Source organism: Periplaneta americana, chromosome 6 (assembly GCF_040183065.1).
Source record: "Periplaneta americana isolate PAMFEO1 chromosome 6, P.americana_PAMFEO1_priV1, whole genome shotgun sequence".
NCBI lineage: Eukaryota > Metazoa > Arthropoda > Insecta > Blattodea > Blattidae > Periplaneta > Periplaneta americana.
Genome location: NC_091122.1, coordinates 169899198 through 169960145, shown reverse-complemented (window position 1 = coordinate 169960145; position 60948 = coordinate 169899198). Strand labels below are relative to the sequence as shown.

At 35.9% G+C, this 60948-nt stretch overlaps 3 protein-coding genes, 1 long non-coding RNA gene and 1 other non-coding gene across 5 annotated transcripts in view; 4 read left to right on the top strand and 1 right to left on the bottom strand.

Moving 5' to 3' along the window:
* Positions 1-1384: 1384 nt before the first annotated feature.
* On the top strand, positions 1385-21059 carry LOC138702027 (uncharacterized). Its single transcript, XR_011332775.1, has 4 exons — positions 1385-1791; positions 5241-5326; positions 20405-20459; positions 20779-21059. It is a non-coding gene; the product is annotated as an uncharacterized lncRNA (long non-coding RNA).
* On the bottom strand, positions 6083-23754 carry Mcm2 (DNA replication licensing factor Mcm2). Its single transcript, XM_069829511.1, has 13 exons — positions 23665-23754; positions 23275-23456; positions 21517-21686; positions 20764-20846; positions 17724-18118; positions 15937-16129; positions 15312-15747; positions 13337-13587; positions 11158-11322; positions 10761-11072; positions 9315-9497; positions 7500-7655; positions 6083-7131 (listed from the first exon to the last, which is right to left on the bottom strand). Exons 1-13 carry the CDS (start codon positions 23668-23670, stop codon positions 6997-6999), a joined length of 2667 nt encoding a protein of 888 aa, XP_069685612.1. The 5' UTR covers positions 23671-23754; the 3' UTR covers positions 6083-6996.
* TRNAS-GCU (transfer RNA serine (anticodon GCU)) lies at positions 16662-16735 on the top strand. The gene has a single exon. It is a non-coding gene; the product is annotated as a tRNA-Ser (tRNA).
* Positions 23755-24187: 433 nt separating the features above from the next.
* On the top strand, positions 24188-45817 carry atms (RNA polymerase II-associated factor 1-like protein antimeros). The gene is made up of 10 exons (XM_069829512.1): positions 24188-24390; positions 24508-24600; positions 25046-25234; positions 27700-27835; positions 30471-30614; positions 31393-31496; positions 34108-34350; positions 38869-39107; positions 41704-41949; positions 45385-45817. The coding sequence occupies exons 1-10, from the start codon at positions 24326-24328 to the stop codon at positions 45684-45686; spliced, it is 1761 nt and encodes a 586-aa protein (XP_069685613.1). The 5' UTR covers positions 24188-24325; the 3' UTR covers positions 45687-45817.
* An 8494-nt stretch (positions 45818-54311) lies between these two features.
* The window catches only part of mRpS10 (mitochondrial ribosomal protein S10), an 11074-nt gene continuing 4437 nt past the window's right edge, over positions 54312-60948 (top strand). Inside the window, exons 1-2 of the mRNA XM_069829510.1 lie at positions 54312-54504; positions 54607-54741. Coding sequence (XP_069685611.1) covers positions 54481-54504; positions 54607-54741 — 159 coding nt within the window. The 5' untranslated portion in view covers positions 54312-54480. The remainder of the gene's footprint in view (positions 54505-54606; positions 54742-60948) is intronic.

Below are 60948 nucleotides of genomic sequence, written 5' to 3'. Positions count from 1 at the left end.
CAGGAAGAAGTTACATGTGTTGTGGCAGTGATAAAATTGTGAACAATTCGTTTACAGTGGTGCGAACATATTGAACCTTCATTAAGTATTTTAATTAAAAATCAACTTTCCTCCTCTACTCTTCTAAATCCATGCCTCACTTCTCCCCTTTGCTTATCTCTCAGCTTTCCTTATTTCGCTAGGTATCTTCATTTATATTTATTCTAAGGTGAAACTTTGATATCTCCCCATACTAAACACGGTAGAGAAAACTTAATCATTTAAATCTTTTCACATTCCTCGGCCTCATGTCACTTAGTTATCCCCTCACTTAACCCATATAACCCATAACGAAGCGCAAATCAGATGCCAGTCCCGGGTGTTGTGTGGGGAGATATCGAAGATTGGTTCACAATTAATTGTACCAGTACCGGTACTTGCTTTTTATTAGATCACTGCACTGTATAAATGCACTAGATTTCGATATGAGTAACTTTAGGTTACCTACTAAAGGCTAGTTGATCTATATGTTGGCACTTAATTTTTGGAAATAGAAGGAAACTGAAGGGCTTATACAACAAGAACAGTTTGGCTGTAGTGCATGCACGGACCTCTTATGCAGTTCCAGCGTGATCCTTACCTGGATTTTCGCGTGCACATTCCAGATCAAATCAAGAAGTTCCCGTTGTGCTCTGGTTATACATCTTGCATATACGAAGGTTAGGTTTGGTAGTTTAGGTTTTTTTTTATTAACCAAGTCTGCACATGCGCAGTTATCATCTCACAGTCAAGACGATCCTTTTTTTAAGTTCATAAAGGACTGGTTTTGTTGCATGCGGATCGTAGTCTATATTATTTCTTCAGATAACCATACCATCATAGGCAGCATCTGTGGCACAAGTGCTAGGCACTGGGTTCGAGCTCCAGCCAGGTCGAGATGGGATTTGTGGTGGACAAAGCAGACATTGCAGAGGGTTTTTGCTGGGTACTCCCATTTTCCTCTTCCATTGCACTAACATTGTCCATACCCCCTTCATTTCATCAATCATCTATAATACCAGTAATAAAAATTATCTGGGTTAAAGTCTTGGTGAGTACCTACTTATTTACGTATTTCCAATGGTGATATGGAAAGGACTTGGGACTAATCAGGCTACTAGTGTGCGGATGGGATCTGGCTCTATCAGGGGCTGAGGCTGGATGAGCGATGGCCCACCTGTCAGCGTCGAATTCACAAATGCCACCCAGGTCACCTGTCGCACTTGGACAATCATTGCATATACATATGTACAAGGCACACTATATGCCAAAGAGTCCCGGGTCCAGTCCTTGAAAAGACATGCCAAACCATGCTTACATAGGGCTTATCTGATTTTATCGTTTACGTTACTGATAACTTGTTGAATTTCATCGAGTGATAGGAGGCGTTGTCCATAATGATAATACTATTCGGGAGAATATTAGGAAGCAGTTATTGTGAAAATTCTTGGAATACCATCCAATTTCTTGTGGTAGTATCTGGTGAATTTAGATTGGAAACATAGAAGGGTATTGGGTACGAATCCAGTTGAGAGTCATCAAGTATTCTAAAACTGCGTGATGTACTATGCATTTTAATATTGGACAATAGATGGCGCCTAATCATGTAATCGTAGCGCTATCTATTGTCAATTATTACTGAAATTTGAAAACACGTTTTAAAGTTAATGCAGTTCAGTCGCAGCCCTTCAAATGCAAAACAGCTGTTTGTTCAGTGGGTGCAGAAAAGGTTTGAGACTTCGTTGCTACAACGGATGGAATGTGCAAAGTATGGTAAGAAAAGAAAATCGTATTTCAATAAATGGTCATTATTTCTATCTCGTTAGCTGTAGAGATTTAACCTCCATTCAAAACCACGTCAACTGCGCAATAGCAACGTTACCAAAACTAAATACCCGCCATACCCAAGAGATATCTCCAGACATCGAATAATTTTACAGAAATTGTAATAAAGTAATGGGTGAATTACCAAATTCTAGCATAAGGTCATGAAATTCTCGTACTGTACAAGTAACATATGTAATAATATTATTTCTGGTATTGGTGTCCCATTGTAACATGATTTTCACACTGTGCAAAATGGCCAGAAGAAAGTGTGTTTCCTTAAAACAGAGAGAAAAAGAATTAGGCCTACAGTTTCTCGCTACGGTACTACCGGTACATTTCTTACAGGGTATAATATTTATATAATTATTTATAATTTTATTGATGTTTTATACATTACAAAAGCAGTTTGATTCGAGGTTCACGGGTTCAAATCCTGTCAAGAGTGAAGGATTTTAGAATGGACGATAAAATTCTTAGCTTGGCTTCCTTCTGAGAGGGAAGTAAAGCAGCGAGGCCTGTGTCGGTAGATTTACGACACGTAAATGAACCCTGAGTAAAACTTCGACATCACCCTACACTACACACGGGAGAGAATACATACGGTACCATACTTAAATCATTTATCATTGAAACCTTTTCACATTCCACGGCCTTCCGGCATATAGCTGTCCCCCGTTAGAGAGTTGCACTAACCTAGTCGCAAACCTCGGCCTCGTGTCACTTAGCTATCTCCTCATTTAACCCATAACGACGTGTGTTGTGTGGGGAGATATTGAAGATTGGCTGAATTCTGTTTCTAGAGGGTTCCAGGCAAAAGTTGTCAGCCACGTCTCGCTCACGTGGAATTTCGACGCGGGATAACCTCTCTGTCTCTGTTTAAAGTATTGTATCGTCATATAAAATAAATATTGCTGCTGCTACTACTCCGGCTTGTTGCCGCTGTACATTACCATAAACTTTCGCCTGATAATAATATTCTTGTATATTTCAACACCTGAATTGACTTCCACAAGTTTTACAGAACACAACTGACTTCCTTCATTACTGCTCGTTGTAGCCCGATCAGGGATTATAGCCCGTTATAAGTTTTCCCGCGTCAGCCGCGTCTTCTGACAGTGACGTATTTAATTTTTTGGGCCCACAAAAAAAACCTCTTGTAAAGTTTATTTAATTAAACATGTATTTCAATGTTTCCTTTTTATACCAGACCTGAGGCGCAAGGGACGTTTTGATCTTTTTTCTCAATTACACCAGTGACCTTTACCTCAGCCAAAGACATAGTTTAACCACCTCAACTAAGAAAGCGAATTAACATATTGCAGTACCGGTATGTTATTTTTACTCTATACTGAATTCCAGATGAGAAAAATATTGATGTAAACAAACATATCATAATATGATGCGAAATGTACCTATTACGCCGCTGTGATACGTAACACCATTTGTTATCTTATTGCAGCACGCGAACTCGCCACGTGCGTTCGGTACAGTCTGTTAATATGGAAATAAGGACATTAGTTTCAGATGCTATGAAGACAGATATTGAATTCTATAGAGTAATGTAGGGTATTTTTTTTTAAAGCCTTGTTGATGATTAGTCCGATTTTTCACACAAGAACGATGTGGAGGTAAATAAACATTTGATAATTGTATGAATTATTGTATTACTTATGCGGTTGTCTTAATGCTGCTGGTTGTGCGGAGTCCACCACGCTACAGCACAGACTCCGATCTGTACAGTATTAAGTGTTTCTGTTCAGTATAATAATAATAATAATAATAATAATAATAATAATAATGTTTATATGCTTAGGCACATACAGGAGAGAGAACTTTGTAGGGTTACAAAACAGCGAGATAAGTCTCGGCATTACATGCGAAATGGTATAGATTATGTTAGGTTGTGACGCGTCACAACCTAACATAATCTATACCATTTCGCATGAAATACGGCCTGAAGGAAGCCCGCCTTCTTTAGACAGTCGCGAAGCTCAACACGTAGTAAATATGCAAACATTAGATAGTTGCTCACCACTAGGATCGCTAATATCGCCTCATTACATGCAATGCAAAATAGAACCGTCACAGTCTATTGTTTCTAGCACCCTCAAAACTCAAGCTTCGTGATTGTATATAATAGACTGGTAATATTATGTGAGAATGGAGTTTCGATAACCCATTTATTCATTCTGAACGTATCACGAATCTCGGTTTATGATTTTAACTTTTCACTTTCGTCTAAATCATCAGTAACGATCACCATCTCGATATTGCGAACTAATTTCTAGCGTATAGGTACGTCAACACTAGCCAAATAGAACACGCATATTTGGTACGATGGTATAGGTGGTAAAACTCCACCCTTTTCTTTACCTCAGTATTTTTCTTATCTGGAATTCGGAACCAGCATCAGAGCCTTCTGAAGTGTACATGTCGCTAATTATATCGACGAGAAAGTACTCTATTTTTATTTTGTTGGTCCACTGTAAATTACTAATATTTACACAATTTCTATTGTAATCTTGGTCCAGGGGAAGTACTTGTATTTTAGGAATATAATCGTATTTTATTCGCAGATTTATAGTACGGTACATAACTACCTTTTTTTTTTAGGTCCAGGGAAAATACTCGTCTCTTGCATTCACGGGACGCAAATTTAACTTGGGAGCGTAGTATGCAGTTAATTTGTCTGGAAAGAATACCTCAAGATACACATTTAAAGCTTTCTTTTTAACACTTGCTACTTGAATTAAAAGTGATTAGGATTTATAATTGATGGATCCAGATCCTTACTGCAATCAATGGAAGTATGTCTATTAATGTAAAAAATTCAAGTAATGCACAAACCAATGTTTTTAGTTATTTGTTTTATTTAGTTATTTAACAACACTACCAACTACTGAGTTATATTTAGCGTCTATGGAATAGATAATAGCAAGATTGTATTTTGCGAGAGAGGCCGAGGATTCGCTATAGGTTACGGTTGAGGAAAACTTCGGAATAAACCCAACCAAATAATCAGTCCAAGCGGGAATAGAACTCACACCCTAGCGCAACCCCAGATCAGTAGGCAAACCTTAGCAAAGCCAGTGGCTTTTAGTTATTACTGTGTGTCGAAATTAATTAACGTATTTTTGTTATTCCATTACTGAGAACATAAAAATATCAAGTTGCTGTTAACATGCTTCACATTTTAATATTTAAATAAAGTCTCTGCAATACAGATCTGATAACACGTCCTACATTTTTGTATCTTCATTTCATGGTTGATTGAACTGCATTATCTGGATATGCAAGGCCCACAGGCAGAGCAATATATATATTTTTTTATACAAAGACAGGTGAAATGTGCTGAAGGTCAACCCACTGTATCTTAATATGTATTTTGTTTGCAGGAAGTATCAGTATCTATGCAGAACGACCTGTGGGAAACACGAAATCCCAAGCTCATGCTGAGAAGGTTTTGGATCTGCATGTAATGGTAAAAGAAATCAAGAACATATTAACTCTTTAGACAAGATTGCTTGTAGTCTGCTTTGCGTTCGCCATATTACGTTTTTCCCAAAATCATTTAAATATTTAAAAATCGATCCTAATTTGAAGAGTTTCAAACCAGACAGGACTAATCCACATGAAAGAGAGTAGACGATATTTAAGGTTCAAGTTCAACTGCGAATGGTTAAATCCGTAATATATGCTGTCAATCTTAATATCACAGTTTCCGCTATCAGCAGTTAAGGAAACAGGCATTCATGCTTACCACAGGGTAGAGTAAGAAGGTGTGATTAAGAAAAACTTCATTTTTGTGATAGTCACAGCTGGCTGGAAACCCTTAATGTGAACAATTCTCCTCGTGTATGTGTGTTTTTGTGTCACTGATTCCATTTTTAATTGAAAATTCTGAAAATATTTTTACACTATGGGAAACATTTAAATGTTTAATATTAAATTTAATTTAGTTTAATTTAATTTAATATTGTGGATATAAAATCAATCTTCTTAATGTATCCAGCTGTTTGCTGACAACATAAAGTCCACTGTAGTCTATTCGGTTTTTGTTTGTCATGAGAAATGAGGGGTATTTTGATCAGTGTTCATTATAGATGCCTGTTGCTAGTAGCCAGAGGTGGGTGTAGTCAATATATACTGCAGGGCTGTGTCTTCTGCAACTGGTAGTGATGATTTTAATTTACTTCTTTTGTGGTTTATGTGAAATTAATTGCAATATGAAAACTACTGACATTTTACACAATCATATATAATTTATATAAAACATAAATACAATTCAAGTATATAAAAATAATAGAGTTAATGGAAATTTAGTTACATCTATCTCCTAACCTCTCATAAGGTTATTTGAATACATTTATGATGACATGCCTATCTTTTATGTTCTAACAAATGACATTCCATTTCGTTACGTTATACCTAGAGCAGAACGAGTAGAATTAACCAGTGTGATCACTTGAATAGTTCATTGATACAACCATAAGATGTCAGTTTAAGCACTAATGATAAACAAGGTCTATCCCTGTAAACTATTTTCGTAAATGAGATTCCAAGGAGAGGGTGTAGGTCATTATGTAAGTAGTGTCTACATAACGAATGTACACCTGGGTGTGGATGTACATTTTCAATACTTTTTGTTCAATTTATTCTTTAAGTATAGCACTTAATTTTATTTAGCTGTATTAGTTTTAATCTGTTCAAATACAATATAAATGAGTGCGATGTAAAATATACACTAAAGCTTAATTTTTAAAATCAGTGCGGAGTGTCCCAATTTTTTTCTGGTGTTTCTGGGAACCGTAAGGTAGTGGAAAAGATCACACTAGGTATTTTACTGTATTCGTTCTGTCTAAAGTAATCAACCCTACAGCTATATAACAAATACAGTATATACAAAAAATATAATGAAGTACAACTCTAATTATGAGATTCTTTTAATAATAAAAATATTTGTTACATGCTATATTTTCTGAACTGTTTTTGGTCACTGTTATGTCTTTATACAATTTTGTAAACTCTTGAATGGTGAAATAATGCTTGACTGTAATGTCATCTTTGCTCTACACTGTGAGACTTCCCCAACATTACTTTTTCATGCAACTTCTACACAAACTTGAAAGGAACTATTTCAAGTGATGTTTTCTAATTCTCCGGTGTAGCTGCTTCAGGCACTGTCTGAATGATCATTTTTCTGCGTGCATCATAGATATAGTTATTTGTTTTGAAGATCTTGCTTTCATAAAACGGTTTCACGTCGTGAATATCAATGAGCCTTGCCTGAAAATAAATTACGATTGGATTAATAAACTACATATTGTTTGATAGATTCATATTAACAGAAAGTTTAGTAATATAGCTATTAAAACAAAGGTTATTTGGCAAAAGCAGGACCTTTATTTTTGCTAGACTTTGAGCCTAAAATATTTATGGAAGAGCTAAAATATCTATATTCAAGGTACTTAAAATTCTGCATTGCCCAAATCATATGTTAAAATAATTCAATATTTATTGTCTTGACAGTTACAAGGAAAGAACATTAAGATTCTCCCCTCCGTAGTTTTATACATCATTTTAATTTATAAAAAAGGATGCAATATAAAGAACATCACTCTGTTTCTCACACATCTCATAATACGAATACTCACTCTATCAATAAGATCTTTTTCACTGATTTCAATGACAGCAGCATCTGGCCCTTGTACACAACGGATGTATGTCAAATGATCCAAAGCCATTTGTCTCAAAATGTAGAATAGAAGTTCACTGTTGTCCTTCTTAAATGAGAGGTACTTCTGGAAGCTCTGCAACGAAATTAAGAAAACTTTAAACCTGCTATCAAAGCAGCAAAATGTATATCTGTAAAGTATCCAGTCATTCTGAATATCTCAAGAACTGGTCATGTGACCTTGATGTAATTTGACAGCCACTCAGGGGGTACCTTACTGTGCATGGGTGAACAGTTACTTTTCCCTGGAACTACTTAGTCAGCAATAAGACACCATTAAGTGACCTTGTGTCTTGTGTGAGCATTGCATTCACAATGATCTTCAATCAAGTTTTGCATCCAACTTGGACATTCGTCCACAGAAACTATTTCAATGATTAAAAGAACTATTGGGGATGATTCAGTGAGTGATGCTCAGATAAAGTTGTATTCAGAGATGTCTGCAAATCTGTTGGAAGTGATCCGTGTCCTGGAAGGCCTTCAACAAACAGGACACTCGAAAATGTTGACTGTGTGAAGCTGTATCAACGAAAATCGGCAAATGGCAGTATGAGAATTGGTATCATGATTCCAGAGATTTTTACAGAGGATCTTGGCATGAAACATATGGCGACAAAATTCGTTCTGGTTATGAGATATTCTACTGAATAATGGTTTAAGTATTGTGATGCTAGAACTGTTTTAAATTTTTACAGAAATGCACCTTTCCAGCAGCAGCTCTGATACAGAAAAAGATATTTTGGGTTTGCTGTCTGTCCAACAATGTACAGAGCTTTCTATAGACTATTGTACAGTTTTGTTCACATTCAATATCCACAACCCAGGAATGATGCACATAACATTACATACAGCAGGGTTGCCAGATTTTTTCATTAGGAATCCAGGACAGGTGATGATTTTTGTACCTCAACAAGACTAAACATTTTAATTAATTAAATTTGCAAAACAACTGATTTTATGTATTTCAACTAAACTTAAACTTTTAATTTTGTTACTTTTTGCTAGATTATGAAATATCGTTTGAATTATTGATAAAGTCTGGAAAAATGATATATTAGTCTAATCTACACAGAAAAAATGCACGATAATACAGTGTTTATATCCTATCAATAATACATTAACTTCCAAAGGGAGTAAAGAATAAAGATAGGTCTATTGCATAATATCTAATACATCCTATAGCTTTTTAGTGGGTTATTTTACGACCTGTATCAACATCTCATGTTATTTAGTGTCTGAATGAAACGAAGGTGATACTGCTGGTAAAATTAATCCAGGGTCCAACATTGATAGTTACCCAGCATTTGCTCATATTGGTTTGAGGGAAAACCCTGGAAAAAAAACCTCAACTAGGTAACTTGCCCTGACTGGGATTCAAACCCGAGTCACCTGGTTTTGCAGTCAGACACGCTGTTACTCCATGGTTGTGGACTACATACTATAGTACTTTAGTTTTTATTTCAATAGAGACTGATAGGAAGCACCAGGCAGCGATGACAATGAAAATAGATTGGACAGGATCTCGAAAAATTAATGAATTTTAAAAATAATTTTATAGAAATGAGCAGAAAAAATTGCATTTTTTCTAATTTTTTTTATATTCCAGGACACATCATTAAAATCGAAAACAATCATCGGAAATCCAGGACATCTGGCAACCCTGTTCACTGGTATAATATTGTAATGAAAAGCTAACATTACTAAGTGAAGTTTATAATATTAATGTCATACTTACATTCCTCATTGATTTCATGACACTGTACTTTTGTGTCTCAACAAAGCTCTCTAACATCATTCGAATAGCCATATTCACATCATCCTCTTGCACATAGTCTCGTAGATGCATGCGTGCATGAGCCTCAGCCATTCTGATCATACTTTCAATGTGTCGAACTGTGATTGGAAGACTGCCGGTAGCCTGTGGATAAACATAATTTTAGTTTCTGCTACCTGAGACACAGAAAATATTAAATGTAATTTTGTGACAAAGACTGAAGTTGGAGCATATGGATTAAATTTAAAAGGACAATCTCAGACATAATTGACCTCAATGTCAGAAGGTGAATTAATCTCGAAATACAGTAAAACCTCGATAAGATGCACCCGCTTATTATGCTATCCTGTGTAATACGCTTTTTTTTGTCTGGTCCCTGCACATTTCATATATAACACCTTTATAAAATACCCCGTTTGTTGCGCTCAAGTCCCGCATAATACACTGTTTTTGTGGAATATTTTCGATGTAATTTTCAGCAATGTACTATAACAGCAATGAAACATCTTGGTGACTGAACTCACTGGTGCCATTAACCTGAAAAGTATTGATATTCGATCCTTTACCTGCACATTTAAACCTTCATACTTCATACCTTAGTATACCCCACCCTCTTGTTACGCTCACTTATTCGACCCCTTTATCTGTGCACTTAAAGCCTACATACAGTTACAAAACCTCACCCTCTTGCTAACCTCTCTCTCAAACAGCATTCTTCACTCGGCCGTAATAAAATTCTGGAAATTTTTGCTGGGCAGTTTGTTGTCCTTTTGTGTATTGAAGTGTCTGTGAATGTGATTACAATGAGTGTTAAACGAAAAGCACTTTCTGTGTCGGAAAAATTGGAAATCTTACGAAAGTACTCTTACTCAGAAACAACTCCCTGATTCATTAGGAATCCCGTCATCGATATTAAGAACGATAATAAAAAATCGCGACTCAATCACTACAGTTGCGACGTTGTCGGGAGGATATAATCGCAGGAAACTGAAGTGTGGTAAACATGAGGACTTGGAGAACATGCACACGGCAAACAACTATAAATGACTTTTTTCCAAAAGAATTAAGTACAGTACATATTGTAATTGTCTTTGACATACAGTACAGTAATTACATAATGGAGAAATACTATATTACCTTTCATTAATCATGTATTTCAATAAAGAAAAATGTTAATAGATATTGTATATAAGTCAAAATTAGTATACCCGCCTAATACACGGTCCCAGTTAATACGCGGTTTACACCCGGTCTCTTGAACAGCATTTTATCGGGGTTTTACTGTAACTACATAGTAACAAATGCACTCTAGCCAATAAATACAGAACCAAGTAATACTTTATACATTTCTACACAAAATTATCACGATTTAAGGCAAAAATGATACCTTTGAAACAAAAAACTTACAAGTGACTCCTGGCGGAGCTGACTGTACATCTTGGCTACTTTGTCTTGATCCATACGCTGCAGTTTGGGATGCACATTTTCACGAGCATAGACAATGTACTTCTTAAGTAACTCCTGTGGGATAGGCTGTACGTCACCTAGCGCTGGATCAAGAGGCATTTCCCTGTCGTCCTGCTTTCCACCACTAGGGTGATGCTTCATGTGTGATGCCACTACGAACTCTGCAAGGTGCTTGTCTTGCATTGGATCCACTTCGTCTCGAACGACGCACAATACATCAAATCTTGAAAGAATTGGCTCTGACAAGTTGACCTGAAGACAAGTGCAATATTTACATAAGGAAAACACTGATTGCCTACGGTTTTATTATCACAAATATAAATAATATTGTTCTAACATTTTCTGAGAAGGTCATGCTGGCATCATAGCGACCACCGATGGGATTAGATGCGGCAATAACTGAACAGCGGGCCTGGAGTGAGGTAACAATCCCAGCCTTTGAGATTGATATAGACTGTTGTTCCATAGCTTCATGAATTGATGTTCGATCCTGGTCATTCATCTGTAACATAAAATCATGCACATTTGTAAAATATGTCACAAAAATATACATTAATTTTGCATTTAGTCTACACTTTTGTCATATAATTATTACTTTCTATTCTCATTTTCATATCATAGCACAATTGATAATCAATGGTGCTTAATTATTACACTTTATTTTTATAACACTATTCATATTTAATTAATTGTATTTGTTTGCTATTCATTTCCGGATCCTCGTGGTCATCCTTAATTAAGGCCGGATGAGTTTCTCTCTCTCTCTCTCTCTCTCTCTCTCTCATCGTCTTTGACGATTGTCATGTCTGTTAACCAACATTTGGTGTTTATTACTGTTAAAATCGATCGTACATGAAATTCTATTAATCGCTGTTTTCAGCAGATCATATACACTTGTCCTAGATCAATAACATTTGCACGATCTCGAGCATATGTGATAAAAGAAAGAAGGTTATAAGATAATGAAATCTCGATAGTTATTTCAGGAAGCAAAATGACATAACCACTTCATAAACCTAGTCCTTCCACTTCAAATACACAGATATAATTTACTTTACAGACTTTCATTTCTCGAAAGCACAAGAAACATACTTCGTATTTTAATTAACTTTCACATTCTGGGCTTACCATTTTAATACATATTCTTCCATTTTTATCCGTAAGTAGAAATGCTATAAATGATAGTTTTTGATGATGTTTATTGCATCCTTGTAATGTAGGCATCTAAGAATCTATTAGTTAAATGTCAAGGATAGTAAACAAATATGGTGTCCTATAGAAATACGGGATTCATTGTTTACAGAGTTTTACAGCATTTATTAAGCTTTTCTGTTAATGTGTTAGTGTTACGGAGTGACATTTCTAGTCCTACATAATCTTGTCGAATGTTAATGCCTATAATGAAGATGTTTATACATGGCTAGGTTTTATTTTTAGTAGGGATTATCACTATAACATGAATTTAAATGATTTCACTATCATTTTGATAACTGTCTCAGTTTTGTGGAATGAATTAATGACGATAATAATCAAAGCTCTGCTGTATTTAACAAAATATCCGTCATAAACTCTGGTTTAAAGTAAAGTAATAAACAACGACTTCTGCAAAAAGGACACATTTTACAAACTTAATGTTTTGAGATAATATTCAAGAAAAACATAAAATTGGAACTTGATATTCTCGTTACAATAAGTTAGCTACTCAAACCAAGAAATGGATTCGGAACACCCCAAAATCTGTGCTTCATTGGCTGGTCATGATAATATCTTTGAAAAATATTGGAGTGCAAGAGGTCAAATTACTTTATTGTCAAATGCCTGGCATTAGAAAACAACAACAACAATAAGTTAGCTACAAATGTGACTGATATAATATGTTACAATTTACTCATTATTATTCCATTGGCCATCCATTAAGTTAGTTTCCACGAAAAAACCGATTTTGACAAAAATGTAACATATGTCCTTTTTGCAAAAGTCGATTCAATTCACTTTTATTTTACTACTCGTGTAACAGTCTGTCAATAATTAACGATTTAAATTGCTTTCGGAAATAATTTCAAGTATTGTAACAAGACAAGTATTTGACAAAAATTAGAAGTTGAAAACATAAACAAAACAGTATTCTCATGTTTTATCTTATTATAAAGAATAATAAAATCTTGTTAATAATAATAATAATGTTCCTATTTTTCCTTTATAATTAAGGATATTTATTTTGAGCAGTGAACTCTTGCTGGTTTGTACTACGGTAATGTTTATCTCTTGAATAACACGTACTGTAGATACTATACATTTTCTATTATAGAGTACTAACCCTCAAGTCCTAGTGTATGATTATAAAGATGAGTGTTAGTTTGCATTACATAATTCATTGCATAATTATGATAATTACTTATGTAGAGTTACGTATGATCACATCTCGTACTTCTTTCACATACACGACATAGATAACACATTTAACTTTATCAACATAACTCTTCCGAAGGCATGATAAATTCATCCATCAGACATACCTTGTCAAACTCATCAATGAGGCAAACGCCCTGGTCAGCCAGCACCAATGCCCCAGCCTCCAAAGTCCATTCTCTCGTAGCTGGACTACGTTTCACATAGGCTGTTAAACCAACAGCTGATGCTCCTTGACCTGTAGTGAACACTGCACGGGGTGCGATCTTCTCCACATACTTCAGGAACTGTGATTTAGCAGTTCCAGGGTCACCACAGATGAGCACATTTATATCTCCTCGCACCTTGTGCTTCTGACCTACATTCAAATTATGATAATTAATACAGGAAAATTACAAACATAACATACAAAAAAATGTGATACATAACACTTTCTTCATAATTTATTAAAGCTATTAATAGGGAATGGAATATTTCACAACCACGAATTTCACAATTTTTTAGAATAATATTTCTCGACATCTAATTATAGTACATAAACATCCTTAAATTCTTTTATGCCTGATTTGAACTCTTAGAACATTGCAAAATCAGTATCATGTTGCATTTTTGTTTTGCTTTTTTGTACTAAGATCAGTAGTTACTGAAACAGCAGAAACGAGATTTATGATATAATTTTAAGAATTGACACCGAAATAGAGAGTTGAAAGTCATGACATCAGACAGAAATTAAATGTACGTACTACCATGGCTGAAAAAAATTGTAGAATACTAGAAGTAATTGGTATCGTCTTCCACAAAAAGGCAAAGGAGTGGTAACTTACAGTGAAGATCCAAAAAAACAACTCTTGGATTAGTAATAGAAGAGGGATATCATCCTCAGAGTGGACCAATGCCATAAAGATGTCCACAAACATTGCAGCAGTACGATCGGTTCCAGGTTGTCCCTTTCAAGATAAAAACTGTCGTTATCTAGGATGCAGCGAAGTAGAAACCCTTGGGCATGTTTTGGGTTATTACCCTAAAGGAGAACTACTGAAGAACAATCGCCATCATAAAGTGAGAAGCTCCATCGCAATCACTCTTCAGAAGGCAAAGTGGGAGGTTTATGAAGAAGTGCACTGCTTGGCTGAGAATGGGTCAACGAGAAGAACAGACATTATAGCTATCGATTGCCGGAATCAAAGAAGCCTCATTCTTGACCCCACTGCCCGTTTTGAGAAGGATGATCAACAAGCCAATAATGTTAACGATGAAAAGAAGTCTATTTACAACCCATGTATTCCTCACTTCAGTGAGAGATACAAAATGAATATTAATACATGGGAAGTGAAAGAACTTATTTTTGGCACTAGGGGAAATTCATTTAAGTTAACCAAAACCATTCTCCTTTCTCTTAAATTTTCCAATGAGTACATTAACAAAATTTGTCTAATGGTATTGAGAGATTCATTATCCATTTTACACAATCACTTGTATAATACTATGTAATTGTATTATTTTTTTACTTCATTTCATTACTCTTCAATGTATTTACATCTCATGTTTCTCCGAAATCAAACTGTACTTTATTTTTAAATGTATCATTGTTCCGTATTCTCTCCGCAATCATATTGTATTTTTCATTTAACCTCTGCTTTGTATTCTGGATCCTAGTGGTCAGCCGTAGATTTCGGCCAGATGTCCCAAAATGTGGAATTTGTTGTTGTTGTAATCATGTCCAGAGGATGTTACATGTTTGCCATGGTAAACACTGTTTTATCGACCTACAGGGAGATGGGATGTTGGACAGCCAAAGAAAAGATAGATACAATTTAAATGATCTTTGACTGTGGAACAGGATAACATCCTGTAGAAGAGCTGTAAAAGAATTAGTTAATTGAAGATATATTATAAGCAAAAGATTTTTTTCTTGCCATTACATGCCTGCATAAAAGCAAAACTGATTGCAAATATTTTCAAAATCTATTCATAGAACCTCAAAATGTGCATTTCCGTTAAAATATGGAAAAGTATTATTATTGCACATTTCTTCATATACATAATATTGTGAAGGAAGTGAAAAAATCAAGAGTCAATCACCTGGATTCTTAGACTCCCCACCAAAGAGGGCTAATGAAATGCCTCTCTTAATATATTCATGGCCATAAATAGAGGGCCCAATACTGGCGACAATTCTCTCTCCAATTCTATGATCTTTAGCAAGGCGAGTAATAGCTGCTACATCTTCATCTGTTAGTGACTGCACTATTTGCTTACAGTCCTTCACAAGCAAATGATTGGCCATTATTACTGTTGAGAACACTGGAAAACCATTTTCAGTATTGAGGGAACCATCATAGTTATTGGTGTAGATTCCTGTCACATCAATTTCATCACCAGGTTTGCAGCGATCACACAAATCTGCCAACATAATGCAATCCTTGGAACGGGGAATTCGTCCAGCTGGAACACGACCTGGAGATTCCTGAAGAGTGATTTTCTGATAGTTGCGGTAGATTGTTTGCTCCATGTTGACCTACAACACACATACAAACGTTTTTAAATTTTCTCTATAGGTCCAAGTAAAGAAAAAAATCTGATCTTGACTTTCCCAAGAGAAATTTCCTAAAGGAGCAACAGAAATAATTGAGAATGATGGATTGACATGTATGTTAAGTCTAGTTCATATCTATCAAGTAGCAAATTTTCATTTTTTCTCTCTCACCATAAAAGGACCATTACTCTGACATTCAGGGCAGGAGCCTGGCTTCACTTCTGCATTCTGGGATTGCACAAATGGTCCAAGTACATAGCCACACTTGTTGCAGTCATATTTGACAACAGAAAGCTGTGGAAGTACTCCTGTTGTTGACGTCACCACTCCAGTGGTACGCACAAACTGGTTCAAGTGAACCTTCCTGCATTACACAATAAATTAGACAGATAAGATATAATTAACTGTAATGCCAATAATAATAATAATAATAATAAATGATTTTGCTATATAGGTAAAAAGTTTTAAGTTTTTCCATTATGGTTTTTATACAAATCTGGCTTTCAGGTAGTAGCTCCCTGTAAAGCAGGTTTGAATAATTTCAAGGAAAAATTGTTCCGGGGCTGGGTATCGATCCCGGGACCCTTTGCTTAGTGTGCGAACGCTTTACCGATTGAGCTACCCCAGGAACTATACACGACACCGTTACAATTTTTCCTTTTATATCCACACAACTCACATGAGCTGACAAGATTCCAGAACTCAACTGAGAGTGCACACAATTTACCTGAAAGCCAGATTTGTATAATACATTCGTTACTGGAGGTATGTTAACAGAAAGCCACAATTTAGTCACACAGTAATTGTGTGCACTCACAGTTGAGTTCTGGCATCTTGTCAGCTCATGTGAGTTGTGTGGATATAAAAGGAAAAATTGTAACGGTGTCGTGTATAGTTCCTGGGGTAGCTCAGTCGGTAGAGCGTTCGCGCGCTAAGCGAAGGGTCCCGGGATCGATACCCGGTCCCGGAACAATTTTTCCTTGAAATTATGGTTTTTATAATTAGTTTTTAATTGAGACAGATAATTCATCTTTTTATTAAAAATATATGCAAAATAATCTAATAGCAATTGTTAAGTAATCCAAATATAGTAATATTTTATTTAAAAATTCAATTTTTCCATCCTCGAACAGTTTTAAAACATATTATGCAAGAAAGTAATGATGTACTGTACCATTTTACTACATTTAATACATGATTATGAATTTCAGCCTATGATAATTTTTATTGAGATACAATAATCTAAACAGTAACAAATATAAATTATACTCGGGAGGAAATTAAACACACAATAAATACGGGAAATGCCTGTTATTCGGTTGAGAAGCTTCTATCATCCAGTCTGCTGTCAAAAAATGTGAAAGTTAGAATTTATAAAACAGTTATATTACCGGTTGTTCTTTATGGTGTGAAACTTGGACTCTCACTTTGAGAGAGGAACATAGGTTAATGGTGTTTGAGAATAAGGTGCTTAGGAAAATATTTGGGGCTAAGAGGGATGAAGTTACAGGAGAATGGAGAAAGTTATACAACACAGAACTGCACGCATTGTATTCTTCACCTGACATAATTAGGAACATAAAATCCAGACGTTTGAGATGGGCGAATCCAGAAATGCATATAGAGTGTTAGTTGGGAGGCCGGAGGAAAAAAGACCTTTAGGGAGGCCGAGACGTAGATGGGAAGATAATATTAAAATGGATTTAAGGGAGGTGGGATATGATGATAGAGAATGGATTAATCTTGCTCAGGATAGGGACCAATGGCGGGCTTATGTGAGGGCGGCAATGAACCTTCGGGTTCCTTAAAAGCCAGTAAGTAAGTAAGTACAATAGTATAGAACAGCTTATCACATTATGCATATGTGAAAAACCTCAGAGAAATATTAACATACAGATGGGAAACTTTTCCCTGATAATGTACGCAGCCTATACTCTACGTATTAAACACAACTTTACCTGAATGTACGCAGATCTTCCACAAGAGGCAAATCAGATATGCGGACATGAATATCTGTGGTAACACGATCGTAACTAGGGAAGATGCTGAGCACAAGCTGAGTGGCAACTTCATCAAATATGGTAAGCATTTCGAAGGGCGCATCTGGGAGGAAGAAAGCCAGCACTTGCTCTTTCGATGCCAGAATAGGAAACTCCACCACAAAACTTGACCTGTTACTTTCACACATCCGTCTTATGCGTTCCTTGTACAGATAATGGCCTTTTGAGTTAACATAATTTCTCAAGAAGCTTTTAAAACGATTTGCTATTTCAGTACGAGGTCCAAGCATTGAAACCCATTCTTTTGTTGTGTGACCTTTTGTGTCTTCCAGATTCTCAATGGATTCAATCATCTGAAAGCAAATATAAATACAAAACATTGTTAAATTATGCTATGGTATGACAGTGTGAGATCTGTGGGAAAAAATTATATATTACCGAGATAAAAATGATACTGTGTCAGATGATGTATTGAATTTTGATAGTAAATATTGCTTAAAGTTGATTAATACATAGGGGAGACTGTTGTACCTTTAGCATAGTGTACCTTTGAACATTTTTTGTTTTTTATTTTTTGCTACTACCTAGAGGACTCAAACTGAAGTAGATTGTAGAGAAAGCCGCTAAGTAGCTCTGGTCGTAGTTTTGATTTGATTTATTGCAAAATGTGAGTTCTGTGAACGAAAGAATCATTTTTAGTACCAAAAGTAAACATTTCGTTCATTGATATGTTTTCTAACACAAAACCAGATTGTATTTGTTACCATCCATGAAGTACAATGTGTTCCGCATCATCTGGTGAGTAATATATTTTAATTTCCATGATTTATTCGAATCTCTAGTTTTGGGAGCCATATTTGTTTAAACGTGCACCATCTTGTATCTTTGAACACAAAACATCTTGTACCATGGAACATGTTCCAAGGTTCATAATATTATCGGTTCTTGTTTTTCTTTCATTTTAAGATCATGTCACGAAGTAAGTCTGGAATTAAGAGGTCCCCCAAATGATCCGGATGCCTTGAAGAAAGCTGTTGAAGCAATTCTTGTTCCTCCAGGAAATAAAATCTAAATCAGAGAAGCCTGCTATGGTTTATGACTACAAATACATTTTAAATAAGATTGTCAGTTCTTACAACTATATTCTCACCTATATTACATGTGTTCCAACTTACAAGAGGGTATGTTCTAAGGTACATGAACCTGTTGTACCTTTGAACATATTACATTTTATTTTTTCCATCCTTAATAGATGTGTAGAACTGGAAAATATATACACGAAGTTGTGAAGTAATCTTCAATAATTATTTAAAGTATTTTTTAATTTAAAAAATATCATTTCCCAAAATTAAAAAAAAAAAAATAAAATGTGAAAAGTGTTTAAAGGTACAACAGTCTCCCCTATTCGTCTTTGTTGTGGCCGTGATTAATGACCTATATCTGGAATTTTTTTTTTTTCAGGCTTCTGAGTAACGTACTTGTATGTATGTATGTATGTATGTATGTATGTATGTTATGAAATTTTAAAAATATGTACAGTACATACCATAGATTTTTTTCTAAATTAGCAAATTAAAAGTCATGCACAATTAACTATCATAATACAGTATTATGTATACAAGGTTTCTCTAAATTCGACCGACAAACTTTGGATCCGGATAGATAACCTTTCCTAAAACACTTTTTATTAAACAACAAATCAGCTGCGACATTTAGTGTCAATGCAACACGGTTTTATGCCATTAATTGGGCTATCTAACAGGTCGAGATTGAGGTAATTAATTATTTGAAAATTAATTAATTTAATAAACAAATAATTAGTCTAACAGTTATTCATCTGACCTATAAATACAGAAAAACACAAACAAACCAAACAAAAAGAAAAGGAAAAACAATTATTAAAGTGTTAAATTTGCAAGCTGAACTCAGTACACTGCACCCCATTTGTTTCTTAACAAAAAGTGCTTTAATCTATCTGATCCAAAAGTTTTCGGTCTAATTCAGAGACACTCTATATAAGCAGAAAAACAAACAGGATAACTATCATCATCATCAATGGCACGACAGTCCTTCATGGGCCCTGGCCTTCTTCAGAAGTTTTCGCTATTCCTCCCTATCCAATGCCAAACTTCTCCAATTTCTAACACCCAAAGTCTTGATGTTATCCATCACACAGTCTTCCCATCTCAATCTCGGTCTCCCAACCTTTCTTCTTTCCATCGGAATAAATTTAAAAACTCTCTTCGCAACCCTATCATCTTGCATTCTCACAACATGCCCGGCCCAATCCAATCTTCTTATTTTTATGAATTTAACAATGTCTGGCTCATTATATAATCTGTACAGTTCGAAATTATATCTTCTTCTCCATGTTCCGTTTTCTCTAACTGGTCCAAAGATTTGCCTAAGAATCTTTCTTTCAAATGTACATAATAATGTCGCATCTGACTTCGACAATGGCCAAGTCTCAGATGCGTAAGATAGTACAGACCTTATAAGAGTTTTATACATCATAATTTTTGTACTCCTAAATATAATTTGAGATTTCATATGTCTCCTAAGACCATAAAAGCATCTATTGGCAGATAATATTCGTTTTTTTATTTCAGAACTAACATTATTTTTGTTGTTAATTTCAGAGCCAAGATAGATAAAACTATGGACAGTTTCAAATTTAAAAGAGCCTATTTCCAGGTAAGGGGGTCCATTTATATTAACAGGATAACTATGTTTCTATTATTTGTAGCTACACACTACGACATAGAAGGAATAAAATGAATTTCTTAGCATTCATTAATATATTAACTGCATGTTCAAATGAACTTTTAGATGAAAAATAGTATTAGTGGATTAATACTTTTACTATAATTTACTAGTATTGTTTTTTTTTTTTTTTTTTATTTCTGACAGAAAAATATTGATGGCCTTTTATTATATCAAAGAAAATGTGTGTATGAAAACGTGTAATGTATATAAGTCAGTGATTTCTCAAACTTACTTCTGCTTCATCCAGCTCACCAGCAGCAGCTTTCTCAGCTCTCTGACGCTTTCTTCTTGGTGCTTCTTCTTCATCGCTATCCTCTGAAATAGAGATTTGTGGTCACAATTGACTTTAAAATAGAGAAATTATACAGATTCAGTTAATTTTTACTTCTTTACCTACTTTGAATAAATACTTAGTAAACTTAGGCTAAGTAATAAGACAATTTCTCTGAGTGTCGTGTGATAAACATGATAGAAAAGGATGTAAATTTCTATTTAAAATAAATTACAAAACAGTTGATAACAATATCATTAAGTTCTTTTTTATAAACTATTTTACTACTGCATATAAAATGTTCCTTTTTTCCTACCCTAGGGCTCCTTACACCTACGGGCAAAAAAAAAGTGCCCCCTCCAAATAAAAGACACATAAGATTTATTTTAATTTCGACTTCTTACACTTCCCTAAAAATAATTAAAGTTTTGCGTAACTGAAATATAAACGATTGTAAATGACGTCAGAATGACAGTGGAGTAAATCACTTCTCACAAAAATGAGTTTAATATTTTTTATACTTTACACCAGAGATACATTTAACCCAAACTTCTGTAAAAGTTTCCAGAAATTTGTTGCTCCCTAATTAAAACCTGCTGCCTTGGGCAAGTGCCAAGTTTGACACCCTCTAAATACGGTTCTGCCTACCAGAATGTATTTATGACAAGTGTGCGCACTGTGGTCTTCTACAGTTCACTCTACTGTACTACTTACCATATATAAGTTCAAGATCACCCCGCCGGGTAAGAATGCCCTCCTCTCTATCTCTCCGCCTCATGGCGGCTTCTGCTGCTGCTCTATCAGTTTGTGAGATATCGTCATATTCTTCTTCATCCAACACATCAGTCTCATATCGATCCAAAGCTGGCATGGGCCGGTAGTCTCTGAAAGAAACAATATTGTCCTGTTCTAAAAACTTACAGTTAAGTCTTTCAGTATACTATTTCGAAATTTAGTATTAGTTTATAGGTCAAGTTAGTTTGTGACAGTAGTTGATGGAAGAAGGCATAAGTGACTACCAATCACTAAAGCCTAGCCATCTTGGTCATTATGCCATTTTTGCTCGGAACAGCTGTTTATATGTACTGAAACTACTAGACAAACTGCTCTGAAAACTCCTGTGAAATTGAGGAGGAAAGTTTCAGAACTACCGAGGATGATGCACGCCTGCCTTGCATTTGGGAGGTGTTGAGGTTCGATTTCATGGGCCAACTATCCAGGATAGAATGGAATGGAATTTAACTGAGGGCACTGCGACCTACTGAGATCTATTGCGCTAACCCTCGATGCATGCCACAGATCCCCTATGCGCACTGCCCTAACTACATGACTCCCTTAATGACCGGTCCCTACAGCCGACAGAATCCATAGACCATTCCTGCGTCGGCAAATTCCCCCAAGGCCCCCCTGTCGGTCCAAGGCGAAACTCCTCCCCTGAGTAGGTCTGCCTTGGGTGCCATTGCAGAAGCCATTCAACGTCGCTTAACTATATTCCACGGAAGCTGGTCGAGAGAGTCAGCAGCTTCAGGAGGTCGCCGGTAGAGTGATCTGAAAAACCAGGAACAGGTTGATGAGGAAAGGATGATGGGGGAGGAAAGGAAGTGGCGAAGATGAGTGGGGTTCCAATCGCCTGATAAAGTTACCTGATATTCATCCATAGGAGTGAGGGAAAAACCCCGGAAAAACCTCATTCAGCCAACTCGTCCTGACCAGGACCGCTGGGTTCGGAGTTAGACTCGCTAACCCCTCAGCCACAACGGTGGACGACTATCCAGGATAGTATCTATTACAAAAGTACACGACCTTCTTCTTTCCCAATTCTATAATCCTTCATTATAGTATTTCATAATTCCATTGTCACCCACAAGTCTTCTACAACAGACCTGACATCTGTCCAGGAAGGAAGATATGCCTTCTTTAGTGTGATTCTTCTGGAGAATTCCCCTTCCCTCCTACTAACTTCGCCCTTCAGGGCAAATTACTAGGGAAAAAAACTGCTACAAGACCGGAGCAAGAAATAGAAGAACTTTCATGGGGTATGATGTTAAACCAATCATAAATAGTTAGTATCCTTGCAGCCAAGGAATAGCAACACTAAACTAGAAATTTTGGCAGCGCATTTGGGACTGGTTACACCAGAACCACCAAGAGCAGCCACCAGGCTTGTGACGTAACATATAAATTGTAATTATTAGAATTAAGGAAGACCTGGAGAAATGAAATGTAGCAGGTCCGTCTTTACAGAAACGATGGTGATGGAAATAAATATTCTATTCTAATAATTAAGGTCTCTATGGACTCGTGATAAAGATGATGCATAATCGCCACAATAGAAGAGATTATCACACCTCTAGGCCGACAATCCTCGTCGAGGATCAAACCCGGAACCCTGCTAATATCTAAATGTGCTAACACATCAGTTACACAATTCAATGGGATTAACTCAAATTATAATTCAATGTTTGAACTCACGCCTCCATATTATCTCCAAATAGTTCTTCTCCATCTTCCTCTTCTTCGTCTTGTCTTCCTACATTCTCTGTGTCTCCTCCCAATATCTCGCTCTCATCTTCAAATGGTTCCATATCTGGAGCTGGAGATGTGACAGCTTCAGAACGGGGGTCCCGATCTGTCATTGGTGAACCTGGTTCGCTCTAAAATTACATATGAATAAATATTATAGTTATATCAAAGATCCTTTCTGCAAGCCTATAGCAATACCTATAGAGAAGACAAAGGATTTACGTAACCAGTACGAAAAAAACACAAATTACGTTATAATTAAGTAAATATAGTTTACGACTTACATAATTTTCATTACTTCATAATATTATAATCACAAGAATAATATTTAATACTTACAGACATGGCTAAAAACAATTTTCTATGCTACACTCTCTCGTGTCATATAACAACAAACAATAAAATTACGCGGGAAACAAGGAGATACTCACCAGCTCTACCAACATTATACTGGTACAGTGTGCATAATAGCTTTTATTTTTAATTTGTATTTAGATTATTCGTAACTGGAGAGAATATGCTCATTTTAATTAGCAGTTTTCTTAACTAATTAATCCCTTAATTAACATTTTAATTAATATTAATATAATAATATTACGTTAAATATGAATTAATGTTGGCAGTTACTGATATTACGGTAGCAGGGCGTAAACTTGATCTAGTTTTTGTCTAGTGTTTCTTTTTTACAAAGTAAAGCGTAATCCTGAAAATTTCCTAAAAATAGTAATGGTAAGGGATAACTAATAATGTTTGGAATTTTTATATAATTTATATAATACATTTGCTTTATTGAAACTATTGCTTTGCTTAACGATTTCGTCATTTCATGTTGTCTGCACTGTACGGATGGAATGCTGCCAACTACTTTAGTTGATTACGTTTTGGTGTTAACGTAGGAAAGAAAGTTGTCGAACTGCAGAAGTGTTAGGTTAAATTAATTTGAACGTATGCGCTATTAATTGAAAGTTTAGTGTTCGGAGTGCATTAATTTGCTACTACAATGCCTCCCACAATTCAGAATAGCTTAACTAATGATAAACGTCCAACTAGACCCGGAGAAAGAAGGTGAGAGTTTGCATTTCGTATAATACTGTCAACTTTTGTCGAATGTAACTTTTGTAATATCCTTGTTATTGTTACTACTATTATTGTCATTACTGTCAAGTAATTATTATTTTGCAGGTCTGAATTGGTGTGTAGAGTCAAATACTGTAACACGCTTCCAGATATACCATTCGATCCTAAATTTATAACATATCCTTTTGAATCTACAAGGTGAGTTAATTGTGCTCATGAGGCAAATAGAAATTAGCCGGATAAATAAAGAGAATACGATTTTCCAAAATGTCATGTTGTGATATGTACCGTATTTTAAGTTCTTAATATTCTCTCTGAAAATTGATTATAAACTTCCTTTTCACTTCTCTTCTTATTTTTGTAAGGCCTTAAATTTGAGGTTATTAATGAATATGCCAAGGGCAAGATCTCTGTTATTGGCATGCTGTCTTTATGTTGAAACCCACTGTAATAGCCATATTATATAAAACTTAGGTGCATAATTAATTATAGTTGGGGTAAAATTTTATTGCATATGTAAGGTGTGCGGATGGTACGAATTATGTTATACCTTTATTGTAGTACTGTGAGGTCTTCATGCTTTCATATAATGTCATATAGGCCAGGCATATCTTATATTACAATTGTGGCTATTATGTTACAGATTCATCCAGTATAATCCCACATCACTGGAACGTAATTATAAGTATGAAGTTTTAACAGAACATGATCTTGGAGTGACTATTGATCTCATTAACAGAGAAACATACGCTACTGATTATAGCGCTCAGTTAGATCCAGCTGATGAGAAGTTGTTGGAAGAAGATGTTCTTACTCCACAAGACTCTAAAAGGTTAGAACTTCCATTAGTAGGGCTACTAAAGTATAATAAATAACTTATAAGGCATAAATCATCTACAGACATAATTATACTTTATGAAAGGCAGAATATTAATTAAATTAGCAGGTTGTAAACCCATGTCTAGTATTTTGCTGTTAGCTCATTAAACTTTATCAGCTTTAAAAGAGGTATAGATTGGACTTTTTCCATTGCTGGTAATGTAGGCTACAAGGAAACCACAACTATTGGAAGATTTGCTCTGTCTTCATCTTCTTCCGGTGAACAAATATTGGGATGAGAAGGGACAGAACCAAATGAAACGTGACTTCCTATACATTATGATAAACTCTTCTGGGATATTAACTAGGACTATACAAAACTATGTCACGCATCATAGCCACATGGTCTAAAGCATCATGCTTCAGACCAGTGATATGGATTGAGCACTAGTTCGAGTCCTCACAGGGTAAGAAATTTTCTCATGCAATTTCGATCAGTGTATGGGACCAATTCCCACTCAGCATCATGGTGAATTTGAGGAGCTACAGTGGGTAGTGAAATGTGGTTTCAGAAGCCAGCCCTAATGGGTTGGGGGATCTTGGTGCTAACCACACATTACTCCCATATTGGATGGATGATCTTTCACATTTGCTGAGGCATGTGGACGAGGCCAATAGTCAGCTGGTCAACCTTGGCCCTTCATGGGCTGTTACACCATGGACTGACAGATACAAAAATTTAGGGTAAAATTCAAGAATCAGTCGCTGTTTTTGCAGACCAATAGGAGATGATGACGCGATATATGTCACGCAAAATATGAATGAATGTAATCGAGGGCTTCCGCCCCCCGACACCCTCGATTTTCTTTTTTCCCTACCCTACACCACTCCACTGCACGCCCTTCCTCACATATTTTCCACTACTTCTGTCTTTACCTACTTTATTTTACTAACTGTATATTAAATTGGAATATATGACTTAACTTTGAATACGCTAGTTAGATGGAGGTGTTTCACAGATGTCCTATTCACCCCACAGAGAGGATATTCTGCTACTACTAGGCTTTCTGAATGTAATAAGTAGGGGGCAAATGTTGATGAAAAGTCATCTTCTAATTTTTCACATTAGGACAATGCCTATTAATATAGGAATCCTTTCTATGTTAGGCCTAAAATGAAAGTAAAAAGTAATGTCTTATATTGTATTTTTTGACGTTTTTGAACTAATGGGTCATTTTTTTTCGGCATTTTTTGGTCATTTTTAATACTATGAAGAACTTTTAGATCATTTGAAATGCATTTTACTTTCTTCTTTACCGATAGATCTATTAAATCACTTTCTATCCAAATAGGTCAATAGTAATTACCTATTGAATAAGTGAATAACAGTGAAGTTTGAGTTTTAAAGTTTGGAACAGACTCTAAAGTCCATCCCTCATTCCATTGAAGGCTTCACTTCACACAACGGAAGTGATATAAAATGCTTGATGGCAGGTTAGTTTATGTGAGGACTTTGACCGCTACTGTTCTTTTGTCGGTACGAGGGTGTCTTTAGAATTTATGTTTGGAAGAGGGGAAACTTTCACCATGTCCTGGACAGGACGTTGTGTTCTTAACATGGTTCGGAAGGGATGTCTACTATAGTGGACAGTATTTTTAACACAAAGATTGCAAGAATGCACGCTGCACTCACAATTTGTTTCGTCATTCACACTCCCGCATCTGGAAGATCTGTTAACAAAAGTGAAGCGCGGAAGGAGGAGGAGACGGAGAATGAAGGCACTGGCATGGACACCCCTGATTGAAACTCATTGTAAACCCTAATTAAAATCTATAGTTTTCCCTTAAAACTTTCATTTTGTTGCATGCTCTTTTCCTTTATCTTAGCCAAATTCCAGGAAGTTGCCTCCTCTTTCCGAGATATGCAGGGCAGTCATTGAAACAAGGTGACTAATTTTTAAGAAGTTGTGGTGCGAGTACGGTGAATAATATTTAAATGTCATTTTTCCATTAGTTGAAGGGCATTTTAATGATCATTTTAAGTAGATTTTTAGGTCATCAACATCTACCCCCTAGTAATAAGTGAAGTGTGATCTTGCAATATGTAGTGATCCTTAACGCTTTCCTCTGTAGTTTAATGGTTTCTATGCTTGCCATAAGTCCGAGGGTCTTAGGTCAAACCTGGTTGAGGGCAGGGGATTATTAAGGATGACGAAAATTCATATCATGGTTTCTTCAGATTGAAAGTAAAGTTGGCAGACCCATGATGTAGATTTGCAGCATGTAAAAAAATCCTGTCCAATGCTAAACATTTTGAGGTAAGACAATTAGCCTAAATGCTTGAGGGTTTACTCTTCATCTGCTATTCATGCCATCCATTCATATCCTAAAATTAGAATTTGTACAACTTGAAATTACTTGCACTGTAAGAAAACTGGAACATTAAATTTGATCTCAGTATTATTTTCTGTTTTGTAGATCGCGTCATCATGCACGTAGTGTCTCTTGGCTACGAAGAACTGAGTATATCTCAACAGAACAGACCCGATTTCAACCTCAGACTATGGACAAGGTTGAGGCTAAAGTGGGTTATAGTATCAAGAAGAGCTTGAAAGTGAGTACTTACTTTCATCTGGTGGCATGTTAGTATTGTTAGTAACAGCAATTAAAACCTTATACTGTGCAACAGCTCGGACATAACCAGGGCTTGAAGAAAGCACTCATCTGCTCGTCTGTGATGAGCGAAAATTTTTACTCCATGAGTGAAAGAAATTCTGATTTTTTTAAATTGCGCGTGTGCGGTTCGACCATGCTGAATAATGAAATTTTTGTTGTCACTGACTACTAACAAAGTGAAATGGATGACACAAAATCGTACTGTTATATATCTTAACAGAAATAATAAAAAAAATAGTGCTTTTCACATGTTTGGATGCTGTTTCATCGTTAATGATATTTCATTTTATAGTATTTCATAATTCTGTGGCCAGGAGGAAAAAGGTCTTAAGTAAAAATTTTATACTTTTCAGGAGAGCAGTAGAAAGATTGAAATTGGTGTCAATTATAGTTTTTTTAATTAAGAGGTTTTTCCTGGATATTAGCCTATTTGTTTATATTTCATCTAAAATAGATAGTGTTGCTCATTTAACAATTTTCTTGATTATTTCCAAAAATAGCCGCACTTAAGGGGACACTCAACTTAAAAATTGGAGAAAAAGTGTCATAGAAATGAAAAATTAAATTTCTACACTAATTTACGTGACAGAACTAAATCAATACGCAGAATTCTTCCCCTATTCATTGAGAAGTCACAGTCAAATGCACAAAGCCAAAAAATAAAAAATGATAATTAAAAGTGATATTTCAATTAATGATTGATTAAAAATTGAAATACTTTTTATTTTGAAAAGTATTCGATCTAATGAGCTGAGATTTTGCATGTTACTTTCCATGTATATATTAAACTTTTTCTCCAAATTTGAAAAAGATTGGTCAAATAGGAAAAAAGTTCCAAAATGTAGTTGAGTTTCCCCTTAAGCCCTTTTAAGACTAGAACCCAAACTGAGTAGAAGAGACTATTTATACATAAGACCTTTTCCATGTCAAGATAAATGAGAAATGTAAATTATTAGGAATGCAAAATAGGTCTTAAACAATTATAGGACTGTTTACCCTGGTGCTTAAAATTTTAAAAGGAAAGGGCATCAGTATGTGATAAAATAGCTAAAATACAAGTTAGAGCTTTTTAATAGGGAAGCATGGAAAGTAAACATGTGATGTTTGTAAGGAATAAAATATTAAATATTCTTAAGTCCTTTATTCTGTTTGTTCTAGATTCAAAAAGTATTTAGGACATTTGGTAATGCTCTATAAATTCAGTCAGGAGTCTTATTTGACTTTAACCTTTTTACCAGATTGTAGAGAATTGTTTCCTCTTTCAGAATATATAAAAATCTCATTTTCACAAAAAAATTTACTTAAGACCTTTTTGGCCCACACCTGTGGAGTAACGGTCAGTGCATCTGGCCGCGAAACCAAGTGGCCCGGGTTCGAATCTCAGTTGGGACAAGTTACTTGGTTGAGGTTTTTTCCGGGGTTTTCCCTCAACCCAATACGAGCAAATGCTGGGTAACTTTCGGTGCTGGACCCCGGACTCATTACACCGGCATCATCAGAGATTGCATATAAATCACTAGTACTTCCAGTAATGGAATATGGTGCTGCATGTTGGGATCCTTACAGATTAGAACATATTAAGACACTGGAAAAGACTCAAAAACGGGCTCTCAAGTGTTGTCGGAAAAATTCACCATTAAAATGGGACACACTCACAGACAGGAGAACGCGAATTCGATTATGCGCACTGTTCAAAACATACAGAGGTGAGCCTGCCTGGAGAGAAATAAAAAATAGGTTGCAGCCGCCAAATTACTCTTCAAGGAACGACCACTCATATATATTGAGGGAAAGAAGACAGAGGACGGACACTGGAAAGTTTTCTTTTCTCAATCGTACTATCAGGGACTGGAATGCTTTACCTGCAGACTTACTAAAGGCTTTACCAACAACCAAAAACATATTTAAAAATAGGCTTAAGGACTTTACTAATAGACGATAATTATACACAGTATGTAAAGGATGTAAATGATATTTTGTTATTGAAGTGTTGTATCAGTGAAGAATTATGTTGTGTCAGTGAAACGTGTTCCTGTCAGGGAAGCTTTATAGTTTATAGTGGCAGTGCAAAGTATTTGAACAGTGAAATGTTTTTGAAGTGTTAGTGAAATCAGGATAGAATCAGTGAAAAGTGTCGTAGTTCCAGTGCAGTGAGTGAGTTGACAGCGAAATGAGTGTAATGTGGAAAGGTACTTGTGCAGATATGAACATATCATACTCGTGGGTTTTAGTTCGAACTTAGATTTAAGATATAAATTAGATTTATTTTAAATGTTATTTTAAGTGATAGTGCTTCATTTAATTTAGGATATAAATTATTGTTAGTATTAATTATTGGTATTATTATTAAGTGTATTTTTAATTAACAAGTTTATTATTGTCATTATTGAGTGTAATTAGTTACCACTGCCACCGGGTATATAGCATTGCAGTGTGAATAAATACACATACATCGCCTTCATTTCATTCAGATGCTAAATAACCTGAGATGTTGATACAGCGTCGTAAAATAACTCAATAAAATCAAGACCTTTTTCATACTTGAAAAATGTAGCTACTTTTCTTATTTATAGGACGAGACACTGTATATGGATCGTGACAGCCAGATTAAGGCAATAGAGAAGACATTTGAGGACTCCAAGAAACTAATTGAGAAACATTACAGCAAACCAAATGTTGTGCCAGTGGAGATTCTACCAGTTTACCCAGATTTCAAGGTATGAATGCTATTTTTATCCTGTTAGAAATTATAGTGTTAGTTAACAGCTGAACTCATGCCGTGGTATATTAGACTTAATCAGTTCAGGAAACCCTATTGGATACTTGCTTCCTAGATCATACTGTTTAAATATATCAGTAAAGTTTGTTAAAGTTTACCCAAGTACAGTTTGTGTTCCTGAGTGTAATCATATGCAGGGGTGAGAATGAGATAGTCCAAACTAAGTATTTTCTTTGTTATGTTTGGTGGTTTTATTAGAATTTGTATGATATATTTTCTCGCAGATAATTTATTATAACTTTGCATCACAATTGTGTAACATTCATTATGAGTAACTGTTAGCTTGCCTGACAGTGAAATGAATGGGCCTGGGTTCAAACCCTGGTTGGCTTTCACTCAACCCATTATGAGCAAATTCTGGATAACTTTCGGTGCTGGACCCTGTAGTTATTTCGCTGACATTATTATCTTCATTCCATTCAGATGCTAGAAAACCATAGCAGTTGATAAAGTGTCGTAAAATAATCAATTAAAAAAATATTCATTATGTTTTAAGATATCTTTTGGTTCCCAATCTCTTTTCTATATGCACATATGCCTCATTTGCCTCATTCAGTGTCATACTTCTGATTTTTTTCCTTACAACTACTTCATTAATTATCCAGTTACTTTCCCGGATTCAATAGTTTATGAAGAACAAACAATTTGATAAATACAATAAATTGTGAGGGATGATTAATAAATATCGTTTTAACGCCATCTTGTTTCTCTCTCAGGTATGGAAGTACCCATGTGCTCAGGTTATATTTGATTCTGATCCAGCTCCAACAGGCCGATCTGTCCCAGCACAGATTGAAGAAATGTCACAGGCTATGATCAGGTACAGTGCATAAAACTGTTGAAAATTAAAACTGACAAATTAATAGCAATGTGTGTGGCGTTCTTCTTTTCATAACAAAGTGTTAAGCAGCTGAAAGCTTACGCAATGCAAGCCACAGGTGTGGCAGTGTGATGTCTGCAGCAGTGGTGGAAAAAATTTCTTCCCTCATATATTGAGAACCATTTGATATTTTGAGTTGTTGTTTTCAGTACTGTTATCAGCTCCATATTGTTTATGACATATGATTTTTTTTTTTTTGTGTTCAATACCCCTTTAAGTTTGAATTTACAGCATTAGATATATAAAGAAATGCTAAATGATTCGTAATAATTTACTTTTAATAACACAGTTGAATATTATGTATTATGAATTGACTGTTGAGTGGAGTAACGGTCAGCGTGTCTGGCCGCAAAACCAGGTGGCCCAGGTTCGAATCCCGGTCGGGGCAAGTTACCTGGTTGAGGTTTTTCCCAGGGTTTTCCCTCAACCCAATACGAGCAAATGCTGGGTAACTTTCGGTGCTGGACCTTGGACTCATTTCACCGGCATTATCACCTTCATTTCATTCAGATGCTAAATAACCTAGATGTTGATATAGCGTCGTAAAATAATGCAATAAAATAAAAAAAAAAATAAAATTGACCGTTGATAATCATGTTCCCTAATGTGTGAAGTTTTTGTTCAAATAATTAAAATATTGACAGAATTTGTGAAAAAGAAATTAAGGTATTTGAATAAGTGTATGATGTATGTATTTTGCTTGTTGACATAGTTTATATACTAGTAAACAGTTTTCTTTCAACTTGCATTCAGAAATAATAAAAACAATGTGTATATGTATAATAAAATGAAGCACTTAATTTAGTCAGATATTTTTGGTTGGTTGGTTGGTTGCTAATGCTTGGCATTTTGGAGTTCTTACATTTGCCTTCTTTCTTCCCAGTATTGTAATGACAGATCTGTAGCTCTCTGTTAAATTTTTACAGTTCTTGAGGTGTGTCATATCCATTATAGTATTAGCCTATCTTCTTTACAAAGTAAACAATTAGGAGTAGGAAAAATATTTATTTTATATAGATGGACAGCCAAACACTCATGTCCCGTATATAATTGAAAAAGAGCCATAGTTTTCATTCGTGGACGTTCTGGTATTATATTTTTATTGTGTAATAAAATATTCCATTGCTTATTCTACACTCTCATGTATTACTTTTTCATGTATTTCTTGTTGGGTGATTTTCTTAATTACTAGTGGCAAATGCTGCAAACTAAGTTCATTAGACGTTCAAATAAACATTTTTCAGATTTATTTTCAATTAACAATATCAGACATTCTGAAAGTTATTTGCTTCCATAATAATGAAAGATACTCTATCTTGAGCCAATACTGAAGAGAACCACGCATATAAATATCTACACCACACCACCATTAAATATATGAAAAAGACCCAATCCCACTTGATTAATAACTATAAAAATATTTGATTTTTAAAAACATTATTATCTTACGTAAGTTTTATAGCTTTCAGTAACATATACTATATATATTATATAGCCGCCACTCTGTAAAATACAGAAATGAAAACCTAATTAAATTATTCTCTACATCTACTTATATAACCCCAAAACGTTTCACTTTCATATCATCAATATAGCATTAATATGTATAATTAATGAAAAATAGTCACATCACGGCATTAACTACAATAATATTTCATTTCTAATAGTAATAATGTCATCAAACCACCTCAAGTTTAGCAGTTTTTAATATCCAATACACAGTTGTACCCAGAAAATTACACACTACAGAATCGAACCTGTAAATTATTTTTAGTAAGTTAAGTTTTTAATAACCAATTTAATTTGAGCTCTAAATATGTCAGCATTCTTGCAGATCATGGCCTTCGTGTAATATTGTTTACTGTAGTATGTGTTTTGTTTTATTCTGAAATTCAACACGGCCGACTTGATGCTCGCTTCGCTTCTCCTGAATGCAATTAGCTAGTTCTCAAAACTGACGACAGATAGATTTTGGAAAATAGGAAAATTATGTAGGAAAATTGAAATTTCACTGAAAACTACTATTTTTCCGAAAAACTTTGGGTTCCAAGCTTCAAAATGAGGGGCCATTTATTAAAATCTGTTCAACCGCTTTCCGTAATTTCCATTACCAGTTCAAATTATATATATAGATTAGTTTTGAGGACTGAATCGATAAACATGAATTTGTAATTTGTTGGATCATTGTACCCTTTTTTGCTAAGAAATCTGCTATTTCATTACCAAGAATTCCACAATGTGAAGGAATCCATTGCAAAACTAATATTGTTGTAACATTAAAAACGAAATTTCATTTTTTAAAGAGAAAAGTTTTTACAGGTCCTGGTTAACATCAATTACGAGGGAATTTGATAATTTATAGTTTGGATAAGATTTGGGATAATTTTCTTCAACCTTACTGTAACTATAATAGCATTCCTCCATCTGCTCATAGAATTTTATCACACCTTGAGGTGAAAAATATGTGTAAATGTATATACAGTATTGCTACAAATGTAATATTATCTGTTACTATAATAGAAGTGCTTATTGTATTAAATGTTTTTTACAGAGGTGTGATGGATGAGAGTGGTGAACAGTTTGTGGCATACTTCCTGCCTACTGATGACACACTAGAGAAGCGACGCAGAGATTTTGCTAATACTGTCGAGTATGAGGATGATGAAGAGTATGAATACAAGATGGCCCGTGAATACAATTGGAATGTGAAGAGCAAGGCATCGAAGGGTTATGAGGAAAACTACTTCTTGGTTATGCGGCAAGATGGAGTATATTACAACGAATTGGAAACAAGGTACATTCTAGTATTTATTTACTTATCTGATGGCTGGTGCAATGATTATGATATCATTAACCCACAAAGAAAACGACAATAATTACAGTGCATCAGTTATTCATAGATTTCAAAAAGGCATATGAATCGGTTAAGAGAGAAGTTTTATATGATATTCTTATTGAATTTGGTATTCCCAAGAAACTAGTTCGATTAATTAAAATGTGTCTCAGTGAAACGTATAGCAGAGTTCGTATTGGTCAGTTTCTGTCAGATGCGTTTTCAATTCACTTTGGGCTAAAGCAAGGAGATGCACTATCACCTTTACTTTTTAACTTTGCTCTAGAGTATGCCATTAGGAAAGTCCAGGATAACAGAGAGAGTTTGGAATTGAACGGGTTACATCAGCTGCTTGTCTATGCGGATGACGTGAATATGTTAGGAGAAAATCCACAAACGATTAGGGAAAACACGGGAATTTTACTGGAAGCAAGCAAAGAGATAGGTTTGGAAGTAAATCCCGAGAAGACAAAGTATATGATTATGTCTCGTGACCAGAATATTGTACGAAATGGAAGTATAAGGGTTGGAAATTTATCTTTTGAAGAGGTGGAGAAGTTCAAGCATCTTGGACAAATATAAATGATACTTGGGAGGAAATTAAACACAGAATAAATATGGAAAATGCCTGTTATTATTCGGTTGAGAAGCTTTTATCATCCAGTCTGCTGTCAAAAAATCTGAAAGTTAGAATTTATAAAACAGTTATATTACCGGTTGTTCTGTATGGTTGTGAAACTTGGACTCTCACTTTGAGAGAGGAACATAGGTTAAGGGTGTTTGAGAATAAGGTGCTTAGGAAATTGGGGCTAAGAGGGATGAAGTTACAGGAGAATGGAGAAAGTTACACAACACAGAACTGCACGCATTGTATTCTTCACCTGACATAATTAGGAACGTTAAATCCAGATGTTTGAGGCAGCACGTATGGGCGAATCCAGAAATACATATAGAGTGTTAGTTGGGAGGCCGGAGGGAAAAAGACCTTTAGGGAGACCGATACGTAGATGGGAGGATAATATTAATATGGATTTGAGGGAGGTGGGATATGATGATAGAGACTGGATTAATCTTGCTCAGGACAGGGACCAATGGCGGGCTTATGTGAGGGCGGCAATGAACCTCCGGGTTCCTTAAAAGCCAGTAAGTAAGTAAGTAATTATCAAATTACATCTTCTTTCTGACCTCCCAGTAGCTCTCCACTTCTGTGTGTGATTGTAGGCCATGACATGTTAGGAGGTGATGTCGGTCCATGTCAGTGGTGGATTTACACAGTATGCAGGGCGGTGTCTGCATTATTCCAAGACAGAAGAGATTTTTTGCCATTAGATTGTGCCCTGTTGAGAGGTGAAAGACTAGGGTGACCAGATTCACATCGATAAAAAAGAGGACACAAAGCTTCAAAAAGGAGGACATTGTTCGAAAAAAGAGGAAGAAAATATGAACTTAGATTTGGGCATAGAACTATATTATACTATAAATTTCATCAGTACCTATTTTACTTTAAAATATTTACAGTACAAATTTAGACTTACGTCATACTTAAAGTATATTAATATTACAAAATAATTATGATAAAACTTAATACTAATGATTTTACAGGTGATTTTACATATGAAAGTCAAGGGAACTATAATTATTAAAGAGGACAGAAAGTATCTATTTAGATTTAGGCTTAGGTCTATATTATTATGTTATTTGTTTTAGTACAGTACTTAACAAAAGTTTAAGACCATGAGCAAATTTCATATAATTATTTTCTGGTCCTATATTTTTCTTTCTATTTCCCTCATGAATATTTTGTCAATTATTTGGACTGTGAGATATCTATCGACGCAAAGAAAGTAAAATTATGACATTTAGTTTTCGAGTTATGATTTTAATGAAATATTTTGTTACTGTAAAAAATGTTACATTTATAATTACGGAATAATTTATTCATGCTAAACCAACATGTTTATTGTAGTGATGATTTTTTTCAAGCAATTTGAGAAGTGTGAGAACACAGTGGTACCAGAAAGAAAAATTTAAAAAATTTTATTTTCGTTTTATAATTTTTTGCATATTTTTCCAAAATAAGGAAAATAATAGTAGAAATAACGTTAAGTAAAGGCATTCATAGCTTATTCCACAGTGAAGCTATGAATGCCTTTACTTAACGTTATTTCTACTATTATTTTCCTTATTTTGGAAAAATATGCAAAAAATTATAAAACGAAAATAAAATTTTTTAAATTTTTCTTTCTGGTGCCAATGTGTTCTCACACTTCTCAAATTGCTTGAAAAAAATCATCACTACAATAAAGATGTTGGTTTAGCATGAATAAATTATTCCGTAATTATAAATGTAGCATTTTTTACAGTAACAAAATATTTCATTAAAATCATAACTCGAAAACTAAATGTCATAATTTTACTTTCTTTGCGTCGATAGATGTCTCACAGTCCAAATAATTGACAAAATATTCATGAGGGAAATAGGAACAAAAATATAGGACCAGGAAATAATTATATGAAATTTGCTCATGGTCTTAAACTTTTGTTAAGTACTGTATGAGGAAAAAAATGCCAGAAGGACATTGTGTAATTTTTAGTCTCCATTAACATAACTGCTGTTCTCTGTGGCAAACCTCCTGCATATGACCTTCAGCGGCTTCACAGCTCCTGCAAATCACAGGAGTGCAGCATTGCCTAATAAAGGAATATTGCTATCAAATGGAATGTTGGCGATCGGACATTTATTTAATTCTGAAATTCAGTAGCTTGCTAGGTATAAAGAGAGTGCATTTATATATCTGGGAGGGGAGGGGGGAACATAATTTTAGGTCACACTGTTCCTTCTGTCGAATTATTACAAGGATATGGGTTATAGCACAGTGTTTGATCTTAATGCATTCCAGAAGAATAGCGCTATTGTTTAGAACACCTGCATCACTCAAGACATAAGAAAACAGAAAACAAATACAGATGGTCAAGCTGACACACACTTATCATTCTTCCTCTGTATATATATTTTCACAAAAGGCTGCAAAAGGATATCTGTCGGATACAGGGGAGAGAGCCATTAATCCTTCCCATTGAAGGCTTTAAGGAATCAACCTGGACAAATACCCAATGTCCCATCCCTACCTTCCCGTGGTGCAGCTGTTAGTAAGCATAATTTTACGAGCTGAACTAAAGGGAGGGGCTACTCATCCATTAGCACTGGTCTTAGAGCATTCGAGGCCTAGGGGTTCATTTCCCTTTCTACTTTTCTGTTCCTAGTGCTGACCTGCTATGGCACTAAAATCGTCCTCCAGTGGCTTAAGGAGGGAAAGCTGGTGATCAACAAGATCTCCCAGCTAGGTCCAATGGACCCGTCAACCAACAGCAGGTGTGGTCCTCCAGACATTCTGGGGGTTGTGTGTGAATGAAGTAGCCACCAAAACGTTAAAATATGGTGTTCACTTAAATCGGCTACAACTTGCCATTTAAGTCCTCAAAATCTGTGCTTCATTGGCTGGTCATGATAATATCTTTGAAAAATATTGGAGTGCAAGAGGTCAAATGACTTTATTGTCAAACGCCTGGCATTAGAAAACAATAACATAACATATTATAGACCTACTTAAAATTATGTCAATATCTATTTTATTACAGCATTACATATGATAAAAGTCAATATCCTAATATAACATGATTTTACAGTTAACTACATATTAAAGCCAAGGGAACTATAATTATTATCAAAATACATAAAAAGGGCGCAAAAAATGCGGATTTAATATTATTTTGTAAGCAAAGAGGTTTATGATCGTTGGCAAAGAGTATATTCTGTCGATGCTGCTGCATCCTACAGGCAAATTACTTGAAAAAGGCGTCATATCAGATAATTTCAAAATATCAGGCATACAAGTTACGAAAAGAAGGACATTTCTTGATTTTTTTAAAATCTGCCCGGATCCCAGACAAAAGCCTAAACAGGAGGACATGTCCAGACAAAAGAGGACGTCTGGTCACCCTACAAAAGAGTGCAACTGCGCTTCTTTGTGGATGAGTTGGTGTATCCAGAATTGATTCTCTCCAATGCTTGTCAGCTGTTCTTGAAGATATTTCTTGTAGGTGTTGTGTTTTGAATAGCTCTTTGGAATGGCACTGGTTTAAGTTAGGTTGAAGGAAGTTGAGTTCCCTTCTTGACCAAGGGATCTGTTTGTTCTCTTATTTCTTCTGAACCAGACCGGAAAGCTTGAATGATGGCTTGGATAGCTGCTTTGGTGTCTGAGAGAATGACAGCATTATTGAATTTGTCTAAGTGTGTTGTAAACTGTTGTAGTGCCACTTTGCCTGAACTTCTCCAGCGTAGGAAATATTAACTGCTTAGAGCCAAAGCTGATTGATATGTTACATTTGCATTTGTTTGCTCTTGAAGAATAAACCAAGCCCTCAAATTGTGATAACTGTTCCATAGTTTGTTTAGTTACATCTTGTTCCTGCTTACAGAGTACGGCTGAGCAAGCGCAGACAGAAAATAGGTCAGCAACCAAACAACACACGTCTTGTGGTGAAGCACAGACCTCTGAATGCACAGGAGTTCCGTATGCAGCGGTACAGAGAACGTCAGCTGGAACCACCTGGGGAGGAAGAAGAGGAAGAGGATGATGAAGAGGAAGAAGAACAGACCCAAGAAGACACTGGCGATCAAGATAATACCAATGATCAGGATGATGCCAACAAATCTGGTTAGTAGATTTTCACTTTGCTAGTTTATTAGTGATGCACTTATCTTTATGAAATTGTATGCTTATTCCCAGTGAGGGAAATGAGAAAAAACCAGAGGCGGTATGCTACCCCAAGATTTTCCTTGGCATACCTCGATTTAAAAAAAGGCATACCCCTCCCTTACAACATAGACATAAATGATGTATACAATAAATTGTTTCGTGCAGTCAGTAACGCGAATCTTTGAAGCTTACATAACACATCAAATTTCTTAATAAAATAATTTCAAGTTACTTCGGTTATTTACTAGATCATTTTACGATGTCCTTTCAGACTTATGATTTAAAATAATGTTAAAGCTTCAAAGTGCCTTACTTAATTATTAATAAAACGTGCAACAAAAAAATGACACAGTTACTAAATTGGCAACAGTGACCACCACAAGATACAGACCATAGTCTTCTACAGGGTGTTTCAAAAATACGGGCATAATTTCAGGTATGTATTTCTCACATGTAGACAATCAAAATAGTTCATTACAACATGTGTCCGGAAATGCTTTATTTCCGAGTTATGGCCTTCGCAACATAGAAATTCACCGGAACGTTTTTCTTTCCACAGGTCATTGCCTTCAAAGGAGACATTAAGAGGGCACTCTGACAGTTCATTCCGAGGCGAAGGTTACATTCAGCGTTGTGTAGGTGTTAGACTGTGCGACATGTATTCAAATCAAGAGCTGGCAGAGATACACTTCATGTACGGTAAGGCGGACAGCAATGCTGCGCTGGCTCGTCGTTTGTACCAGGAGAGGTACCCACAGCGACAATGTCCAGATCGGAAGACATTTGTACGTCTTCATTACTGTCTGTGCGAGTATGGAAAATTTAACTCTCCTGGTTTGGGAAGGGGATGACCAAGATCTACAACTCCAGAAGTACGGGAGGAGATTCTGGAGGCTGTGAACATGACTCCTTCTGTCAGCACACAAAGGGTAGCGTTGCAAGTCAGTGTTCCTCATATGACTGTCTGGAGACTGTTGAAAGTGTATCAATTGTATCCTTATCATTTGCAACGTGTACAGGCCCTGTCACCAGCAGATTACCCTGCACGAGTTAGGTTCTATCAGTGGTTCTTGCAGCAGTGAGGTGTAAATCCGAACTTTCCTGCCTTAGTATTATTTACAGATGAAGCACAGTTCACACGAGATGGCATAACAAATTTCCACAATCAGCATGTATGGGCGTATGAAAACGCATGTGCAACTGTTCCCTCTCTTCACCAGGTGCGGTTCTCCCTCAACATGTGGGTCGGTATCATTGGTGATCGATTAGTTGGACTCCATGTACTTGTGAACAGACTTACGGGGCAGGCATACACAAACTTCCTGGAAAACACCATACCTCATGTTGTAGAAGACACTCCACTGATCAATCGTCAACACATTCACTTCTTGCATGATGGCACTCCTGCACACTTCAGTCGTATGGCTCGCCGGTACTTGGATCGAAGGTTTCCTGATCGATGGATAGGTAGAGGTGACCCAATTGCTTGGCCTCCACGCTCACCTGATCTGAACCCTCTCGATTTCTACTTGTGGGGCCATTTAAAACCATTGGTTTATTTGTCTCCGGTGCCTGATTTGGAATCCCTTTGGAATCGAATTGTGGCATGTTCTGAGGACATACGCAATACTCCTGGAGTTTGGAATCGTGTTCGCAGGTCAATGAGACATCGATATGAGGTCTGTATTCAAAAAGGAGGTGGACATTTTGAACATCTTCTGTAATGACAACGACCTGCGGAAAGAAAAACGTTGCGGTGAATTTCAATGTTGTGAAGGCCATAACTCGGAAATGAAGCATTTCCGGACACATGTTGTAATGAACTATTTTGATTGTCTACATGTGGGAAATACATACCTGAAATTATGCCCCGTATTTTCTAAACACCCTGTATACTTGAAATACTACTGTTGTAAGCATTCCAGGGGTTGAGCTTATTAAATAAGCGTGTCTAATACACACTGAATATACTTCCAAAAGGCTGTGGTTTAGATTTACGAAGCAAACAGATAGTACTCTTTTACGATCACATTTTTTTCAGTGACAGTATGTCATTTTTTACTAATGGTATGTTTTCTGGCCATAGAAACCTGTGGCGGTATTCCATGCTGTCACATACCGTCTCACTTCCCTCACTGCTTATTCCTCTTGTGAGGTAACGATTTTTACCGAAAGGATTAAAGGTCAATCTTTAGCAACATGGACTTAATTTCAGCAATATTTTTTGAGGGTGCAAAGTTTGCAATAATTAGGAACAAAATTTATTTATTTATTCTGGTAGAGTTATGGCCATGAGACTTTCTCTTCGACATTACCAGAAGTGAAATATACATTCAAACAATAACAACACAAAATATGTAACGTGAATCGTTAAGTCTCTTGTTTCATATCAGTGATATTGGGCACACATTTACTTTGTCAAGATGTTATGGATGTTTGGGAAAATCAAAATGGCGCAGTGGAACTAACAACATGAACCAAGCTAGACTTACAACAAGTAAATAAATATCAATACTGATAAATAAGACACTCATGCTTCTCTTTCTCATTTCAGATGACGAAAGAGATGGGGAGACAGAAGGCGGTGGTGATGGAGATGCTGATGGCGAAGGAGAAGGTGATGGTGAAGGCGAAGTAGATGCTGATGGTGAAGGTGAAGATGGTGATGGTGACCCTGATGCAGAAGGAGAAAGAGGAGATGAAGAAGAAGATGAACAGAGGAGTGGCAGTGAGAAAGGTGACAGTGACCGTGAGGAAGAAGGAGAAAAGAGTGGTGGTAGTGGCAAGGAGGGCAGTGAAGGTTTGTTGCATTCTTAGTTATTTCCTTCCAATATAAAATTTATGTGAAGTAATTCTTACTTGCAAACTAGGGCCTAAAGAAAAGAAAACTGGGATACATATCTTCTTACTTAAAAAAAAAATCCCATACAAACAAATCTGTGATGTCAATATCACAACTTCTGTTTGCTGGTTGATTTTAATCCTTAAGGTTATGGATCTGTGAAATTTCTAACTTCTACATTTTTACACCAATTAATCTGAAAATATTACCACATATTTCTTACCATGTGGACATGCAGTACTGTACACAAATTTTCACTTTGATATCCCAATTAGTTTACTTATAATAATTTTTTTTTTAATACTGAATTATAATTGTCCTAATTTTCAAAGTTTACATCATTTTTCTTGGGCGCGCTTCCGAACAGGGGCATCGGCATTTCCCATAAGGTTAGAGCCCAGTTTAGGTGTGTGTTTATTAATCGAAAAAAATGTCATATAAACATGCGTCCTATTCTCAAAATTTTCTATCCCCTAATTTTCGATTAATACACACACACCTAAACTAGGCTCTAACCTTAGGGGAAATGCTGCTTTTCCTGTTTGGAAGCGCGCCCTTTTTCTTTAAATTTATATTTAATTTATTCCTGACAGATGTATGTAAAATATGACACATGCTTTTCATATTTTTTCAATTACTTTTTGAGAAAAAAAATATTTACCCTTTTAGTTGTTAATTTTTCAATTTTTTTTAAACTTATCACATCCTCAACACATGGTGATTTGAATACTTCCAATAGCAGAAGAAAACATATGTGTCAGTTTACTTCACATGCTTTTGTGGACTTCTGTGCAAAATTTCACTCAGATTGGAGAAAAACTTCATTCATTAGGGCATTTTGAATGTTACAGAATGTTGAAAATTGGAAAATCGAGAAAACGAGTATCATGTTGTCGATGTTCTTCTTTCCTATACAGATCTATCACGCACATTTTTCTCCTACATAACAGTGCGAAGTATAAAATGAAGGAAAAGTAAAATTAGTTAGAATGATGAACAAAGTCTGTCAGAATGACAGTTGAGTTTCAGTTTAAAGGGCTGCAAATCTATATTGTTTTCGCTGTAAGAAAAATCCTAATGTAAACACAAGCACGTGGCTGTCATACCCGTGATTGTCTCACAGCCGAAACACTCACACGACGTAGGAAAATATAGTCCGTATTTGGAAACTATCATCTTGTATTATTTGAAAATAAAAAATTGAATTCTAGTTGTTACATACGATTAAACATGCCACTTCACTCATGTGTAAAACGATATGTAAAAGAAAAGCTACTTTTATATTTTGTTATGTACTATGAACGTGGATGAATACTAACTGTAATACCGAGGTAGTCAGTTCTTGTAACAAGCTGGCATCACTTGAGCTCGTAGTTGTTCACATATGCACGTGGTACTGAATTGTGGCTTCTGCATCCTGGGTGTGTTTGGTTATTAAACATAAGAGTAGAAACCCTCTCAAAAACGGAGAATATAAAGTACATGTTTCCTAAGCAAACGAATGCATAGTAGTGAGGTTAGGCCTACTTGACGAGTAACGGGAAATGTTTAACATGAAACAGAATGTACAACAGTAGGCAGGAACATGTACTGAGAATCTATGGTGCCAAACAGTGGCAAATGTGCTATTGTTTATATTAGGATTTTTTTTACAGCGAAAAGATTATACACACTTGCTGGTCCCTTTAAATTCGTCCTGAGAGGCTTTAAAATTGTCATAGGGCCAAAATAAGCACAGATTTAGAAAACTGAAAGACTACTTTAAAGTTTCATATCCATTGTTCAACAATTAAAACAGAAAATCAATATCCCAAATTTAAAAGAAAACCTACAAATTAAACCAAACCCTTTAACTGTATTAAATATAGAATATAATCTAAATTTAACAGAAGAAATACTAAAATCAGAAGTAAACACTGAAATACTAAAACAATTGTCTTTAGAGACAATTAATATTAGGTACCCTCCACAAAACTGGCTTCATTTATACACCGACGGATCCTTGATCTCCAGAGAACAAGGTGCAGGTGTTACGTGCTGTCTCTTCTCACTTTATAGCTCTCTTGGGTATGGAACAACAAGTTTTGATGGAGAAATCATTGCAATAAGTGAAAGTCTCAGGAATCTTCTATGCCACATCAATAAATTTAAAAATGCAGTTATATTGTCAGACTCCAAAGCAGCTATTCTATCAATAGTCTCTAAACACACACCTTCATCTCAAACAGCAGAAGTAACTAAAATGCTCTCTCAATATCACTCAATAAAAGAATTGTATTCCAATGGATACCATCCCATTGTGGAATCCTGGGAAACGAGAATGCAGATGCACTAGCAAAGAAGGGCAGCACTGCTACGTACAGACCTGTTACTAAATCTACGTATTACTCTGTGAAAAGATTTATTAAATCTACATGCTTAGACTTCAACAAACAAAATTTGATAACACAATCTCAAGGGAAAAAATGGAACTCTCTGCATCAAAATCCACAGTTAATTCCCGATTTACCACGAAAATCGTCTGTAGCTGCATTTAGATTGGCAACAGGCCACAATTGTTTGGCCAAACATCTGCATAGAATTGGAATATATCAGTCCCCTAACTGCCCATTGTGCAACTCAAACCAAGAAATAGATTCGGAACACCTCAAAATCTGTGCTTCAGTGGCTGGCCATGATAATATCTTTGAAAAATATTGGAATGCAAGAGGTCAAATGACTTTATTGTCAAACGCCTGGCATTAGAAAACAACAACAAACAACAACAACAACATATTTTGTTATGTACTATGAACGCGGATGAATACCAACAGTAATACCAAGGTAGTCTCTTCTTGTAACAAGCTGGCGTCACTTGAGCTCGTAGTTGTTCACGTAAGCACATAGCTTCTACATCCTCGTTGTGTTTGGTTAATCAACATAAGAGTAGAAACCCTCTCAAAAGCGGAGAATATAAAGTACGTTTCCTAAGCAAATGAATGCATAGTAGTGAGGTTAGGTCTACTTGATGAATAACGGGAAATGTTTAACATGAAACAGAATGTACAACAGTAGGCGGGAACATGTACTGAGAATCTATGGCGCCAAACAGCGGCCAATGAAGCCTCACTTCAGTCACGTGCTATTGTTTATATTAGGATTTTTTTTACAGTGAAAAGATTATACACACTTGCTGGTCCCTTTAAATTCGTCCTGAGAGGCTTTAAAATTGTCATAGGCCCAAAATAAGCACAGATTTAGATAACTGAAACACTACTTTATTTTTTAGAGTTAAAAACAAAATTTTCATTTTTTAATGTTTTTTTTTCGTTATTTCCACCAATCCGTAGCCTTAAAGCTAGTTTGTAAGTGTTGTTGCATGCACTTAATTTGTATGTTTCTGTTATTTTGCAGCTGGAAGTGGTAGTGAGGACGAGCAGGCTCAGTCAAAGAGTTCTGGGTCCCGCAGTTCTTCACCAGCTAGTCAGAAGTCCCGGTCCCCTTCTCGCTCCAGATCAAGGTCCAAATCCAAGTCACCATCACGCTCTCGTTCTCGCTCCCGCTCCAAGTCTCGCTCTCGCTCTCGATCACGTTCCCGCTCTCGATCAAGATCAGGCACCCCCATCAAGAGTGGTAGTGGCAGTGGCAGTGGAAGTGGTAGTGGCAGCAGCAGTGCAAGTGGCAGTGAGAGTGACAGTGGAGAGGGGGAAAAATAAGTGCCGCTGGAGCAAAGAAGAAGAATTCTGAGAGTCTGTGCAATTGAATACTCTTCAATTAAACATATTTTGCCGTTCTATGTGTACAAAAATAATACAATAAAAATGTCATTATGCCCTGTTTATTCAAATTCAGATTTCTGTTGCTGATGCTGAAATAGTAATATGCGTTACAAGAGCGGTATGTTGAAGTTTTCATGTTCGAGGAAAAGTTTGAAAAAGCGAAACGTAGTTGAGCTTTTTTAATGTCCGAGAATTGAAAGAAAACATACCGCTCATGTATCGTACATTATTTTGTGCGAAGATTGTTTATTACATACCTGAAAGAGGAATTTCTAATTAGTTGCAATGAAATCTCCATCTTGGTTTCTGTTCAATGACGGCAGATTTGCAAAACAAAAATATCTATCTTCAACATTGTTGCTTTAAAATGTTTTCTGTGTTTACTATACTCCAGCAGGCCGTGATATATGTCTGTCTTTATTTTCCCCCAGTCTATAAATGCGAACTTAAAACAAACGGTAAGGTTATGTAATGATTTATTTTTCATTTTAATTCATTAATATTTTCGTTCAAAGTAGCCGCCATGATGAGTCTGGAATCTTGTTGATTTTTTCACGGCTTCCTTAATGTTATTTGCATCACGAATTAGTAACTTTAGTGGAGTTGTAGAGTTCACTTAATTTTTGCAAATATTTAAAACAATAATTAACAGTGCAATTTAGGTGAAATTGCAGTGGTAAGTTTCCAATTTATAATTATTACTATATTGAACGTCTCTAAAAATATGTTAAAAGCCTAGAGCACTAAAATCAATATGTCACTTAAGCGGTAAGAAGAGGGAAATTGTTATGTGTGTTGGGAATACTGAATGTGGAATTTTAGACTTTCCGCGGATTGGTTTTGTGCAGAAACCAAGCAAATACGCACGATCTCGCACAAAATATCTGTCCGCATATTACTTCTATCCATTATGAATTACAGCAGTACTTCTATTGAACGTTTTTGTGGGGACACAGAATAATAACCTTAAATGGGAGTTGACACTAAGTAAAGGTTTGCTATTTCTGTTTAAAAATGTTTGAATACATATGGGCTATTCCATATGAAATCGATCAGTAAAAAACCTCGCATTTTTTTTTATACTCTAATTTTTTACCTACTTATACAAGGTGCTGAGGGGAGTGCATTTTCAAAAATATACTATCGAAAGTCAAACGGTTTTCGTACTATTGAGCGACAAATTTAGCGTATTTTATAAAAACAAGCCTCTTTCAGCGCTCAGACCTCTGGAACCATTTACTGCAGAACATTGAACGAGAGCTCATTTTGAAGCTGACATTTGGTAGGTTATGTTAAGAAGTAATCCTTATTTTTATTATACACAGAGAGACAGATAATCTGATTTTACTTGGTTTTAGGCCATTTGTAAAAATGTAAAAAAATATTGAGAAAAAACCTTGCATTATTGAGAGGGATTGGGCATTGTTTGCTTAGTGGTACGGCAATAAGTTTCGAGGGTATTAAATAGATTATTTTCACACGCCTATACTTGAATGGCGCAGTACCGCACGCACTGGCCAAGAGCTGATGATAAGCGAGCATTGAGCGTCATTTTACTCTTATGTTTATGAAAACCTGTGATAAAGCTAGCATAGCCATGACTGCTAGACAATACATCACGTGTTTGTCTCCTGGCTTTGCTTGTCTAAGCTACCTCCCGTCTCACAGTCAGCTGGTTAGTTCATGCGTGTACTATTTATTTTCTTTATTTGATATTTTCAATACTTTCTTATCAACATACCATCAGTAAAAAATATGTGTTTATTTGTACTTTCAAAGCGGAATCTAACTATATATTTTAAAAATATTTTTTCCTAGCCAAAGGCGTCTTAATGAAGAAAAATCTAAATTTCTCCATTTCCATAAAAAGTAAGAAAATCTGTTTATATGTCAATATAAACTTTAATTTCTCAGCATCAAAATAAATCATTATTTTGATCATTGGGTGAAAAGGTTTCGGAGCTACAACAGTTTAAAGTTGCTAATTTTATGAAAATATGATAAATTTAAATATTTTTAATTTAAACACTATGAAGTTCTGATGCCTCAAACTTTGCACAAAGCATTGTATCACAGTTCATTGTATTTAGAAATTATAAGGTCAATTTTCTCTATATTTCGGTCGATTTGAGATGGAATAGCTCATATGCAAAAAGCTACAATAAATAAATTAAGGACAGTACTGTATAAAAAAATATAAAACATAACCGGAAGCTGGATGCCAATCAAATCTTTTTCTCGCCATCTCGAATATCTTAACATTTAGATTTTTTTCCATTTTGCAAATTAAATTAACTTTTTCCGCAAGAGAAAGCATTTTCCTTTTCATGGCCATTGTTATCTAGTGATATGTACAGTAACTGAAAAATTCCATCTCTTCACTGTTGTAGCACTGACACACCTCAGCGAGCACAACCAAGACAAGAAGCAACTGTCATGGATGACTGCCACATTCATTATTGAATGTGATTGGTTCTCACAAAAGGTGGGAATTAGCAGATGAATAGGAACTCAGCTTCATGTTGGCATGGTTAGGGAGGGAGAATTGTTTGGCTGGGAGGCAGCAGTGTTGCTAACTCACTGAGTCTTCAAAGAATTTGTATTGTATATGTTGAATCACAATGCATTTATTTGTGCATTAGTGGAGATTTAAAAAAAAAAAACACTTAAAAAAATTTTTAACATAAAATGTAGGTTTCACAGCAAAGAGAATAACGTTAAATCAAATATAAAAATACAGAGTGATTTATATAGAACTGACACATTTCTTTCATTAATTGTTTCAAAACGAATTGTGCTAGCGACAACTTATTATACCTAAAATGTAGAGGAATTTTGGGAGATTATTTACCTCTATAGCAAATGTTGAAAATGTCCTCCATCCTGCATAAGGCACAACTCAACATGTCGTTTCATGTTACTGGCCACTCGTTGGAGGACTCTGTTGTCAATAGCTTGAATCTCCTGTGTGATGTTGTGCTTCAGATCGTCCAATATCTGGGGATGTGTGGCGTAAACCCTGTCTTTTAAGTAACCCCATAGAAAGAAGTCCGGCGTTGTCAAATCCGGAGATCTCGGTGGCCACAGGTTCCTGGAAATTATTCGATCGTCAAAGAAACTTGCAATTAGTTCCATGGATTCATTTGATGTATGGCATGTAGCGCCATCTTGCTGAAAATATCCTTGACTCAGCTCTACATCGTCCAGTTGCTCAACAAACTCCATGAAAATCAGTCGGTACTCTGCAGTGTTCACAATCTGGTTAAAAAAAATTGGCCCTTTTCACTCACCAGAGATCCAGTTGTTTCCAATTTGTTTACCAGTCCCAGTATTGTGTTTCTTTTGGGAGGATTGTGAACACCAAATTCTCTCTGGTATGCCCTTTGAGTAGCTGTAATTGAATTCGTAATCCAGTATTGCTTCACAGGGAGAGTCGTTGATTTAATGTGTACTGCATTTTCACGTTGACACAAAATGTCGAAAACAGCTGCCAACAACAGGAATAAAACATAAACATGTGCGCATCTAGTGCTGCCAACAATAGGAATAAAACATAAACATCTGCGCATCTAGTGACAAGGAATCGAAACTCCAGAACATTCTGCTTAATTTGGTGCTAAAATTGGGTCAGTGCTGCCAACAATAGGAATAAAACATAAACATCTGCGCATCTAGTGACAAGGAATCGAAACTCCAGAACATTCTGCTTAATTTGGTGCTAAAATTGGGTCATTGAATGAATTTCCAACGGAATAATTAAAGAAAGAAATGTGTCAGTTCTATATAAATCACTCTGTATATTAATCGTATGTAATAATTATTGGACCATGAAAATTCAACTTAAAATGAGGAAAAACGTTAAATGAAGGTCTCCTAAAATCGGGGTTATACTGTACATCCAAATGCAGGAGTTGTTCCAAAACCTCTTCACGATATCTCTCTTGGATAGCATTGTATATTTATCCCACAATTCTTGAGATGACAGTACAGCTTTCTTAAATCACAGCCACGGTTACACATGATTTTTGTTTTTCTTCCCATCACAAAGACTACTGTTGTGCCACACAGTAAGTAGAGCAGAACAAATTTCCTATGGACCCGGGCTCCAGCTCAAAAATATAGGGAGCCAAATGAATAGAAGTAAAGTCATTTGTAGCCATCAACATGTCTTGAATTTTCTGCTGAAGTACTATACTGCACAGCTTTTGTCAAATTTGCTGTGGTGGTCCGTTCATATTGCATAGAGATCTCAATTTATTCTTAATGATATTCATCAAGCTGAAACCTCTTTTACAACAAGCTGTGGAGACTGAAATTATGCAAATGTTAATAAACAGTCTTTATTGAATCATTTTCAAGGGAAAATTTGTTCCGGGGCCGGGCATCGAACCCGGGACTTTTGGTTTAACGTACCTACGCTCTACCAACTGAGCTACCCGGGAACTCTACCCAACACCGGTCCAATTTTTCCCTCTATATCCACAGACCTCAAAGTGGGCTGACAACGGTCAAGCAACCAACTTCGAGTGCACACTAACTCCATGTGACTTAAATTGTGGTTTTCTGTTAACAAACAGTGACGTGTATTATTCAAATCGAGCTTTCAGGTGTAACTCTCTGTAAAGTTGATTTGAATAATTTCGAAGGAAAAATTGTTCCGGGGCCAGGTATCGAACCCGAGGCCTTTGATTAAACATACCAATGCTCTACTAACTAAGCTACCTGGGAACTCTGCCAGACACCGATCCAATTTTTTCCTCTATATCCACAGACCTCAAAGTGGGCTGACAACCATCAAGCAACCAACATTGAGTACACACTAACTCTATGCGACTTAATTTGTGGTTTTCTGTTAACGAACAGTGACGTGTATTATTCAAATCGAGCTTTCAGGTGTAACTCTCCATAAAGTTGATTTGAATAATTTCGAAGGAAAAATTGTTCCGGGGCCGGGTATCGAACCCGAGGCCTTTGGTTAAACATACCAATGCTCTACTAACTAAGCTACTCGGGGACTCTACCAGACACCGATCCAATTTTTCCCTCTATATCCACAGACCTCAAAGTGGGCTGACAACCGTCAAGCAACCAACATTGAGTGCACACTAACTCCGTATTGTGGTTTTCTGTTAACGAACAGTGACTGTGTATTATGCAAATCAAGCTTTCAGGTATAACTCCCTGTAAAGTTAATTTGAATAATTTCGAGGGAAAAATTGTTCCAGGGCCGGGTATCGAACCCGGGACTTTTGGTTTAACGTACCAATGCTCTACCAACTGAGCTACCCGGGAACTCTACCCGACACCGATCCAATTTTTCCCTCTATTTAGCTCAGTTGGTAGAGCGTTGGTATGTTAAACCAAAGGTCCCGGGTTCGATGCCCAGCCCCGGAACAATTTTTCCCTTGAAAATTATTCAAATCAACTTTACAGGGAGTTATACCTGAAATCTTGATTTGCATAATACACGTCACCGTTCGTTAACAGAAAACCACAATTTAAGTCACACGGAGTTAGTGTGCACTTGAAGTTGGTTGCTTGACAGTTGTCAGCCCACTTTGAGGTCTGTGGATATAGAGGGAAAAATTGGATCGGTGTTAGGTAGAGTTCCCGAGTAGCTCAGTTGGTATAGCGTTGGTACGTTAAACCAAAAGTCCCGGGTTCGATGCCCGGCCCCGGAACAATTTTTCCCTTGAAAATTATTCAAATCAACTTTACAGGGAGTTATACCTGAAATCTTGATTTGCAACAGTCTTTATTGTTCGTGAAAATTGTTCATAATATGCCACATTATTGTACCAGTGCCATAAAAGATTGCCATTCCAACTAAAATGTCATGATTTCTACTATGACTGCATCATTCCTTATGCCATGAAATTAATATTATTAAAGGATTTTCCATGCAATAATATTTAATACATCACTGCTGTCATAGAAACTCATTCTTCATGATCATGATATCAAACTACCCATCATTACAAATTTGATATGTTATTTCCTTATTAATTGCTTTATAATGCTGTCATACAAAAAAAATAGTATACGAATGTATTCTTCAAAATTAGGAGATGAGCAATGCTCTTTCCTAAATTAGTCATGCAATAAAGCATAACATTATAAACTAATGTAACTATAGTCACACTTGTTTAAACCAAAAGAATTAACCAACAATAAAATATCTGATGAAAGGGGGTATGACATTAGTTGTCGTCAATCAGTATTCTCACATAAACCCAGATGAAGTAGGACGTCAGAATGGGCCAAGTTTGCTTCATGGTAAAGAACAGTGTGAGGAGCCGTTTAATAAGGAGACACCAAATAACAAAACAATGTTAGCTGTCGTTGACAAGTTTCGTCACACAGAATCAGTCTTATGTCAACAAAAGGGAAAAACAAGGCACTTAAAAACCGTCACCACAAATGAGAATCGTGGATGGCTTCTCCAACCCAAAGTATAATCTACGATAAACATTGCTGAAACTTGATTTGATTGATAGGTCTGTTCGGCAGATGTTTAAATAACTGGGTGAATTTACACACTGCATTCCAGTTGCTTGGTCCCGCGCCGTGGCATCGCGGTCTAAGGCATCCTGCCCAGCGAATAGGGATTATAAAGAATAGACACTTCGCGTCAGTACCTTTGATGTAGCCGGACTGATTTCAATGACCTTCAAGCCAGCTAAAGCGTCAGATTCTGCTTTCCCCCTAGAGTTGGCGCTGACATCACACCAGCTAGCAGTCGACACAGCGGAAATATACCGTAACACATATAATTAATACAGCTAGGTACATTATGTACTCAAATAAATTGGATCCATAAAATAACTGCAATGTCTAGACTCTAGAGTTCCTTTATAATGAGAGTTGAGACGTTGACCCCTACAACAATTAAAATATGTAATGATTTGATAGCGCTGAAAATGGAAAAACGAAACTCTTACGAGAAGTAAAACCATATACCTATATTATATTATTATACAAATATTAAACGAATTCGATACTTAATTTTATAATGTATTATATTATTTTATAATATAATGTATTATATCTGAAATATAAAATATTATTATCACAACTAGATTGTCACTGAGAAATAAGGAAAAGCTGTTAACTTGAATTTATTTGAAGCAAAGCGTTATTGGATTATGCAATAAGGTAGGCGATGTTTGGATCCTGTGCCTCAACTCTATTCTCAATTATTATCTTAGCGTATGCTCGATTATACTACCTCTAGCGCTTGAAAGTGGAACTAACCGCTGGCGCACAGAGAAACAAAACACAGGAAAATTCGCTCAGTGTCCATTCTTTATAATCCCTATTGGCTGTCCTGCCTAGGACTCGCGTTACGGAATGCGTGCTGGTTCAAGTCCTCATGGGGGAAGAAATTTTCTCATGAAATTTCGGCCAGTGTATGGGACATTCCAGTTGCTTAGCACCTAGCAAAAAGGAATGAGCGAACCTGATTACAATATTGCAGCTGAGTGTTGTCCATGACGTATGAGGATCCAGATTTCTTCTGCTATATATGATTTTCAGATGAAAGTCATATTCACCTTGATGGCTACATCAACTGTTTTAAGATTTGAACGGCCTGATATGCAGAAACCACTGCACAGTGCATGGGTTGTGGTTTGGTGAGCTGTGTTCGGTCATGGAATGTAGGGCCCTTATTTCATGAGACACTGAGAATTCTGTTATGAAATAAGAGCGACTTCTTGTAAAGAGTTATTTAAGTAATAGTGGAATAAATTTTTCTTCTTTCCTGCACTTCAGTATATTTATTAACTTCAATAACAACGGAAGACTTGACAGTTCTGATTATGGTATAACAAATTAGCGACAAAATTGCATTAGCAAAATTTATCACAACAATGTGCAAGGATCATTAAACAATAATAATGAACAATGAAAATCTGGGGATATTTGGAGACGAAGTTTGTCTAGGGAGAGAGAAAAAAATTCGGAAACCGTGTCTGGAAATGGAGATGTCTCCCCAACTTTTGAGGTTGCCAAGAATAATGGAAATAAGATTACAATCGAATAGAACATGATAAGAAATAAGGAATTTTATAATATAGTGATCAATATAACATTTATTGTGGTGGAAGGATAAAAAAAAAAGTGTTACCGGTACTAGAAAGGTAGCTCAGGACGTGGAATAAAAATGATGTAGGATGTAAATTGATAGCTTCAATGATACAATAGCTACATGTTTAATGGTAGCAGTTTGTATTTGAAAGCGTTTGCAGAAAGAAAGAAAACGAGTGATGTATAATGAAGAGAAAATGAGAATACATTTCATAAATCGCTGTAAATAATTGTGAAGAAATAAAATTATAGTATGATGACAATGTTGGAAAGCAATGGGAATAGTGACTATTGTTAAATCCAAAGCATTATATACACACTTTTGAATGTCATCGTTGGTGGGAATTAAATGCAGAAATAAATTAAATAGGGGATTAAAATATAGTATTTTTTTTACAAAAATCTAGTGTTTTATTTTTGTTCCTTGTGGCGACACTGACAACCCTGTCAAGTAGTGGCCTCTATCGGGTAAAGTCTACGATATCGTCTGACATTTGTCCACGCCTTTACGATTCAAAGAGTACTATTGAAATATATCAGTTATATTTTAAAGAAAATGTGAAGAAGTTTTGTTTTATAAGGTGTAGAAATAAAAGGAAGAAATTGGTGATTAAGAATATTTGTAAATTGTGTACAAATAGTGATGTTTAATATGAATATAATTCACGTAAGTTAATATGTAGTTTATAGGTTATGTATGAAAGCATTTGTTCTCTTATTTGAAGTAATGTTATATTATTGCATTGTGTTATTTCTTATCATTTTACAGAATATAACGAAACTAGCTTGCAGAGCCGATAGCCAAGCTTTGGTCAGAGCATCATGCTTAAGTCGTCACCAGCCGCAAGCGTTTGTCATGAAAAGAATGTTCTCGTCGAGTGCTTCTTTAACCAAACCTGAAGAGGTATGGACTAGCCTTTGTACTTATTGTGAATTGACAGTAATTTAGAGAAAAGAACTGTTTGTATCAGAAGCTGTTAGCTGCCATTATTATTGGTCATTGGAACAAGTACGAGTATGTTAACATTCGTGGACACTCGGAAATTTGTATTTTTAGTCGAGCCTTGTTATATTCATGTTCATAGACTGCTAGTGCTTTGCGACCTTCATGTAAAACTGAAGGCCTTTCCATAATTTCAATTATAAATTTACATACTGTAATTGCGTATGAAGGCTAGTATTCTCGTAGTTAATTTGACGGTTACGTGCAAACTGCAATTTTTTGCTTGGTTATTTAACGACGTAGTATCAATGGCTGGATTATGTAGCGTCGATGAAATTAGCTATAGCGAAATGGTATTTGGCTAGATAAGGCCGAGGATTCGCTATACTTTACCTGTCATTCGCCTTACTGTTGAGGAAAACCTCGGCAAAAACGAACTAGATAATCAGCCCATGCTGGAATCGAACCCACACCCGAGCGCAAGCAAGCAAACGCGTTACCGTCTGAGCCAATGAGATTGAAATGAAAGTCTATTCAATTTTTTACTGGTATAGGGCCTACGTTACTTTCCTTACTAAATAATGGGATAAAATTGTAGCCTGCCTTTTTTTTTTTTTAATCGTGGTTCGTGGGTTTTCGGAAACGAAAATTATTAAAAATGGCGGAAAACACACTTTAGATTTTATAAAACCTCATGAAATATTACAAAGTCTGCATTTAAAAAATGGCAGAAAATTTGTAATTTCTACGAAAAAAATATACAGAACTTAGTTTTTTTACGAACATAACACGATTACACTTCTATTTACGTAAGCCTACTTATCTTATTCACCAAAAGCGTTTATGCAAGGCATATTTATTACTGATCTCGACCATATGAAAACTCACCTATTCCGTAGTTTCACAATTTGGACAAGCAATTTAGCTGATAACATGCTACACAAGGCATCGGAAATGCTGTGCTGAAGTAACACTTCAAAGTCACTCAGCATGCGAATCTAAGCCCCCATACTTTTATACACGATTTCCATTCAAAGATGTAGCTTGATCTTTTATTAACATGTTTTCAATGCAGAAAATAACAATACTAACGTATTAAATATTTTTAAAAAGTATTCATTATTTCTTTTTACTTAAAATTCCCACTTTATGAGATAATAATTACTGTATTACAATTCACTCAGCGTGTCATTGATAATCGTTCCACATGCCACTTTTGGCACATGTGCCTGGGCTACACCGTGACTTAATAAAAACGATCACAGTTCCTCAATATTCAAAACGGCCCCTTTGAAAATCCCAAAACTGCCTATTGACAACCGTTGCACAAACCACACATTTTGGGTTTCATCTCTTCCAAGATTGTTAACCATAAAGAATTATATGAGCCAACTTCTCGGAATATAATCAAACGTATCCGAACTTTTTGTCGCAACCAGAATGTACATAGACGTTTTGTCACAGTGTATTAAAATGTCACGTGGACATATGTCGCAATATTAATATTGTCACAGGTACAGTACATCACACTAAAATTATGTCACATGGACATTGTGACAATAGTTAGATTGCCAGTATATATTATATATTGTCAATATAGTATGTAACAAAGTAAATGGCTTCTATGGTAACAACAAACGAAATGGCTTTTATGGTAACATAAGCAAAATTTAAGTTAACAAGATTAAAAATTCGTGCAGCTAAATTTCGAAATTGCAGATGAAACAAAATTCATACTTGCAGTGAAAGGAGGTAAGAAATTAATTTATAAGGAGTACATGTATCTCAAACATAGGCCTGTGAAAAATGGTGTGCAATGGAGATGTGTTGATATACATGGATGGATGGAACATCTGTGCTATCAGAAATAGAACATAGCCATGCACCTGATTGAGGAACCTGCAATGCTGCTCAACTTAAAGAAGAAAATAAAACTACAGCTGCCAAGTCTGTGGAACCTGCTTCATAAATTGTTCGAAATATGATTACTTCAGCGTACAGCAAAATGAATGTTAAACTCCCGAAGAAGAAAACATTGAGAAGAACTGTAAGATGTATTAGGAGGCAGAACTTGCCCCCTAAACCCAAAAGTATGCAAGAAATTGAAAATTTGTCCCAAAAATATACAGTGACTAAGGATGGGTAACCTTGGTTGCTTCACTTCGATGCGCGGAAAGGCGTTATTATATTTTGTTCAGAGGATAACTTAGGGGAGACTGTTGTACCTTTAGCATAGTGTACCTTTCAACATTTTAATTTTTGCTGCTACCTAGAGGACTGAAACTGAAGTAGATTGTAGAGAAAGCCGTTAAGTAGCTCTGGTCATAGTTTCGGTTTGATTTATTGCAAAGTGTGAGTTCCTTGGGGAAAAGAAGTTTTTTAGTACCAAAAGTAAACATTTCGTTCATTGATATATGTTTTCTAACATAAAACCAGATGGTATTTGTTACTATCTATAAAGTACAGTGTGTTCCCTATCATCTGGTGAGTAATAACATATTTTAATTTCCATGATTTATTCGAATCTCTAGTTTTGGGAGGGAGCCATATTTGTTTAAACGTGCAACCTCTTGTACTTTTAACACAAAACATCTTGCACCATGGAATATGTTCCAAGGTACATGATTCTATCGGTTTTTGTTTTTCTTTCATTTTAAGATCATGTCACGAAATAAGTCTGGAGTTAAGAGGCCCCCAATTGATCCGGATGTCTTGAAGAAAGCTGTTGAAGCAGTTATTGCTCCTCCAGAAAATAATATCTCAGTCAGAGAAGCCTGTTCTGGTTTATGATGGCAAATACATTTTAAATATGATTATCAGTTTTTACAGCTATATTCCCCCTACATTCCATGTGTTCCAAAGTACATGAACCTGTTGTACCTTTGAACACATTACATATCCCTTCATTTTATTTTTTCCATTCTTAATAGATCTGTAAAACAGGAAAATACATACAGGAAGTTGTAAAGGAATCTTCAATAATTATTTCAAGCATTTTTATATTTTAAAAATTTCATTTCCCAAAATTAAAAAAAAAAAAGTAAAATGTCTTTGTTGTTTTCTAATGCCAGGAGTGTGACAGTAAAGTCATTTGACCTCTTGCACTTCAATATTTTTCAAAGATATTATCATGGTCAGCAACTGAAGCACAGATTTTGAGGTGTTCCGAATCCATTTCTTGGTTTGAGTTGCACAATGGGCAGTTAGGGGACTGATATATTCCAATTCTATGCAGGTGTTTGGCCAAACAATCATGGCCTGTTGCCAATCTAAATGCAGCTACAGCTAAAATGTGAAAAGTGTTTAAAAGTTGTTGTTTGTTGTTTTCTAATGCCAGGCATTTGACAATGAAGTCATTTGACTTCTTGCACTCCAATATTTTTTGAAAGATATTATCATGACCAGCCACAGAAAAATGGCAAGTTGTAGCCGATTTAAGTGAACACCATATTTTAACGTTTTGGTAGCTACTTCATTCACACACAACCCCCAGAATGTCTGGAGAACCATACCTGCTGTTGGTCGACGGGTCCATTGGGCCTAGCTGGGAGATCTTGTTGATCACCAGCTTTCCCTCCTTAAGCCACTGGAGGACGATTTTAGTGCCATAGCAGGTCAGCACTAGGAACAGAAAAGTAGAAAGAGGAGGAAGGAAAGGGAAATGAACCCCTAGGCCTCGAATGCTCTAATGCCGTCAGGGTCGAAGAAAGTAAGAGTTCAGTCAGAGGACTGGATAGGAAAGGGTAAAGAGGGAATTAGGTATTGGTTAGAGGAAAATTATACCAAATTCAGTCATTAACTCATCAAGCTGACCAGTGCTAATTGATGAGTAGCCCCTCCCTTTAGTTCAGCTTGTAAAATTACGCTTACTAACAGCTGCACCACGGGAAGGTAGGGATGGGACATTGGGTGTTTGTAGTGTTTAAAGGTACAACAGTCTCTCCTACAGATACTGGAAAGAGGAAATTATTGGATATGTGATGGAACATTCAAGGTGGTTCCTAAAATTACAACCCAGTTGTATAGTAAACACTGCAAAGTGCGTGGTTTTCTGCCCCATTGTATTTGTACTTACGAAGAAATGTGACAAAAAGACATACGAAGAAATATTTCGCGTCCTTAACCCTAGGATGCATGGCGGGGGTCTTTGAGGCCTTTCATCAATTTTATTACTCTCTTAAAAGTGTTAAAATATTACGAAATTGCACCAAACTTCATGTAATCTTCTAAAATATATCTAAGAACATGTTGTATGATCATTTAAGGAGATACATTAAGATAAACTGTTTAAAATTAATTTTTGTTAATGCTACACGCATAATGCACAGCGAGGGCCTCTCAGGCCTGTCCTGCTTTATATATTATACAGCTCTACAATTTTATGTTTTACTGCTAATATGTGAATGTTGACACTTCGGACATTTGTATCCTAGTGGCATTGTTGCAACATTTTAATTTTATAGTAGTGATGAAGCATCTGAAATCAATCATACAGAAAATACTCCCTGCCTGCGAACATTCTGATCGGAAGTGACGGAACTCAGTGGAGTGAAACATTACCACCTTCTAATCGGGTGCTACTCATAATATTACAAAAATTTCTCCAGGTGTCATAAGAGGAATATTCGTCAATACCGAAGCATGGATGGAGTTACTTCATCACAACTAATATTGTAGCCTATTGTATACTGTACAAATCTGGAAGGACGCCGTTTAGCAGCCATAAGAAACAAACTTGGCGCGATGTTACAACCTTGAACTTATAAGACCACATATGAAGCACAGAGTCAACAATCCAAACTAGAACATGAATGTCCTTCAAGCACTTGCCCGGTGTGTAGTCAAATGTCCCAGGAGGTGGATATGGATTTCATCCAAGAATAATGAAAAAAAGAAGATGCTTTTTGTGCCTACGTGACTTAGAAAGAAAAATTGCTCAGTGTTGTTCAAAATGTTCTAAGAATGTGTGCAATGAGCAAAGTGTTTTTGTTTGGGAAGACTGTTTTCAATAAAAGGGCATTGGACTTCACTTTATATAATAATAATAATAATAATAATAATAATAATAATAATAATAATAGTAATAATAATAATAATGATAATAATAATAATAATAATAATAATCCGAGGCACGACAGTCGTTGAAGGACCATGACCTACCAGCAGGCTGCTGAACTCAGTCCATATACCGAAGAAGAGGTGGACGATCATCCAACTAGAATGGCGGTATCGTGGGGTTAGCACGATGATTACACCAGCCGTTACAGCTTGCTTTCATAACTGGATTTCGCTACCTATCATAGCTCCCCAAGTGCATCACAATTCTGGGTGGGCATCGGTCCCATACACTGGCCGAAATTTCAAGAGAAAATTTCTTCCCCCATGAGGAATCGAACCAGCGCGCATTTTGTAACGCGAGTCCTAAGCAGGATACCTTAGACGACGACACAGCGCAGGACCACTTTATATAATGGAACTATAATTTCAGAACTTGTGCATATAGAGAAATTTTTATCATATTTAGCTACTCAAAACATATACATAGTGTATAAATTATTCTATTTTAGCACTACATTGATTAACTAATTGAATAAAAATACCACAACATTGAAATTGAACTTAAAAGGTAACAATATCCATTTAATTTGTAATGGGGGCCTTTGAGGCCCCCATTATGCATTGATGTAAGTCCAAGAGGCCATGCATCCTAGGGTTAAATAAGAAGTTTCAGACTGATTTCAGAGAAATCTGCAACTGACTATATACAGGACCTTACAATATCTGCGAACACTGGTGCACAATTTTGCATTTTGAACTGCCTCAGGAATATTTTATAAAATGTCTAATACTCGCAATAGATTTACCTGTTTCTTTACAAATTTCAATAAAGTTGTTGTTGTTGTTTTCTAATGCCAGGCGTTTGACAATAAAGTCATTTGCCCTCTTGCACTCCAATATTTTTCAAAGATATTATCATGACTAGCCACTGAAGCACAGATTTTGAGGTGTTCCGAATCCATTTCTTGGTTTGAGTTGCACAATGGGCAGTTAGGGGACTGATATATTCCAATTCTCTGCAGGTGTTTGGCCAAACAATCGTGGCCTGTTGCCAATCTAAATGCAGCTACAGACGATTTTCGTGGTAAATCGGGAATTAACTGTGGATTT

Excerpts from the sequence above, each read along its gene's own strand:
- Mcm2 (XM_069829511.1), bottom strand. Across the intron at positions 18,119-20,763 it reads GTGAGCTGGATGAAGCAGAA|ATGATTGAATCCATTGAGAA; the intron begins GTAAGTTTGAGA and ends ATTTGCTTTCAG. Across the intron at positions 11,073-11,157 it reads GCATGACCTTCTCAGAAAAT|GTCAACTTGTCAGAGCCAAT; the intron begins GTTAGAACAATA and ends ACTTGTCTTCAG.
- atms (XM_069829512.1), top strand. The coding sequence starts at position 24,326 with ATGCCTCCCACAATTCAGAATAGCTTAACTAATGATAAACGTCCAACT. Across the intron at positions 24,601-25,045 it reads TATCCTTTTGAATCTACAAG|ATTCATCCAGTATAATCCCA; the intron begins GTGAGTTAATTG and ends ATTATGTTACAG. Across the intron at positions 31,497-34,107 it reads ATGTCACAGGCTATGATCAG|AGGTGTGATGGATGAGAGTG; the intron begins GTACAGTGCATA and ends TGTTTTTTACAG.